General features: G+C 33.5%; 1 protein-coding gene across 1 annotated transcript; it reads left to right on the top strand.

Annotated features, from left to right (window-relative positions):
* Positions 1–12,141: 12,141 nt before the first annotated feature.
* LOC148941697 (pseudouridine-5'-phosphatase-like) lies at positions 12,142–45,344 on the top strand. The gene is made up of 6 exons (XM_089104035.1): positions 12,142–12,244; positions 29,732–29,950; positions 30,858–31,076; positions 38,269–38,371; positions 40,531–40,660; positions 43,974–45,344. Exons 1-6 carry the CDS (start codon positions 12,175–12,177, stop codon positions 44,160–44,162), a joined length of 930 nt encoding a protein of 309 aa, XP_088960161.1. The 5' UTR covers positions 12,142–12,174; the 3' UTR covers positions 44,163–45,344.
* The last annotated feature ends 26,745 nt before the right edge of the window (positions 45,345–72,089 follow it).

Genomic DNA, 72,089 nt, shown 5'->3' with positions numbered 1-72,089 from the left:
AGAAAATTACTAAAGATAGATTTCAGAATTGGATAAACTTGATTTTGACTAGTGTAAGAAATAGCATGTATAGAATTAATCCTACAGATTCTGTGAAAAAATCAATATTTTTTAATGCCAATATGAAACAAGCAATTGCTAATATACAGAATGAATTTATAATTGTACCAGTTGATAAAGCTAGCAATAATTTTGCCATAATTTGTCAGAAACTCTATTTTTATATTTTATCAAGAGAGTTACAAACAACAAATACATACGAAAAGTCACATATGGATGAGAATAGATTAATTGAAAATATATAAGAAAGAATTTTGAAAAATTTCAATATCAAAATAAATGATAATGACAAACAGTTTCCTTTCTTATATTGGACGATAAAATTTCACAAAAATCCACCAAAACCACGTTTTATTGCTGGGGCAGCAAGGTGTCCAACCAGAATTGCGGCTACTGATCTATCTTTAATTTTAGGAGAAATTAGAAATAAATTTAAAGCATATTGCTCTGGAATTAAAAAATTTTCTAACTTTAACCCATATTGGAGTGTTAATAACTCGTTAGAAGTGATAGATTCTTTGGTGAATGATTTCAGCTAAAAGATTCGAGTAATTTGATTTTAATACTTTGTATAAAAATTTGTCACTAAATTTAGTATTCGAAAAATTGAAAACGGTGATAAAGAAATCTTTTCTTTTGTCTAAAATCGGATTTTTGAAAATTTATACTTTTAATAAAAAAGCCCAATGGACGAATTTCTTTAGAAGCACTATTAATTCAAGATGTTATAGCTTGGATATGATATGCGATTTATTGGAATTTGTTATATTTAATACATTTATAAGATTTAGTGTGAATTTATATAAACAAACTGTAGGTATTCCTATGGGTGGGAATGCAAGTCCATTCATAGCAGACCTGTTTTTAAGTCAATTAGAATATGAATACATGATAAATAAAAATAGCCCAAGCAATGTAAAATATAACCTTTCAAATAATAAAAGATATCTAGACGATCTCTTGGTAATAAATTGTGCAGAGTTTATTGAGATTTCAAAAAATATTTATCCACAAGAGTTAATTCTTGAGCCTAGCTATGGGATGGGACACTCCGACCATTTCTTAGATTTAAATATTAATATTTCAAATAATAATAAATTAGTTTTTAAATTATATAATAAAACGGATGATTTTAATTTTGAAGTAATTAATTTTCCATATCTTGAAAGTAATATACATTCAAATATTACTTATTCGGCTTATTATTCCCAATTATTTAGGTATGCAAAAATATGCAGTAATTACGCAGATTTTAAAATTAGATGTAAAAAGCTGAGCGAAAAACTTATCTTAAGAGGTTTTTCTGCCAAAAAAATTAGTTGGCAATTCAAAAAATTTAGTTTCATGTATCATGAACTCTTAAGTAAATATACAAAAAATTATAAAGAAATACTGAATGATATTTTAATATAATATCTCGCAGGTTGAGTTTCTAGGGGTTTCAAACAAGCTTGAGGATCTTTAAATTGGTAATTGGTTCCAGATACCAATAAAAGATACATCTGGAAGTGTCTTCGTTTGTTCCGGAATGGTCTCTCAGTGACCTCTGGGATTTGATTGTGGAAGCATTGAAACACTTTTTGTATGTAATTTTTATTAGCTTGACTAGTATGCAGGTATTTCACAGGTTTGACCTGACATAGGGTTACCATATAGATCTTATGGTAGAGGCGCCACCGTACTGGGTAAAGAATGTAAAGCCTCGAAACCCGTTAAGGCCGGTGGTATTCTTCTGATGAGCCCAAAATGGAAGGTTTTACTTGGAAATATTTTGCTAGATTTAAGGTGCTTTTGCTGGTAATTTTACAACGACTTACATTTATTGATGACAACTTTGCATGGATTTGGACTTTTCTATTTGGTTGATGGTTTGGGTATACTGTTTGGTCCTAGGTAGTTGGATGGATGTGTAAGGTGAGAGCCTCGTTCAAGTGCACATTTGTCTCAATTGCTGGATTAGGACTACAGTTTTTTTTTTTTTTTTTTTTTTTTTTTTTTTTTTTTTTTGCCAAGTAATTACCTCTTAAACATAATATGAATCCAGGTTGGATCTAGTGCTGGTGGAGGAATCATAAAAATTCCTCCCCGACGGACCTTAACCCTGGTCCAGGTTTTACCTGAAATTGATGATTATTTGGCGAATTTATCACTTATTTTAAAAGCGTTTCATAAGCAAATGTTCTATTTAGGTTTTTTTTTTTTTTTTTTTTTTTTTTTTTTTTTTTTTTTTGTATGATTAGTTAGAGCAACCTTTTTACTTGTGGACTTTTGGCTTGGCTATTGGAGATGTCTTGGATTTTTCTATTGTTTGTCGTTTTGGCTTTATTTGATTTCGTATTTTATATTGAATAATATTGGTAAGGATTATATTAAAAGGGGTCTGCCGAATATTAGTAAGTGTAATGGTCGTTGTTTTCTTTGTCACGATCACTTCATACTTCGAAATTATGTTAAAAGCACTTTATATAATAAAAGTTTAAATGTTTATGAACTGGATAGGAAAATTGCAAAAAAGATAATATTATCTATTTACTAGAATGTAAAAATTGTCAATTACAGTATGTGGGGGAAACAATTAACAATATATATAAGAGATTTTTGTGACATAAAACTACAATTACCAAGGAAAAAACTAATATTTATATAGTTCAACATTGTAATAATGGTACTTGCTCGGTATCTAATTTAACTATTACAATTTTAGAAAATCTGGACCTAGAAAACTTTACTAAAGAGGAAAAAAATAATAAATGACGCAGACAAGAAGAGTATTGGATCCATGCTCTGGGTACTGCGTATCCTTTTTGGCTAAATGATCGAGTAGCGAAACACGGAGACATGTCGAATGTAGTTGCTAATTGTATCAATGGGTTAACTGAGCACCCTTCTTTCAATTGCTCCACTAAACGTAAAAACCGATCAAGATGACATAGGAAAAATAATAAAAATAATTATTTAGATTTAAATGCATTTTTAATCGATTTAGGTTACATATTTGAGAATAATGGAATGACTAGTTTAATACAATCTTTAAATAAGTTATCAAAGAATAATTTAATAAAAGTTTTCCGGATTGCAAAAAATAGTAAAACATGTAACTCAAAAAATAAATTAATTTATGATACAGTTTGTATTTTAGCTAAATAAAAATTTATCTCAAAATATAATAAATCTGAAAAAATTGTAAATAAGGATAATAGATTATATTTGTCTATTAATTTTTTTTCTAAACAAATAGAAGATATTAATTTGCCAAGAATCTTAAACCAGCGGAGAGTAAAGAATGCCCTTCCATGTAATTTGGTGTATAATGGTAGTCAAATTTTAACATATAAATTATAAAAAACAATTGGTCAAATGATTTTTAACTATAATTCAATACTTAAAAAACTGGACAGGGGGTGTAATTGGAAACCGGTTTGTAATTGTGAGCAATTTCTACCGTATGTGGATCAAACTTATCAGCATATCGTAACGGGGGATTTGTCCATTATAAAGCATCGTGATCTTCAAAAGATAATAAAAATGGGGGCTAAGTTCCGTCTTACTTACCACATAAGGCCAGCAGATATTCTTAGTGGATTAAAGAATGATTTAAACGTATTTATTGATAATTGGTGCAAGAAGGAGAAAATTACTAAAGATAGATTTCAGAATTGGATAAACTTGATTTTGACTAGTGTAAGAAATAGCATGTATAGAATTAATCCTACAGACTCTTTGAAAAATTCAATATTTTACATTGCCAATATGAAACATGCAATAGTAAATTCTCACATTTAATATGTAATTCTACCATTGGATAAAGCAAGCAATTATTTTGCCGAAATTATTGAACAACTCTTTGTGTTATTTTATCAAAAGAGTTAAAAACAAAAAATGCTTAAAAAAGGTCCCATAAGGAGGAGAACAGTTTAATTGAAAATATAGAAGAAAGAATTTTGAAAAAATTCAATATTAAAATAAATGATAATGAAAAACAGTTTCCTTTCTTATATTGGACGATAAAATTTCACAAAAATCCACCAACACCACGTTTTATTGCTGGGGCAGCTAGGTGTCAAACCAGAATTGCGGCTACTGATCTATCTTTAAGTTTAGGAGAAATTAAAAATAAATTTAAAGCATATTGATCTGGAATTAAAAAATTTTCTAACTTTAACCCATATTGGAGTGTTAATAACTCGTTACAAGTGATAGATTCTTTGGTGAATGATTTCAGCTAAAAGAGTCGAGTAATTTGATTTTAATAATTTTTATACAAATTTGTCACTAAATTTAGTATTCGAAAAATTGAAAACGGTGATAAAGAAATCTTTTCTTTTGTCTAATATCGGATTTTTGAAAATTGATACTTTTAATAAAAAAGACCGATGGACGAATTTCCTTAGAAGCACTATTAATTCAAGATGTTATAGCTTGGATATGGTATGCGATTTATTGGAATTTGTTCTATTTAATACATTTATAAGATTTAGTGGGAATTTATATAAGCAAACTGTAGGTATTCCTATGGGTGGGAATGCAAGTCCATTCATAGCACACCTGTTTTTAAGTGAATTAGAATATGAATATATGATAAATAAAAATAGCCCAAGCAATGTAAAATATAACCTTTCAAATAATAAAAGATATCTAGACGATCTCTTGGTAATAAATTGTGCAGAGTTTATTGAGATTTCAAAAAATATTTATCCACAAGAGTTAATTCTTGAGCCTAGCTATGGGATGGGACACTCCGACCATTTCTTAGATTTAAATATTAATATTTCAAATAATAATAAATTAGTTTTTAAATTATATAATAAAACGGATGATTTTAATTTTGAAGTAATTAATTTTCCATATCTTGAAAGTAATATACATTCAAATATTACTTATTCGGCTTATTATTCCCAATTATTTAGGTATGCAAAAATATGCAGTAATTACGCAGATTTTAAAATTAGATGTAAAAAGCTGAGCGAAAAACTTATCTTAAGAGGTTTTTCTGCCAAAAAAATTAGTTGGCAATTCAAAAAATTTAGTTTCATGTATCATGAACTCTTAAGTAAATATACAAAAAATTATAAAGAAATACTGAATGATATTTTAATATAATTTCTCGCAGTTTGAGTTTCTAGGGGTTTCAAACAAACTTGAGGTTCTTTAAATTGGTAATTTGTTCCAGATACCAATAGAAGATACATCTGGACGTGTGTTCGTTTGTTCCGGAATGTTCTCTCAGTGACCTCTGGGAGTTGATTGTGGAAGCATTGAAACACTTTTTGTATGTAATTTCTAATAGTTTGACTAGTATGCATGTATTTCACAGGTTCGACCTGACATAGGGTTACCATATAGATCTTATGGTAGAGGCGCCACCGTGCTGGGTAAAGAATGTAAAGCCTCGAAACCCGTTAAGGCCGGTGGTATTCTTCTGATGAGCCCTAAATGGAAGGTTTTACTTGGAAATATTTTGCTAGATTTAAGGTGCTTTTGCTGGTAATTTTACATCGACTTACATTTATTGATGACAACTTTGCATGGATTTGGACTTTTCTATTTGGTTGATGGTTTGGGTATACTGTTTGATCCTAGGTAGTTGGATGGATTTGTAAGGTGAGAGCCTCGTTCAAGTGCACATTTGTCTCAATTGCTGGATTAGGACGGCAGTTTTTTTTTTTTTTTTTTTTTTTTTTTTTTTTTTTTTGCCAAGTAATTACCTCTTAAACATAATATGAATCCAGGTTGGATCTAGTGCTGGTGGAGGAATCATAAAAATTCCTCTCCGACGGACCTTAACCCTGGTCCAGGTTTTACCTGAAATTGATGATTATTTGGCGAATTTATCACTTATTTTAAAAGGGTTGCATAAGCAAATGTTCTATTTAGGATAGTTTTTTTTTTTTTTTTTTTTTTTTTTTTTTTTTTGTATGATTAGTTAGAGTAACCTTATTACTTGTGGACTTTTGGCTTGGCTTTTGGAGATGTTTTGGATTTTTCTATTGTTTGTCGTTTTGGCTGTATTTGATTTCGTATTTTATATTGAATAATATTGGAAAGGATTATATTCAAAGGGGTTTGCCGAATATTAGTAAGTGTAATGGTCGTTGTTTTCTTTGTCAAGATAACTTCATACCTCGAAATTATTTTAAAAGCACTTTATATAATAAAAAGTTTAAATGTTTATGAACTGGATATGAAAATCGTAAAACAAATAATATTATCTATTTACTAGAATGTAAAAATTTTCAATTACAATATGTGGGTGAAACAATTAACAGCATATATAAGAGACTTTCGGGACATAAAACTACAAAAACCAAGGAAAAAGCTAACAAATATCTAGTTCAACATAGTAACAATGGTACATGCTCAGTATCTAATCTAACTATTACAATTTTAGAAAATCTGGACCAAGAAAACTTTACTAAAGAGGAAAAAAATAATAAATTACGCAGACAAGAAGAGTATTGGATCCATGCTCTGGGTACTGTGAATCCTTTTGGGCTAAATGATCGAGTTGAGAAATACGGAGACGTGTCGAATGTAGTTGCTAATTGTATCAATGGGTTAACTGACAACCCTTCTTTTAATTGCCCCATTAAAAGTAAAAACAGATCAATAGGAAATATGATAAATAATAAAAATAATTACTGAGACTTAAATGAATTTTTAATCGATTTAGGTCACTTATTTGAGAATATTGTACTGACTAGTTTAATACAATCTTTACATAAGTTATAGAGTAAAAATTTAATAAAAGTTTTCTTGATTGCAAAAAATAGTACAACATGTAACTCAAAAAATAAATTAATTTATGATGCAGTTTGTATTTTAGCTAAATCAAAATTTATTTTAAAATACAATAAATCTGATAAAATTGTAAATAAGGATAAGATATTATATTTGTCTATTTATTTTTGGTCTAAACAAATATAAGGTATTAATTTGCCTGGAATTTTAAGCCAGCGGAAAGTAAAGAATGTCCTTTCGGTTTATTTGGTATCTAATGGTAGTCAAATTTTAAAATATAAATTTTCAAAAACAATTGGTCAAATGATTTTTAACTATAATTCAATACTTAAAGAACTGGACAGGGGGAGTAATTGGAAACCGGTTTGTAATTGTGAGCAATTTTTATCGTATGTGGATCAAACTTATGAGCACATTGTAACGGGAAATTTGTCCATTATAAAGCATAGTGATCTTCAAAATATAATGAAAATGGATGCTAAGTTCCGTCTTTCTTACCGCATAAGGACAGCAGATATTCTTAGGGGACTAAAGAATGATTAAAATTTATTTGATCTTAAGAGGTTTTTCTGCCAAAAAAATTAGTTCGCAATTCAAAAAATTTAGTTTCATTAGTTTCATTTTTTTTTTTTTCCCAAGTTATTACCTCTTAAACATAATATATATATATATATATATATATATATATATATATATATATATATATATATATATATATATATATATATATATATATATATATATATATATATATATATATATGCTACTACTACTACTAACAACTCATCGCAGCACCAAGTCGCCTGAGGCCAACACAGCTACGCACGCTCCTCCTCGACCCCAATCTATTCAAAGCCTCCCTTTTTACACCCGCCCACGAAGTTCCCATTTACTTTAAATCTTTCTTTATGACGTCCTCCCACCCCAGACGGGGACGACCTTCTTTCCGTTTAGCCCTAGATGGTTGGCCGAAAAGAACAATCTTCGGCAATCTGTCATCCTTCATCCTCACAAAATGCACTAACCACCTCAACCTGTCTTTCATTATAGACCTAGAAAGCGGTATTGAACCACATTTTTCGTATAGCCTATTGTTTGAAATACGGTCAGTCAGCCGGGTACCCAGAACAATCCTTCAGCAATTTCTCTGGAAAACATCTAGCAAATCGTCATCCGCTTTTCGGAGCGTCGATGCTTCAGAGCCATATTTGACCACTGTCATCACTGTAGTTTCTAAGATTCTAATCTTGGTTTGCAGACTTATCTTCCTATTCTTCCAAACTTTTTTTAACTGTGAAAAAACACCCTGAGCCTTGGCTATTCTACATTGAATATCCTCACTGATCCCACCATCTTTACCAATAATACTACCAAGGTAGGTAAAGTTGCCCACTTGATCAATCTTTTCATTGCTCATTATCACCATTTCTTCTTCACTTAATCTTAGCCTTATTAACTTATTGTTCTTAACATTAATTTTCAAATCTATTCTAGCACCCTGAACTCACAAAACCTCTAAAACTTCATTCATTTTGCTCACACTTTCATCTAGGATGCTTAAATCCTCATCATAATCCAAGTCCATGAGACTTTTTCCTCCCCATTTGATTCCGTGGTCTCCCATTGCCTTTCCTTTGCTCCTTAAGACAAAGTCCATCAAAATAATCCATATAAAGGGGGATAGAACGCAGCCCTGCTTAACTCCTGATTTAATACAAAACCAGCTGCTAACCTCATTTCCTACCTTAACCGCCGTACTGTTATTCTCATACATAGAACTAATCACTTTAATGTATTTGTCTGGTATACCATACAAGGATAAAACCTTTACTAAAGTTCCTCTATCAACAGAATCGAACGCTTGCTCATAATCTATAAAACTGAGGACCAAAGGTGTTTGAAAACTTAGGCACTTCTCAATTATTAACCTAAGAGTGAAAATTTTGTCAACACATCCTCTACCTTTACTAAAACCGCACTGCTCTTCTCTTAAAACTTTGTCTACGGCATCTCTCAGTCTAAAAAGTATCATATTACTAAGCAATTTTCTACCTACAGAGACCAGACTAATGCCTCGATAATTACCCCACTCACTTTTATCACCTTTCTTATAAAGTGGCTTAATTAAGGTTTTCCTAAAATCGTTAGGTACTTCCCCTTTTTCAAAAATCATATTCATAATCTTCAATAAATTATTTATAACCTCAGAGCCACCATATTTAAGAAACTCATTTACTACCCTATCAGCACCTGGAGCCTTATTATTTTTTAATCCTTTTAGTAGTGTTGCTAATTCCTCCTCACAAAACAAATCTTCCTTCACGTCCAAGGTATCACAAACTTATTCATTTTCCTCTATATTTTTTCCTGCAGATCTATCTCGGTTTAGCAACTTCTCAAAATGTTCGGCCAATCTTGCTTTAGCTTTTTCTTTATCGCTAATTGCCACCCCATTCCTATCTTTAACTGGGACAAGTCAGGATTGACTACTACCTCTCAATTTGTTAACGTTCAAGTACAATATTTTACTATTATGCCGTCTAGCTGCATCTTCTAAATCCTCTGCAATTTTATCCATGGCCTCCACTTCACACCTCCTTAGTTCATATTTCAATGCTTTCTCCACTTTCTTTACATTTCTTTTGTTTTCATGCGATCTATCACTCAGATAATTCTTGTACAAGTCCTTTCTCCTTTCTATTAAACATAAAGCATTTTCACAAATATTCTTAGCTGCAGTTCTAGCTTTCTTCCCAAATACACCTTCAGCAACTTCACAAATTATTTTTCTAAAATTATTCCAACCATCTTCCACATTATCAAATTTTAAACTCTCAATTTTAGAATTCAACTGTTCCTGGAAAGTTTCTCTCAAATTCTCATCCTGGAGTCTACTAACATCAAAACTTCCCGGGAGGTAATTACCCTTCCGATATTTCAACTTTAAATTAACCCTAGACACTACTAGATGGTGGTCTTTACTTTTAACATCAATAACAGGACTCCTATATACCCTAGTATCGTGTATTGATCCTGCAAGTCTTCGGTTTGCTGTAACATAATCAATAAGGTTTGCTGTCTTACCATCACGTGAATACCATGTTAGCTTATGAGCCATTTTATGACCAAACACCGTATTGGTTATAACTAGATTGTTATGCCTACAAAATCGCAAAAGTCTTTATCCATTACTGTTTTCTTTTCCTAAACCAAATTTCCCTAAGCTGGGATACCATCTGTCCTTATTTCTATAAACCTGGGCGTTAAAATCTCCCAGGAATAACATCATATTTCTACCTGGGGCCTTGTCTATTTGCTCCTGTAACTGTAAGTAGAATTCATCTGAGTCACTAGTATCACCATCAGTCGGTTCTACAGGGGCGTATACTACTATAACTGATACCCTGAACTTTCTAGTCATAAAATGAGCAATTAGTATTCTATTATTAATACCTTCCTAGCCTAAGCAAGACTTAGTAGCTTCCCTATTCATCATGAGCCCTACTCCCTGTCTATGTACCCCATCCTTCCTGCCTGAGTAAACAAATTCTATATCACCTAATTTCATGCTTCCAACCCCTGGGATATGAGTTCCTGAAACTCCTAATAAATCCAGTTTGAATCGTCTGAATTCGTCAGTCAAAATGTCGATACGATAGTCATTTTGTAATGTCGTAACATTCCAAGTTCCAATTTTCATGTTCTTTAAATCATTGAAATTATTTTGGCCCCAGGAAAAGCAATGATCCCGGATACCAGTGCAGGACGGGGACTAACACATCTTCTCAAGTCTACGCCGAAGCGCTTAAGCCGGCTTAGAACCGAAGAGCAAGAAGTCCCTGTGACCTACAGTTGAATGGAGGATTTATCCAATTCTGGACCCATCTTGGTCACAAAATGGTTTTCAGCGCTTGGTGATGCTCTTCTATCAACAAGAGTCGAAATCCTGCACAGACAATCTCAGGCCTATTACCTCCGACTCATTATATATTCATGCCTACAAATATTATGCTACTACGGGGAGGCAACCCGTAATAGATAAATTAGCTAGGAAGAGGTTTTTCAGCCCGAAGACGCCCGTCAAAACAGACCACGCCCAGAAGAAGTATCCATTAATCAGAATCCCGTGTAAATATTGTGTTCTTTACTAGGCTATGAATTCCTCGAGGGGTGCCACTCCTCAATTGGGAATAGAGTTGACTGGAAGGTCCCCAGTCTTGCAGGCACCCCGAAAAGGCCGAGGCAGCCCTTTGCAGAGGCCGTTGTCAATAGATCTGGATCTTACGCCCTGCCACAGTTGTCCTCCTATAGAGGATCCTCCCGCAATGGTGTTCTGCATCACCATCTAATTTAACCCATTGCTGGGAGAAGGTTTGCAACTCATGGAACTTGTTGATAAACCAGTGGGCCCTTTTGAGTGTACATTTGAGGGGCCTTCTTCCTCCTCCGCCTGTATTTATGACCCCGGGCAAGGGTGGCCCAGATTCTATTATGGACCCCCAGGGACAAGGTCCCCCCTTGGTCCGTGCCTCCTATGGAGGTACCCCACATGTCTGTAGAGCGTTCCCCTATCGCCACCTGGGGACACGCTGAATGGCCTGGGGAGGCCAGATAAACGAATATATATATATATATATATATATATATATATATATATATATATATATATATATATATATATATATATATATATATATATATATATATATATATTCATAAACAGAAATCTCAGCTTACAAAAACCATGTATGAATGTATTGGTCCAGTCATATTGTTGTTGTTTTTGTTTGGGGTTTAACGCGTTCGACCAATAGATGGTATATTTTCGTATCACTCGATATTTCTGTCCCTTATGTAATCACCAGCTTGCTTGGGTGTCACTTCAGTCAATACTCATTATTCAGTCAATTGTCACTTCAAGTCAGATTAGCCAAAACAATTTTTTCTCTTTAACTTCTTCCATAAAATTTTATCTTCAATTTGTTTAAAAAATTTTATCAAAAAATGTTACTGGTTTTGAAATTTTAGCATACAAATTATTCATCCTGTTTTGCTGCATTAGCATGTTTTTAATATTGTGCTTCGAAATCTCTAGCAGTTTTCCCTAACAATTATTTATTTCTTGGAGAAATTCTTCTTCTTCGTCTTATAGCAATTGAAGTCTCAAATCAGTCTCCCTTCGGCTTCTTATAAATTTTTTTTTTTGGTTTATTTGATTCAAATATTCTTCAAAAAAACTAAAAACCTGACAGTTTTTGTTTGAACTGCGTAAGACATCACGAAAATACTCTTCATACCTTCGATACAGAGCCATCTGTTTGAATTTAATTTTATCTATTTGAATTAAGCTCTGGTTTTTAATGAGGAAATAGGAAAATGACCAAAACAGATATACAATTTAAGCCTGTCACTCATGTTCTTTTTGACATGGATGGATTACTTTTAGGTGACTGTTCTGTTTGTTTTAAAGATATCTTAATTTAACCTATAATTCATTGCTAGATGTTTGTAATTAACTTTTTTGAAATTTCACTGGAATTTTACAGGAGCCTGTAATTTTCTTTTGCTAAACTAGGCTAGGTGGTGTTGAGATAATTAAAACGTCAGTGGTAGGCTAAGCAACTATCCCCAGATTTGTAAAGCTGCAGAGTAATGGTTTTGCAGAAAAAATATATTTAAGCAAAACAAGAGACATTAGATTGCTGATTTTATGTTCTTCTTATTGTGCAAGTTGCATTTGTGCCAATTCACCCTTACATGCATTAATATTCTAGTTTAGATCTAGGCTATACAGAAATATTGCAAAATAAAATAGTACTATTATTATTATTTTCCTTATTTATGCTCTTTTCCACCATAATATAGCCTAATAGAGTAGTTACCTTAGCCTAAATTGCATCTTCTAGTAACTAAGGTTGAAGAACCTGTAGATGTTGCCAGGTAACATTGACTTGATAGTTGGTATACATTTACAACTAGTCCTAGTCATTAGGAGAAATGTTAAGAAAACAATTCTTACTTTATAATATGTATAATGATCCTAGTTGACATATTATCCAAGGGGATAACCTTTATCCTCACATCTTTCTGTTTTTTCCGTCTTTTTCAAACTTAGGAATGAAAACAAAAATGTGAAAAAGCCATCCTTCCAATAATATGTTTTAAATAATGTTTTTTTTTCATAGATGGGATTTGTTTTGGCCATTCTAGTTTTGTTAAAAAAAAAAAATTAAAATAAGGTTCCAAGACATTCATGAATATCTTACAACCTATAGGGTAAAGATACCGATGATTTGACAGTTTTTGTAAAAAACCAGTTTTTCTACTCTAGAATTCTTAATTTAAAGACTTTTGGTTTGAAAAGAGTTTCAGTATGTAGGAAAAACATCTAGGAATCTAACTGTTTGATGAAAAGTTTGAAGTTCTGTCTGGAAAGGGTACAAAACTCCAATTTTCTAAAATTAGAGCATTTTCACCTACAAATTTGACAAAATAAAAAAGTTACCTGTTTTCAATGCAAGTCAGAACCCAATTCAACACCTGTCTAAATGCTTGTGGGTGGAACCTGGTGTATTTGACATGTATATTCTTGTTTCTTTGTTTTTCTTCAACTTTATTTAATGTATAAAAGTATAAAAAACTATGCGAAAAGTAGAAGTAATAAAACCAACAAAATCATTTCAAGTATTATTTGGTATAACAAAATCAGTACAACAAATTTTAATATACATTATTAAATACAAATAGTATTTAGTATAACAAAATTGTTTCACTAGCATTTCGGAAGGGATAGGGTCTAGGAAAATGGGAGTGGATTTTAAGAAATTTGAGAAGTTTATTTGATTTAGTGGATTTTATTTTCATATGCAGATTCTTAGTTTTGTCCAAAACATAGGCCTACGCGTCATTTCATATAAGATTTTGTATTCGATAAAATTTGTATTTTTTATTTGGATGAAGGATAAATAAGGGTATAATCTAAAAAAATCTGGGGGGGGGGGCAAAATCAGGTCTGGGGGGGGCAAAATGAGGTCTGGGGGGGGCAACTGCCCCCCCAGAATTTTCAACACTTGGAACCTAGTTTTGACAATGCAATTTCCATCACCATTTTCATTTAATTTTATCAAGAAAAAGCTAATGTGGCTGCATTTCAGAGAAGATCATATGTATCTTGACACATTGGCGCTTATCCCAACTTTTTCTTGTAATAAATAACCAAGTAATGACAGTTTGAACATTACATACCTGAAAAATTGTTGGGAGCTCCTTTTGCGTCAAAAACAGGAAACTGACCAAATTGAATGTTCTTTTCTTATCTGGGTGTACTGGATATAGTGTCCACGTTTCGCACCATCGAATATAACGACGGCTCCAAGAGATAGCGCTCTAAGTCACGGCTAAGCAGAGCTATCCTGTTTTGAAGGAAAGTTTTGACAGTGGTTTCGAAATGGCACTGTCAAATCATTGGTGCCTTTACCCTATATTAACAAAGTAAATACCCCCATCCTCTAATGTGCAAATATATACCCAAAATTGCATTCTGAATGTAAATGTAACCAAATAAACTTTACCCCAACCCCTAAATATATCCAAATCAGTGTATATATTTGGACATCATGGGGGTGGGGGTAATGATCATTTTTGATGCAAATGAAGGTTATATTTAGACTCAGAATGCAATTTTAGGTATATATTTTCACATTAGGGGAGGGTGGGGAATATACTCTGTTAATATATAGGTTCTAAGATATTCAAGTTAGAAAAAGAAGGAAAACAGAGGAAAGAAGTGAGGATAAAGGTTTTCCCCTTGGATAATATGTTAACCAGGATCATTATACATATTATAAAGTAAGAATTGTTTTCTCAACATGTCTCCTTATGACTAGGACTAGTTGTAAATTTATACCAGGGGCTAAAAGGGACAGGTAAAAAAGGTAAAAGGGACACCTAATAGACTCTGCTGGATGACACTGGTTCATCTTGCCACTCCAATCATGGCCAACACCAATCTTGAAGCTGTCAACTGATCTGGCTGAGACAGTAGATTTGCTGAGTGAATTCCATAGTAGAACAATGCAATTGGTGAAGAAGTTGAACTTCTCATGCTTTCTGCTAAATTCTTGATGCAGTTTTATAGGATTTCCTTGTGTTCTGGTGTATTCACTGTGACAGAAAATGGGCTTAATAGAGTCATTGGTCATCTTAAATTCAAGGATGACATCTCCTCTCTTTCTATGGTATGTTAGGGTAGGCAGGTCAAGTTTTTCTAGTTGTTGCTATATATATATATATATGTATATATATATATATATATATATATATATATATATATATATATATATATATATATATATATATATATATATATATATATATATATATATATATATATATATATATATATATATATATATATATATATATATATATATATATATATATATATATATATATATATATAATATATATATATATATATATATATATATATATATATATATATATATATATATATATATATATATATATATATATATATATATATATATATATATATATATATATATATATATATATATATATATATATATATATATATATATATATATATATATATATATATATATATATATATATATATATATATATATATATATATATATATATATATATATATATATATATATATATATATATATATATATATATATATATATATATATATATATATATATATATATATATATATATATATATATATATATATATATATATATATATATATATAAATACATATAAAAAATTAAAAATTAATTTATAATTAATAAAAATTAATATTGATACAATACTACTGCACTAATAAATTTGAAAAAAAAAAATCAAAATGGAATAGAAACGGTGATGTTTAAGGCAAATAAAATGGATATTTTTGAGTATACAATGCAGAGACAATCGATGCTAAAACTTTGGGTTTCAAATCCATAAATCCTACCACATTATAACAATTACCTTACTATTATTTACTATTATTATTTAACTATTATTGCTGTAAAACTATTATTTTATTGAATATTTTAGTTGCTTTGCTTCATTTTTGTGTTATTTTTTAACTAGATAATTTATATGGAGTGAATAGATTAATGATGAGATAGAATCATGAGTGGATGTAGGTTGATTCATTTTTAACGGATATCACAAAATACTGAAACTTCGGATTATGTTCAAAATCCAGGTAGTTTTTGGAATTAATAGGATTCGAACCCGCAATGAATAGAAGTTTGGCAAATATACAAACCGAATTCTGGCCCAAGCCTGTGTTGAAAAATGTAGACTAAGTTTTAGAAGACTTGTCAGTTTATCTGGCCTCCTCCAGGCCATTCAGCATGTCCCCAGGTGGCGACAGGGGAACGCTCTACAGATATAGGGTACCTCCATAGGAGGCACGGACCAAGGGGGGACCTTGTCCCTGGGGGTCCCTAATAGAATCTTGGGCACCCTTGCTCGGGTTCACAAATACAGGTGGAGGAGGAAGAAAGCCCCTCAAATGTACACTCAAAAGGGCCCACTGGTTTGTCCACAAGTCCCATGAGTTGCAAACCTTCTCCCAGTAATGGGTTAAATTGCATGGTGATGCAGAACACCATTGCGGGAGGATCCTCTATAGGAAGACAACTGTGGCAGGGCGTAAGATCCAGACCTATGGACAACGGCCTCTGCAAAGGGTTTCCTCAACCTTTTCGGGGTACCCGCAATACTGGGGACCTTGCGGTCAACTCTATTCCCACTTGAGGAGTGGCGCCCCTCAAGGAAATTATAGCCTAGTAAACGACACAGCATTTGCATGGGATTCTGACTAATGGACAATTTTTCTGGGCTTGATATGTTTTGATGGTCGTCTTTGGGCTGAATAACCTCTTCCTAGCAGATTCATCTATTATGGGCTGCTTCCCCGTAGTAGCATAATATTTGTAGGCATGAATATATAATGAGTCGGAGGTAATAGGCTTGAGACTGTCTGTGCAGAATTTCGACTCTTGTTGATAGAAGAGCATCGCCAAGTGGTGAAAACCATGTTGTGACCAAGATGGGCCCAGGATTGCATAAAGCCTCCATTTATGGAGGTCCCACGGACTTCTTGCTGTCCGGTTCTAAGCCAGTTTAAGCACTTGGGTGTAGACTTGAGAAGATATGTGATCCCTGTCCTGCACAGGTATCCGGGATCATTGCTTTTCCTCAGGCGAAAATAATTTCAATGATTTAAAGAACATGAAAATTGGAACTTGGAATGTTACGAGATTAAAAAATGACTATTGTAACGACATTTTGACTGACGAATTCAGACGATTCGAATTGGACTTATTAGGACTTTCGGAAACTCATATCCCAGGGGTAGGAAGCATGAAATTAGGTGATATAGAATTCGTTTACTCAGGCAGGAAGGATGGGGTACATAGACAGGGAGTAGGGCTCATGATGAATAAGGAAGCTGCTAAGTCTTGTTTAGGCTGGGAAGTTATTAATAATAGGATATTAATTGATCATTTTATGACTAAAAAGTTCAGGGTATCAGTTATTATAGTATATGCCCCTTTAGAACTGACTGACGGAGATACTAGTGACTCAGATGAATTTTACTTACAGTTACAGGAGCAAATAGACAAGGTCCCAGGTAGAAATATGATGTTATTGCTGGGAGATTTTAACGCCCAGGTTGGTAAAAATAGGGATAGATGGTATCCCAGCCTAGGTAAATTTGGTGTAGGAAAACAAAATAGTAATGGCTATTGACTTTTGCAATTTTGTAGGTATAACAATCTAGTTATAACCAATGCGGTGTTTGGTCATAAAATGGCTCATATGTTAACATGGTATTCACGTGATGGTAAGACAGCAAACCTTATGGATTATTTTATAGTAAAACAAAGACTGGCAGGATCAATACTAGGGTATATAGGAGTGCTGTTATTGATGTTAAAAGTAAAGATCACCATCTAGTAGTGTCAAGGATTAATTTAAAGCTGAAATATTGGATGGGTAACTACCTCCCGGGAAGTTATGATGTTGGTAGACTCCAGGATGAGAATTTGAGAGAAACTTTCCAGGAACAGTTGAATATTAAACTTGAGAGTTTAAAATTTGATAATGTGGAAGATGGTTGGAATAATTTTAGAAAAATAATCTGTGAAGTTGCTGAAGGTGTATTAGGGAAGAAAGCTAGAACTGCAGCTACGAATACTAGCGAAACGTCTTTCTGTTAAATAGAGAGAAAAGGGGGCTTATACAAACACTATTTGAGTGTTGAACCATATAAAAACAAGAAGAATATAAAAAAATTGGAGAAAATTTTAAAACATTAATTAAGGAGGTAGGGACTGTAGGCCATGGATAAAATTGCCAAGAATCTGGAAGATGCATCCATACAGAATATTAGCAAAATATTATACTGGCATGTTAATAAATTGAGAGGGTGTAGTCAATCTGGAATTGTTCCAGTTAAAGATAGGAATGGGGTTGCAATTAGCGATAAGGAAAAAACTAAAGAGAGATGGGCCAAACATTTTGAGAACTTGCTTAACCAAGATAGAGTTGCAGGAAAAAATATAGAGGAAAATGAAAAAGTTTGTGATACCTTGGATGTGAAGGAAGATTTGTTTTGTGATGAGGAATTAGCGACAGTACTTAAAGGATTAAAAAATAATAAGGGTCTAGGTGCTGATAGGGTGGTAAATGAGTTTCTTAAATATGGTGGCTCTGAGGTTTGAAATAAGTTACTGAAGATTAAGAATATGATTTTTGAAAAAGGGGAAGTACCTGACGATTTTAGGAAAAGCTTAATTAAGCCACTTTATAAGAAAGGTGATAAAAGTGAGTGTGGTAATTATTGAGGCGTTAGTCTGGTCTCTGTAGGTAGTAAATTACTTAGTAATATGATACTTTTTAGACTGATAGATGCCGTAGACAAAGCTTTAAGAGAAGAGCAGTGTGGTTTTAGAAAAGGTAGAGGGTGTGTCGACCGAATTTTCACTCTTAAGCTAATAATTGAGAAGTGCCTGAGTTTTCAAACACCTTTGGTCCTCAGTTTTATAGATTATGAGCAAGCGTTCGATTCTGTTGATGCAAGAGCTTTAGTAAAGGTTTTATCCTTGTATGGTATACCAGATAAATGCATTAAAGTGATTTGTACTATGTACGATAATAACACTGCTGCGGTTGAGGTAGAAAAAGAGGTTAGCTGCTGTTTTCGTATTAAATCAGGAGTTGAGCAAGGTTGTGTTCTATCCCTTTTCATATGGATTATTTTGATGGACTTTTTATCAAGGAGCACAGGAAAGGTAATGGGAGAACATGGAATCAAATGGGGAGGAAAAAGTCTCCTGGAGTTGGATTATGCTGATGATTTAAGCATCCTAGATGAAAGTTTGAGCAAAATGAATGAAGTTTTAGATGTTTTGCGAGTTCAGGGTGCTAGAATTGGTTTGAAAATTAATGTTAGCAAGACTAAGTCACTAAGGCTAGGAATAAGTGAAGATGAAAAGGTGACGTTGGGTAATGAAAAGATTGATCAGGTGGGCAGCGTCACTTACCTTGGTAGTATTATTAGCAAAGATGGTGGAAGCAGTGAAGATGTTAAAAATAGAATAGCCAAGGATCAGGGTGTTTTTTCACAGTTAAAAAAAAAAACTCGGGAAGAATAGGAAGATAAGTCTGCAAACCAAGATTAGAATATTAGAAGCTACAGTGATGACAGTGGTCAAATATGGCTCTGAAGCATGGACGCTCCGAAAAGTGATGACAGTGGTCAAATATGGCTCTGAATCATGGACGCTCCGAAAAGCGGATGAAGATTTGCTAGATGTTTTCCAGAGAAATTGCTTAAGGATTGTGCTGAGTACCCGGCTGACTGACCGTATTTCAAACAATAGGTTGTACGAAAAATGTGCTTCAATACCGCTCTCTAGGGCATTAATGAAAGAAAGGTTGAGGTGGTTAGGGCACATTGTGAGGATGAAGGATGACAGATTGCCGAAGATTGTTTTTTTCGGCCAACCATCTAGGGCTAAACGGAAAGCAGGTCATCCCTGTCTGGGGTGGGAGGACGTCATAAAGAAATATTTAAAGGAAATGGGAACTTCGTGGGCGGGTGTAACAAGGGAGGCTTTGAACAGATTGGGGTGGAGGAGGAGCGTGCGTAGCTGTGTTGACCTCAGGCGGCATGGGGCTGCGGTGTATATATATATATATATATATATATATATATATATATATATATATATATATATATATATATATATATATATATATATATATATATATATATATATATATATATATATATATGTCTTGGGGCCAAAAGGCCATCTGACTTAAGAGAGCATATCAGAACAATAGAGTATATTAAAGTCAAAGTGGCTATAATTTCTAAATTTGGGAATATTGCCTGAAATAAAATTCTCTGTGTGGTTAAAGATAATCTACAGTCTTTAACCATGTAATTAATTCTTACAAACATAGAGGAGGAACATAAAATTTATTTTCCAATGTTTAAAGGGGGGGGGCAAATTTTCTTCTTTTTTCAATTGTTTTCATTGAAAACACAAAAGGCTTATGATCTATTATTATCAACTGACGTTGCAACAGTAGAATGTTTACTGCCTATTGTGTCCACGCTAGAGTAGCAATGACAAGAAAGTGCTCAGTAAAAATGCCAATTTTCATTGGGCCTTAAGCCTAAAACATAAAGGTACATTACATGGTTTACATTTTTAATTGGATTCTTCAGGTTGGAAAACATTCATAGATATTTAAATGTAAAAATTACAAGGAGCAAATAGTCATGTTGAGCAGTAAACTATATAAACAAACTGCAAAAATACTTGCTCAGAGCATGTAGGGCATCCTTTTTTTCAAATATGTATGTCTGAAGCAGCAAAAGGATTAATGCTCTGAATGGAGTCTCAAATGTTTCTTTTATCTACCTCAACAACTCTCCAAGATAGCGAAAAGCCCCTTGAATAGAACTTACCCTCAGAATTTCATCTTGATTCCAAATATAAAATATATTTCTGTTAGAAATTATGTTTGCCTCTACTTGTAATGGTCAAGCATAAGCACAGTGCACCTGGTCACTAAAGAATTCTGAATTCAACTCTGAAGCTCTACAAGGACAAATCCTTGGATTGCTCCAAGTTGCAATTTAAGGTAATAAGCTGTACCCTAAATATACAGTGAATTTGAGTGACTGATTGAATGTTAAAAAAAAACACTATTTTAACTGAGTTAAAAGATGTGAATAGGCTAACAATAGAAAGAAACATGAGTTGTGTTTTCAGGTGCTGAGTTTGAAGTGAATTGAACAAAAATTGTTTTCAGGTTCTCCATGTTTAACCAGCCAAAATTCAAAGCATTTTCGTCTTACAAATTTCAAGTGTGTTAGATATGGGTTCTTCTTAATTGTAATGCACCAAATAGTATGGTTAAGCATGGGTTCTGAGAAGACCCAAACACATGTTGAACATGGAACTAAAAACAATAATGTGCACAACCTGTGTTGAACTTTTTGTTTGATGTAGGCTGTCCAATAACAGAGCTATGATGATCTTATTAATATAAATATGCTGCCTATTAGCATATTTTAAAGCCAAAATTTCATTGTTTTAGTGTTTATCTTTTAGATTTATTTATATCCTAAGTACTGTTGTAAAATTACCTTAAAATAAAAACCCAGTCAGTAAAATTTGCAAAATAAGGTATTTCCTAGGAAATAGGGGTTAAAATTACTGAATTAGAGTTGATCTCTAGCTAGAAGATAAGTTGAGTTTTTTTTTGTTTATCTTTTTTCAGCTTTTAACGAAATTTTGTTTAAGGATTTTGAGTCTCGTAGGCTTAAAAAGGTAATACCCCTATTTTGAAAACCAATAGGTAGAAATTTTCTTAACTTAAATGAATTCAAGTTTTGTTAAAATACTACTTAGCTTGGACACATAAATTTGATTAACACTAATTTTGTTTATTTATAACAAATATGTGTTGACTTGCTTAGGGTTAAAGACAGGGGCTAATTTTGGCCAATTCCCTGACACTTCAAACTTTTTGAATTCCTTGATACTTCCTAATCAAATTATCTAAATTTTTTTTATATTTAGTCTCTCCCTTCCCAGGAAAAAAAAATCATTTATCACTTACAATTTAGTTCTTTTTTATGATATACCCTCTGTAAACATACTCATTCATCAGCATAATAGTTTTTTTTTATTACTGGCTTCACGGCTCCATCACAAATGATGATTTGCTGCTAGTCCTTGTAGTTACCTCATTTTCTAATACTGAGGTACTTGTTATACCTTCTCTTGAACACGTCAAGGGAAGGATATTTCGGGATTACCTCTGCTGGCAATCTATTACACATGTTTTCAGATATTCTTGGTGGGGAGTACCCTGCTCAAGGTAGTCCTGACGGGCTATACTTTGGCGAGTTGATTGCAAGGGCTTTGGCATTTTCATGTAATCATTAGCATTGTTCTTGGTGTCTTTTAATATTTTTTCACAAAGATCCAGAGCAAATTATGTCTTATAAAAGGCTACACCAATTCATTTGAAAACTGTGGAGGTGGCAATGCAATTTGACCAAGCAGGCAGCAAAGTCCAAATAAATCACCTTTGTTGGCTACTTTTTCTGTGGGAAAATGAACTAATCCCCAGTGAATACATACAGTGTTTGGGATGTCCATTTCCTATGGGAAATGGAGAACTCCAGAGTGAATACCTACATTATTTGGCCCAATTGTCCCAATTACCCTTTATACAGCCCTGTGTCCATTGCTATACTATCCTATGCACCTCTAGGAAAAACTGGGTAAAAAAATGCCAAGTATATCTTTGGGCTAAAAGGCCATCTGACTTAACAAAGCATATCAGCAGAATAGAGTGTATTGAAGTAGAAGTGGATATAATTTTTAAATGTGGGAATATTGCCTGAAATAAAATTCTCTTTGTGGTCGAAGGTAATCTACAGTCTTTAAGCATGTAATTAATTCTTATGAATAAAGAGGAGGGACATACAGTGTATTTTCTAATGTGTAGGGGGTGGGGCAAATTGTTCTTTTTTTCAATTGTTTTCAGTGAAAGCACGAAAAGGCTTATGGTCTATTATGATCAACTGTCATTGCAACAGTAGAATGTTTACTACCTATTGTGTCCATTTTAGAGTAGTAATGACAAGAACATTCTGAGTAAAAAATTCCAATTTTTTATTGGTCTTTAAGCCTAGAACAGACATAGCTTTTGTGGGCACTCCTTTCAGCTGATCAGTGGGGAAACAATAGCAGTACCAAAAAAATATCCTTTGCACAAGATTTTTAAAACTAAAAATGGACATGAGACACCATTTGCTAACTGCAGCTTATCAATATTTGCTTGATTGATCTCAACTTATTTAGTTCTTACATTATTATTATTTTTAAGTCCTATTATTATTAAAAATGTTTAATTAAATTTTAATTTTTTCACTTTTAAATATTTGACTAGTATTATTATTCAGATCTTTTGATTTTCAAACTGAAGAGAAAGAAACAATTGAGGATTGTTTTTTTTATATAATCAAAATGAAATTTGGTGCAGTTTTTGTAAGTTGGCACCAAAAATTAGAAAATTTTCAAGCTCAAATGAGCACTATTTTCTTTACAAATTGACTCTAATTTACCAAATCGGCACCAAAATAAGTATGTGTGTTCTAGGCTTTACACTGGGTAACTTTGCTACAGACCCATTGGCGAAATTATATTGCTTTCTGTAATTTTTGTTAGTGGAAAGACTACTTGAACTGTTCATTAGAAGAGAATAAGCAAATGTAAATAAGGTGATCTGCTATGAGAGAAGATCTAGTCAAATACCAATTTATCCACTCAATCATAAACACTACACAACAAAATTAATGAGTGCAATTAAAAATTATATTACTTTTTTTGCCCTGCTGTGTCTCCAGCAAAAATCACAATAACAATGCCATTTCCAAACTTGCGTTGTCTGCCTTTAGGTAGTTTTGCATGATAATAACTAGTGTACAAGGAGCCATAAGATATGTCATTAAAATAGGTTAAAATACCAATTTTACACCCAGTTTTACTGTGACCAATTTTACCATTTACAATACTAGTCCTAAGGCTGTATATGGGACCGTGAAGGGGTAAAGATAATTTCTTAAACCACATTGGCCTGACATCACATAAAGAAAGAAAAACGAGAAAAGTCCAGCACTACAGAGAAGCTGTCGAAATTTATAAATACCAACATTTAGGTCTAGCTTTAAACAGAGATTCCTGTGATTTAAGAATAAACGAGTTATATTTCGGTTTTCTCAAAAGAGAAGCCGATACTTTAATAATCCCTGAAATAAACCTTGAACCACTTTCCCAGTTATATAATCAAACACTTGAACAACCCCTTAGGTCTCAAAGGGTGTCTGCAAGAAATGCATTAATTAAAATCCGAAATCATATGACATAGTTCTCCGACTTATTTAAATGCTGGTTCGTTTTGTTTTTGAGTGAATGAATTGTTTTCTTTTCTTTCTCAGTTGTTCGATAGTATCCGTCGATGGTAGTTGATAATTTTTTGAATTTTCTGGTAATCGCGAAGATTGGCGAATGACGCGCTTTATGGTTGTTAGGTATTCGGTTTTAATTCTTATAGTTTTTGGCTTTTATTGAATTTTATTCATCTTTTAAGTTTTTGGTTCTTTTCATGCTGACTCCGCGTTTTTTTTGTTTTTTTTCGGCACTTTCCTTGGATACATTATTTCGTTTCGCGCTGAAGAAGAGAGGCGTTTGTCCTCTCGAAATATTCGCTTTGTTTTGTGTTTTTCAGTATTTTCATTTGCCCTTTAAAAACCCCATTTTTGCTCGTTTTTCTTTCTTTATATGAAGGGGTAAGAGTGAATTTTCACAAATTAACTTTAACCATAAAAAAGAACATAAAATCTGCAATCTAAAAATAGCTTTTCTTATTTTAGCCTGGCTTCTTCTGGCAAACCCCGTGCCTTAAACCTTTACCTTCTAATTTTCTGGGCCTTTCCGCCCCCCCCCCCCCAAAAAAAAGGGCTCTCTAAAATCTTCCCATAAATAGACAGTTTAAATTCCATGTTAAAGACCTTGTACTTAGAAATTTTACTTTTTGGGGACTTCCAGTAGTGGCATCAATTAGGAATAGAGCAGAAAGGCTGAATATATACAAGATTCCATAATTGACATAGGGGTAAGGTGAACAAACTGCTCTGTTTCTTTTTTTATGCTCTTTCCTAATATAATAATTAATTCCAGTTGCTTGTTGACAGTCCAGGTTTTGGTTTCAGCTGTGGTAAGCTGTGACAATATTAGGGGGAAATATGGGTAGCATGGGACAAATATTTCCTAGATTTTTTGCAAATTATTTGCTTGATAAACTTTTTTGGTACCAACAGCCTAACCCACTTCTTTTGTCCAAGAGTACCCATACCCTTGGGTACTCTGGTACATCCTGGAGCGTACTATTGGGCATAGAGCTCTTTTTACCAAATAGCATTTAATAAAAACCCATATTCTACTTGAATATTCATATAAAACAGAAGCTTGTAACATTATTCCCTCAATAGCATACTGTGAAAGGTCGACATGAAAGGTCAGTGCTTTTGCTGCATGTTCTGTGCAGTCATATTACGTTTTGGCAGGTGTGAGGCAGTTTTCTAGTCCTCACAAAGGCCTGATCCTTTGTCTCTGGAAATATGAACTTCCAAGTAGGGAGCTTTCATTTCGGGAAGTTCACATTAAATCCTTCCATTTCAATCTCCAAGACCTTGCTGGCATAATACTTTAAAATTTTCTTAGTAGCATATAGAACTATTACAAAATTGCCAGGCTTTACCTTCTCAGTAGGTTCTCTTACAGCCTCCTCCAGGTCGATCAGGTGTAACAAAATATTGGTGTCAACACAGAAATCAATAGAAGCAGCATCACTACTACTGTCACTAAAATGTAAAGCCACCTTTGCTAGCTCCTTTTTGGTGTTTGCATTCCTTTCATGGTCTTTTGCTTTTTATTTTCCTTTGCTTCTTCTTTTTTTTTCTCTTGAGATACTTTTTGCTTCAAAAACGAAATCTTTAACAGGGGCTGTAGTCAAAATCTTTGATTGGCTAGACTTTCTTCCTTTATTTTGCTTCTGCATGCCAACTTATTCAGGAAGAGGACTTTTCTGACTTGGGAGAACACGAACATAATTATTAGCCTTTCAAATCCCAGGCACTTGCTGTCTGCCTGATGAGCTTTTCTCTTCACCTGTAAACTCTGCTGTTCATGCTCACCCTCAAAGGCCGATGTCAGACTGCTGGGATTGCTGATAGGAGTCAAAGATGGCAGAAAGTCAGATTCTTGCCTGACATCTGAATTGTACACATGAATTACCAGTTTAGAAAAATCACTCATAAGGTTCAATGGCGTGAAAGCTTTTGGGAAAGCAACCCCAAGAAGTTCAGAGACCTTATATTCCATGACTGGTCTCTCAGGATGGTGTCTCTGCTAGTTTTCAATAGTTTGGTAAAAATAACTTTTAATGGTGAATAGACAGTTGTTTTAAGGGGCTGTAGCTTATTTGACAGGTGTGGAGGGAATTTAAGAATTTTCAAACCCATTTTGTTTGCAGCAGAAATAAAATTGTAGCTCATGTGACTGTCATGGTCATCCATGAACAGAAGAGTCGGTTGCTCAGGGGATCATGGCGCATACCTTTTAAAGTGATCAAAGTAGCCAAGAAATAGTTATGTTGTCATCCATGCATTTTTGGGCTTTCCACAAGCAATTGCGTTTGTTTCTGGTGGAGCACCATCCAAGGGCCTTTCCACAAAGTAAGTCCTTCCGAAGAGAAGGTACGGAAGAATAAAGCTTCCCATCAAATTGATAGTTCCCACCATTGGGACTTGCTTCTGTATTTCCTGTGATGTAGTCGCTCCTAGCTTATTGGCCTCTTTCGAGCTTAGAACCTTTGGGCATTTCCGTTTAGTAGTTGATAAGCCTTTTTCATCCATGTTATAAACGCGGTCAGCTGGGAAATGATACTTTGAGTATAGCTGTTCCAGCTGTTCATAGAATGTAGCAACTGCATCACAACTGAAACCAAGATTGCAATGAAGGCTAGTGCTTTCTGGTCTGTGCGGGTAAATTCTAGTACATCTCTTGGTGAACCCCTTATACCAGTCTTCTCCTGCTGCTCCATTATGATCTCACAATTTGGGATATTTCACTTTGTTTGCCTTGGCAAATTCCAAAGCTAATTTCTTTGTCTGTTTTTTTTTGTAAGTTCATAGTTCATTCGCGATGATAGCAGAGGATAAGACTCAAAGGAATCTTCCATTTCAGAAGTGAATACCTTATTTACATCATAGCCAGGTTAGAAGCCAAAAAAAAATTTTTCTTCATCCAATTATGCAGCAAATGACTTACAGCACTGACAAAGTGGTCGCTTCTTAGCATTATACAGTGAGCTGCAAATATGAGTGGCATACCATCTTTCAAGTGGGCCATTACAGCAGCCTTCATGTTTTCCTCATCCCAGGCATAGAGAGATGGATCAACCCTCCTCTTCTAAGACATTCTGCAAAAATTGAGAATGTTAGTAACATTCTTCCTTTAACTACAGATACTGCTTGAACTGAAATTTGATATATAAAATCTAATTCCATCTCCCAGCTTAACCTTTGGCTGGAGTTGCCTGAAATAGATAAAAAGTTACCCTGGGACACGCTGGACAAAAAGTGTTCCAGGGTACTCAGGAACACAAGTCCTAGAGTACCCAAGCTGGAAACTTTTCACAAAGGTTCAATTTTCTATCACTAGATGGCGCCATAAATCAATCACTGAACAATGTTCTGGAGCCAAACGAACACAGCTTCTGACATAATCATTATCATACATCAAACCGTTCAAAAGTTACGTTATGCAAACATATCGTCTTTCTTACTCAAAAAAAAAAAACTTCTTACCTAAAATCTCTGATAAAAATATTTTCTGATGTCTTTGGGAAAATACATGTATACTACCTGAGAGATGGCGCAATGGATGTAGATAGGGCAGACTTTTTGAAAACAAAACTCTTCACAAAGATGCCGTGTCCCACCCCTCCCCCCCACATCTCCCCTAGGCACTGTGAATGAAATCAGATTATATAAAAAACACAAATTTTAAAGTCATTTAGCTCAGTATCAAGCTTGGATTGTTGAGGTGCTCATATTAAACTCCTCATTGACGTAGGCAATATGTAAATAATAATAGAAGTGATACGCAATCCAGTTTTTGCTATTCAAGCCCTTCAAAGAAAGAGCAGACTGACTACTACACCTCTGAGTTCCATGCACCCAATCTTCAGCACAAACAGGCTTTTTGAAATCAACTCAACAGGAGGCTTTCTGAGCCTCCTGAAAGTTTAAGTTTTACAATCTCCATCTCCACCCTCTGTGATGCCATGAAAAAGTAAAACAGAAATACTCAAAGGGAGATGATGACGTCTGTGGTTTGCATATTGTCAATGGCAGTATGTTATTGACTCAGCACTTAAGTATCAAAAGATTTTTCTTGTGGCCTAGCACCTGATTTGTTTTGTGTTAATATTCTCACTTCAATTATTAAACAGGGAAAAGATTCATCTCAGTTCAACTCTCATAGACTAATTACTGTAGCTCATGTCCGTTTGTAAAATTCTTAAAATGTTGGGTATTGATGAGATAAGCCAAGTGTGTTGCATACCCAGCTACTGGTTTGGGTTCAAAAAGGGCATTAGTAAAGAGCACCTGCATCATCTCTATTGTTATATCCTCCTGGAGTGGGAGGGACTGGCAAGTGTATTTTTGTTACAGGTTTATATGTAACTCAAGCATTTGACTCTGGTCTTCATAGCCAGGTGCTGCTGAGTGCATGTAATCATGGTCTTATTAAGTCAGTAGTTCTTACTTTCTGTAATTAGTACAGAAAACTTACAAGTGAAGATTAAGGTTAGTGTACCAAGTGGGACAAAAATTTCCCCCACTGTTATCCTAGTCCAGAATGAAATCCATTAAGGAGCTATAACTTCACCACCTTTATGAAACAATGGTGTAGTTGAAGCTTAATAGGTGATTAGACCTAGTTTTCTGTATCACGGTCTAGATTTTTTGCTATTGAATTGTGCCGAAAATATCCTGAATTTTAGTTGTTCTTTTTCTATCTTGATAATTTTTGTTTGGCAACTACAATAATTTCGCACTACTATTGGTAGTTTTAATTCTTTGTTTCTGGAATAATGTTACTTTCACAATAATTGATGTAATTTCTGAAGCTACACTGAATAAGCATGACAATGTGCAAATTGTTGACAACAAAGAAAAATGATGCTCTTATTAATTCTGATTCTTTATATTTTTCACAAAATCGAATTTCGAAACTTATTTTGATATTGGCGATCCCTTACATGGAAAAGAGCCTTACACAAATCTTTCATAAAATACCTACTCAAACAAGCTTTATATAAAACAAATTCTTAATTGAAAACTGAGTTGAAAACTGAATATGCTATCCAATTTCGAGTTTCTACTCAGTTGTATTTAATCTTCCTCCTGCATCTAGTATGTATTAGTTCGATTTTTTTTTGCATTTTTTTTTAAATTTCACTGCCTGTAATTCATCTAATTTTTTGTCACAGTCCCCTGTTTTATTGCTTTGACGATAGTAAAAAAAAATCCTAAATACTTTAAGGGGAAGAACGCAGGATTACAAGGGGCTATCTCATATCAGATAGCCCATAACAGTTAAAGAACCTAACATAATTTAGTCTAAAAAATGAAGAGTTAAAGGGCTAATCAGTTGACAACCAGCCATGGTACCACTATTGCTAATTTCCTTTTAAATCTATTTTTTGAATAATATTTCTTTGATAATAGACTCAGAGAGGCTATATACTGTAGTAATTGAAGAGATAGCTGGGAAGTATGGAAAAATATACACCTGGGAAATGAAGTCAAAGCTAATGGGCCGGATTGGTCGCGAAGCTGCTGCGGCTCTGGTCGAAACTGTTGGCCTGCCAATAACACCAGAAGAATATATCTATCAAAGCCAGGAAATATTCAGAAGGGTATTCCCATCATGCGAAGTGATGCCAGGTAACTATGATGCATAGGGAAATTCTGTTTTTCCTTTAAGGATTTTTAGGGAATGTTTTATCAAAAATGTAGTATATTTAGTAACCTAAACTAGAGTTTACCCAATGATTTAAATTTGGTCATGATTAGGAAACGCTATTTGAAAGGAACACGATATACAGGAATGCATAGCGTAGAGCTATAATGAACATCAGAATTTTTGTGTTACAGCATTGGTGGGAGGGAGGGAGTGGTATGACTCAAAGCTCAAATGACTAGATTTGTTTTTGCATTTTCTAATTTTGCTCAAAATTTAAGTTTTTCCTGAGGAAGTCCTGGAATACTCCTGGAGGAATTCTCCTGTGTTTTCAACTTTATTTGCAGTATAAAAGTGTGACTGCAAACCTGGGGATGGAATCTTTCAGCTTCAATGCTGAAAAGTAGGTAAGGGCTTTGGAGCCATGCCCTGGTATCTGTAAATAGTGAGAAAAGAGGCAATATCAATAAAAAAATTTCCAGAACGGATGGGGTGTACAACTTTAAATACTGCCTGATTGTTTTTTACTGCTTTACATGATTGATATTTTGAAAATTTTGCAGAGCCTTTATAAATTTAGGGGTTTCATATTGGAATCTGACAACGTTGAATTTATTTCATCTGTCAGAGAAACGTCTTGAAGTCAGATAAGGAGGGGGTAACGTCTTTCTCCTATGGGTTATGCTTATGAGGAGAACCACCGTTTAGCCTGGGAATTTTTTTTAATAAAAAGCGTTAAATTTAAAAAAAAAAATCAGATATCGAGAACTTGAACGAAAATTTTTTCAAGCATTTTTAATGGCCTGTATTTTGTGTATCTACCTTCCTCAAATAGTGTTCATAAAATCATACTTTTTTTTGTCAGTCAAATAAGTTTTTTTTTTCAAATAGATACTGAAGTAATATATAGTCGATGTACTGAAGAGATAGCGGCTCGCTATGGCAAGACTTACCCATGGGAAGTTAAACTAAAACAAATGGGGAGGACCGCGCCTGATTTGGCGAAAGTTATAGTTGAAGAATTGGGGCTCCCCCTTCTACCTTGTGAATATGCTGCTGAAGCTAGAATAATTCAAGAAAAAAGTTTCACTGAATGTCAACTTATGCCAGGTATGACATTTTAGATGATTAACTTGATATAGAACTTTAGTTTGTGTACCCTTTTTGTTACCCAATTATTCACGCACCAATTCAGGTATGTACCTCCCCCAAAAAGTCACAATCCTGGGGGGAGGGTATTGTTTGGTAAGAGAAACGAGTTGATGGCAAAAAGTGGTTGAATAATGTGGGAAATTATAATGAATCCTAAAAACAGAGAGATTTTGGGAGCAACAAAGTGAATCCCCTAAATTAATACACTCTTTAGAACCTGTCCCTCTATTATGTTCTTGAGGTTGACTAAACGACTCAGCCAAATCGAAGCCCAAGTGATGTCATTTTCATTTTTCGTTGGTGTGGCTAAGAATCAACATTTTTTCAAGGGGTAGCGCTAAAGCACTTGATAAAAACGCAGTTATTTAAGATTTTGGAGAGTTTACCTCATTTATATACATATTTCAATGATAGTCTATGAGAAAAAGATTGCAAGCTGATCGGCTGTTGATTCTATGCCTTAAAACAGACTCCTTTACTTAACTGTTGATTCTATGCCTTATAATAGACGCCTTTACTTAAGACTTAGAAAATATCCTTGTTGGATACCTATCTGTTCTTCCTGAACATCGATGGTGACCATTGTATGCAGTAACCAGGTTCAGTTTGGCAAAGTAAGGATGTTTAAGCCTCCAGAATTCTATGATTCTATGATATATGGTAAAAAATAATGACCCATTCAGGGCCAGAAACTTGCAATACTATCAACTGCTAGTAGAAAAAAATAGTTTAGTTGTTAGAGGGATGTTTTCAAGGCCGTATCCATGGGAGGGGGACTGAAAACGTAATAAAAATGAATATAAACAAATTTGTGGCGCGTTTTTTAAAGTTTTTTGCCCCCCCCCCCCCGAAAAATACTGGATTGGTTCTTGGATGTATTTTTCAAGTACATGGGAAAACTGTTGCGTTCTGTGGAAACATAAATTGAGTGGGACGAATGTCAGGTATACTGCTTTGATATAAGCTTTTGCCTGTAAGAAATTTAACCGAAAATTGTTGAAAGGATACAAGCATTGGTGGTTAATAATAGTGATAATTTATGTAAAACATGTATGATACAAAATACAATAAGGGGAGTGTGAAATAGAAAACAAGGAAAAATTCCTAACCGGGAAAAAACACGTCAAAAGACAACAAAAAAACAAACAATTTTAAAAAAGGCAAATGAAAAAGACGAATCAATCAATAAATTGGGAAAGTCTTTATTCTTTTCTGGGTAGAGGGGGTCGGGGTTAAGGTTTTAATATTAAATTAAGAAACACAGTTAAAGTACTCAGGACATTAAAAGTGAAATCTGATTTGTTAAATTGGTTTAGTGAAAACTTACTCAACTATATACGTCTTTAAAAATTAGGAAGACCTGGTCAAATAATTTTTAATAAAAACATACCTCTATATGCAGCTATGTAGTTTTACCCGTTAGTGGGCGCCAAGTTTGGAAATAAGGAACGCTTGTGAAAAATCAGCAGAAAATAAACGAAAAATATATCATTCAGCTTTAGAAACTGTGACTTCCCTGATAACCATAGCAAAAGCCGTATATCGTGGTAAGTGTAAGCTGTGCATTAATATGGGTATTATTAGGATTATTCGAGATTAGTTAATTGACTTACCTTGCATTTTTTTAGAAAGTTTAATTAGGCTATGTTACTCTGTTATATTTATCCCTTTACTTAACTATTAAGGTATCAACAGAATCTTTATTTTCTTCTGATTTAAAAATAATCACTTTTATAACGAAAGTTTTTCCCGATTCCTACTGGGTTATCTTTATTTAACACACCTATCTGTTTAAAGCCGTCCTGGCTAAGTGGTTGGCGCTCTGGATTCGAAAACCTTTGTCCGAGGGGTACGGGTTCAATTCATGGCGTGGCTGGTTATTTGGTTTGGGACGGGGGTCAGTAGCATGACTCTGTAAGCTCAGTCAGATTCGACCCAGCTCTAAATGGGTACCTCAAGAAAGTATGGGGATAATGGGGATGGTAAGCAAAAAGGGTGTGTGAAAGCAGAATGGCAAAACTCGAACCCCCCATTGTACTTCTCGGATGAAGGGCCACAAACCGTAGATCAGCACCGCTGGTTTGGACCTTGAGGGTCTAGTGCTGTCATACTTACTTACATACTCCTAGCGATCCCGCAGTTGTACCACCCTGTTGATTATTGTATCGCTCGACGATAAAATGCAGATAAAGTGGCTGTTGCAATCGTTAGGTTAGCTTGTTTGTAAACAAGGAAAGTGTCTGCTTGTTCCCTTTTACGATTGTGTAGTGTTACAACTAAGAAGAAAATTTATGCAATGAAAATTTTTAAATAATTTTGTAACAGCCAAAAGAAAATCGTTAAAAATCACGGTTTTCAGGTATAGTCGGAGGTAATAGGCTTGAGATTGTCTGTGCAGGATTTCGACTCTTGTTGATAGAAGAGCATCGCCAAGCGCTGAAAACCATGTTGTGACCAAGATGGGCCCAGGATTGCACAAAGCCTCCATTCATGGAGGTCCCAGGGACTTCTTGCTGTCTGGTTATAAGCCGGCTTAAGCACTTCGGTGTAGACTTGAGAAGATATGTGATCCCCGTCCTGCACTGGTATCCGGGATCATTGCTTTTCCTGAGGCGAAACAAATTTCAATGATTTAAAGAACATGAAAATTGGAACTTGGAATGTTACGACATTAAAAAATGACTATCGTATCGACATTTTGACTGACGAATTCAGACGATTCGAACTAGATCTATTAGGAGTTTCAGAAACTCATATCCCAGGGGTAGGAAGCATGAAATTAGGTGATATAGAATTTGTTTACTCAGGCAGGAAGGATGGGTTACATAGACAGGGAGTAGGGCTCATGATGAATAAGGAAGCTGCTAAGTCTTGTTTAGGCTGGGAAGGTATTAATAATAGAACACTAATTGCTCATTTTATGACTAGAAAGTTCAAGGTATCAGTTATAGTAGTATACGCCCCTTTATAACCTACTGTTGGATATACTTGTGACTCATATTAATTATACTTACAGTTACAGGAGCAAATAGACAAGGTCCCTCGTATAAATATGATGTTATTGCTGGTAGATTTTAACGCCCAGGTTGGTAGAAATAAGGATAGATGGTATCCCAGCTTAGGTAAATTTGGTGTAGGAAAAGAAAACAGTAATGGATACAGACTTTTGCAATTTTGTAGGTATAACAGTCTAGTTATAACCAATACGGTGTTTGGTCATAAAATGGCTCATAAGCTAACATGGTATTCACGTGATGGTAAGACAGCAAACCTTATTGATTATGTTATAGTAAATCGAAGACTGGTTGGATCAATACAAGATACTAGGGTATATAGGAGTGCTGTTATTGATGTTAAAAGTAAAGATCACCATCTAGTAGTGTCAAGGGTTAATTTAAAGCTTAAATTTAGGAAGTATAACTACCTTTAGGAAAGTTATGGTTTTGGTATAATACTTGATAAGAATTTGATAGACAATTTCACTGAAAATTTGAATAATTAAATGAATATTTTAAAATCTTATCATGTGGAAAATGGTTGTAATAACTTTAGAAAAATAGTTTGTGAAGTTGTTGAAGGTGTATTAGGGAAGTGAGCTATAGCAGCAGTCATGAATATTAGTGAAAAATCTTTATGTTTAATAGAAAGGAGAAAGGACTTGTACAAGAATTATCTGAGTGATAGATCACATGAAAACAAAAGAAATGTAAAGAAAGTGGAGAAAGCATTGTAAGGAGGTGTGAAGTGGGGGCCATGGATAAAATTGCCGAGGATTTAGAAGATGCAGCTAGACGGCATAATAGTAAAATATTGTACTGGCACTTGTCCCAGTTAAAGATAGGAATGGGGTGGCAATTAGCGATAAGACAAAAGCTAAAGCGAGATGGGCCGAACATTTTGAGAATTTGCTTAACCGAGATAGAGTTGCAGGAAAAAATATAGAGGAAGATGAAAAAGTTTGTGATACCTTGGATGTGAAGGAAGATTTGTTTTGTGAGGAGGAATTAGAAACAGTACTAAAAGGATTGAAGAATAATAAGGCTCCAGGTGCTGATAGGGTAGTAAATGAGTTTCTTAAATATGGTGGCTCTGAGGTTAGAAATAAGTTATTGGAGATTATGAATATGATTTTTGAAAAAGGGGAAGTACCTAATGATTTTAGGAAAACCTTAATTAGGACACTTTATAAGAAAGGTGATAAAAGTGAGTGGGGTAATTGTCAAGGGATTAGTCTGGTCTCTGTAGGTATCAAATTACTTAGTAATATGATACTTTTTAGACTTAGAGATGCCGTAGACAAAGTTTTAAGAGAAGAGCAGTGCAGTTTTAGAAAAGGTAGAGGATGTGTCGACCAAATTTTCACTCTTAGGTTAATAATTGAGAAGTGCCTAAGTTTTCAAATACCTTTGGTCCTCAGTTTTATAGATTATGAGCAAGCGTTCGATTCTGTTGATAGAGGAGCTTTAGTAAAGGTTTGATCCTTGTGTGGTATACCGGACAAATAAACTAAAGTGATTAGTGCTATATACGAGAATAACACTGCTGCGGTTAAGGTAGCACATGAGGTTAGCAGTTGGTTTTGTATTAAATAAGGATTTAAGCAGAGTTGTGTTCTATCCCCCTTTATATGGAACAGTCTGATAGATTCTGTCTTAAAGAGCCGAAGAAAGGCAATGATAGACCACGGAATCAAATGGGGAGGAAAAGTCTACTGGACATAGATTTTGCTGATGATTTAATCATTCTAGATGAAAGTCTAAGCAGAATGAATGAAGTTTTAGAGGTTTTGCGAGTTCAGGGTGCTAGTATTGGTTTGAAAATTAATGTTAGGAAGACCAAGTCACTAAGGCTAGGAATAAGTGAAGATGAAAAGGTGACGTTGGGTAATGAAAAGATTGATCAGATGGGCAGTTTCACTTACCTTGGTAGTATTATTAGTAAAGATGGTGGGAGCAGTGAAGATGTTAAAAATAGAATAGCCAAGGCTCAGGGTGTTTTTTCACAGTTAAAAAAAGTCTGGAAGAATAGGAAGATAAGTCTGCAAACCAAGATTAGAATCTTAGAAGCTACAGTGATGACAGTGGTCAAATATGGCTCTGAAGCATGGACGCTCCGAAAAGCGGATGAAGATTTGCTAGATGTTTTCCAGAGAAATTGCTTAAGGATTGTTCTGGGTACCCGGCTGACTGACCGTATTTCAAACAATAGGCTATACGAAAAATGTGGTTCAATACCGCTTTCTAGGTCTATAATGAAAGAAAGGTTGAGGTGGTTAGGGCATGTTGTTCGGATGAAGGATGACAGATTGCCGAAGATTGTTCTTTTCGGCCAACCATCTAGGGCTAAACGGAAAGCAGGTCGTCCCCGTCTGGGTTGGGAGGACGTCATAAAGAAAGATTTAAAGGAAATGGGAACTTCGTGGGCGGGTGTAAAAAGGGAGGCTTTGAATAGATTGGGGTGGAGGAGGAGCGTGCGTAGCTGTGTTGGCCTCAGGCGGCTTGGTGCTGCGATGAGTTGTTAGTAGTAGTAGTAGTAGTAGTTTTCAGGTATGAATGGACCTAAAATGGAATCAAGGCATTAAAACTGCGAACGACTTAGTTTATGTTAATTTTTTTTTTTGGGGGGGGGGCAGTTAACGCGGATTTCAAAAGATAGGACAATAAGGAATATTTTCACTCATTTTTACATATTCCCTCTAGCCTATATTTGTTCAGTAGTCCTATTGGTTATACCACCCTATTGATTGTGCTATTGCTTGGCGATCAAATGCAGATAAAATAACTGTTAGATCCGTTTGGTTAGGCTTGTTTGTAAACAAGAAGTTTCCGCTTATTTCCTTTTACTATTCAGCGTGGCTAAAAAGGAGAAAATTTTCGGAACGAAGTAATCTTAATAATTGTGCAACAGGCCGATAGTGAATACCTGTTTTAGGTGTGAATAGGCCTAAGATGAATCCAGGGGGGAAAATTTTTTTCATTTTGACGTCCTTGGTATTTAAGATTGCTAAGTAATTTAATGTATGATGTAATTATATATTATTATTAGTTTAATTAATTTAATTGCAATTTATTTTAGTAACAATTAATTTAATTGCTAAGTACTTTAAGAAGATACTAGGAAGAACTTTGTCTTGAAAGTCTGTATTGAAATACAGTTCAGACATTGACAGAATCTTAAAAAAGCAAACGGCTTTGTTTCTGTTCTTTTTTTGGGTTAATGTTGTTTTCAAAAGACAGAAGAATAAGGGATGTTGTTACTGCGAAAATGCGTCGTCAAATAAACCAAAAAAAAAATTAAAACACACTTTGTATCGTTGAAGTAGTGGACAATAATCTTCTTTTTTCTCTTTTTTTGAAAGCTTTGCAAAAATGTTACCAGATTAATGGTGGCTTTAGCTAGAATGAGGAAGCAGTACCACCTTGGAGAATCCTCGCAATTAGGTCAAGAGCTTAGTTTTGACTGAAGAGTAGAAATGATGTTATATTTTCAGCTGCTGACCGAAAGTCTTAAGGAAACAATAAGCTTACAAAAATGGGTTAAATCCGGCTCTTTTGGGGGGTAACAAAAGAAAGTTTAAGATGGCTAGGTCGTCTAAAATATGGAGGATGACAAATTGCCAAAATTGTGGCTTTGGTCACCAATCTAGTGCCAGACGAAAAGAAAGTCGTCCCTTAGTGGTTTAGGAGAAGGTTATAAGGAAGAAAAAAACTTCAAGAGGTAAAGAATAAAACTTTGAAGAAGTTGAAGTAAATTAGGAGCAGGGGTAGCTTTGTTTGGCCCCAGGTTGCTTGGTTCAGCAGGGAAATGCTAGGAATATTAGTAATAGTAGGAACCAGTAGTATTTGTAGCTGGCCCAATGTATGGTGATAATTAGCAAGACTTCCTTTAATGTGATAAAATCGATCTGAAACTCAAAATGAACAAGATAAAATCTCTGTTTGAGTGCTGTTGGATAGAAAACATTGAAGTAGAGATTTAAAAAAATTCAGATAAAAATATACAAGACGATCCTACAATTTGTAACTTGGCTCGTTCTTGAGACAAACAAGGCCCGTGTCAATATTCCTTAATGGAAACATTCCTTAAGCCCAAATTTTTAAATCTTTGAATTTCAAAACATTTTATGAAATTACAAATCTTCTTGTTATAGGAGCTGAAAAGCTGGTGCGTCATCTGAAATCCAAAAACATCCCAATTGCAGTTGCGACCAGTAGCAGTGAAGAAACTTTTAAGTTGAAAACGACCAATCATCGGTAAGGGTTTTTTTATGGGAAATTTGTCTTTTATGGAATGTTTTTTTTTTTACTTTTGGGGTAAAGAAGTTTTTTTTTTCAAAGAAAGATTATCTTTAGGGATTTTTTTTAGGGAAAGCTTTTTTTAAGAGAAAGAAGTTTTATATTTTCAGGAAAAGTTTATTCGTTTAGGTGATGTTGCTCTTAGAAGAACTTATTCTAAGGGAGAGAGGTTTCTTTTTAGGATGTTTTTTGGGGTGTTTTTAAAGGGAAGAAACTTTCTTTTTAAAAGTTAAGTTGTTTTTGGATTATTTTTTTAGGTTGAAAGAAGTTTAGTTTTTTGAAAAAGCTTATTTTTTAGGAGAGATGGAGAGAGGAGTTTCTTTTCTTGGATTTTTTTTTTGGGGGGGGGGGAAGAAAGTTTAATCACATCCCAGATGGAACCATAATCTAGAACGATGGCAACCTCTGCATGTTGTGGCAACCTCCTCATGCTATGGCAACCTCTTCATGCTATGGCTAATCTTGGGTTTAGGATATTAGTAAAAGACATGACCGCATTTGGACGATGAGTTTCAGCTAAAGGAAAATATATGGAAGTTTTAGAGTGATGACCCACTGTTACAATACTACTGAGTATTGGTATTTTTGGTATCGGATTGAGTACTGGGAAACAGAATTCAGTTTTCAGAATTCAGACCACATATAATAATACTAAAAAACAGCCAAAAGTAGGCTAAGTAAATCAAATTCAATGCTCATTAACTCTAACTGTTGTTAAATAATGCAATTACTTTTTGTCAAGTTCAGAGTGAAATGCACAAACTAATGAGAATTAAAATAGATAAAAGATATAATAAAATATTATATAATATGTAATAATAATATATAACTTATACCTAATATATAATAAAATAATGACAAAAATTATGAATATCAAAATAAAGACTGTGAAACTGGCTGAATAATGGTATATATAGTCAAGAGTTGTCGTTAAATTATTTGTAAAATTCAAAAACGGTTTAGTAAGTTTCTAGGAGGCGAAAGCGTGCCAATGTGGTGAATATTAGTGGCTCGAACTCTAAATTATTTTTCTCTTCCTTTTCCCTGGTTTGCTATATAAGTTAGATTAAATATTGAATAAAGTGTTGTCTGAGTTGTTGTCCAAAATATTAAAGAAAGTGTTGTCCGTGATTAAGCGACCTAATCTAGTGTATAAACGTGGTATTACTATTAAAACTTCCTCACTATTGTTAGAGAAAATGCAGGTTTGTCACTATTTTAGAAAGTAAGTCTAAATTTAGGCAAAAAAATCCTCAATGGCTAAAATTCAAGAAGTAATATGACAAGTGTAAAATTTCGTCTTTTTAAGTTGTCATTTTGTAGTATCTCAATTGTGTGTGTGTGGGGGGGGGGGGGGGGAGGGGGTCACCGTCACCGCCCCATACGATTTTGGATACCCCCCTCCGTTTGTCTGGTCATCCCCACCACACACACCCAATTGTGTGCGTGGAGGGGGTATTATTGCCTCTGGAACAATGGCTCTTCCTTCCTTCTCGGTTCAGTTTCACCGAAAAGGGACTTTTTCCTTTGGAAAAGGGACTCTGGGACTTTGAAAAAACTGTTTCAAACTGCGCTTCATCTACCCCAGTTCATCTAAAGACTTAGTTTTTGTTAGAATAACGCGTGTCCTAGTCAATTCAGTTGTTAACCAGTCGTACAAACTCTACCCATTCTGTTTAATGCCCTCGGTGATTCATCAGCACAGGTCGCACCTTTTGAAAGGAACCCAGAGAGCTTTATTTGCCAGAACTCATATTTTTTTCTTTATTTTTCACTGCTCTATCACGTCTTTTTAGTATGCTCTCTTCGTTTTCTGTTTTTCAGTGGTTTCTTTTGAATCTCTCCTTTCTATAGTAAAGATTATTATATTATTTCTCCTTATCTCTTTGTTTTGATTTCAAATACAAATTTGGTTTGTTGGAACTTTTTTTTTTCACAAAAAAACTAAATCATGTTTTACCTTAAAAGTCAATAATTTCTACCTTAAATCTTAAAAATTAGCATTTTGAAATAAATATCCGTCTCTGTTACCTTAAATTGGGGTAAGTTTCTTTATAATTCAGCATGTATTTATAAAGATCTTTTTAAACGTATATATATATTTAATTTTTGCATAGAGAGTTCTTCAAAATTTTTGACCACATTGTCTTTGGAAGTTCAGACCCCGAAGTAAAGAATGGAAAACCTGCTCCTGACATATTTTTGATATGTGCTAGTCGATTCCCAGACAAACCAGCACCTGAAAACGTAAGTACTTTTTTCCGTGAAATACATATCGAAAATATATAAAGAACAAAAATAAATATATATATATATATATATATATATATATATATATATATATATATATATATATATATATATATATATGTATATATATATATATATATATATATATATATATATATATATATATATATATATATATATATATATATATATATATATATATATATATATATATATATATATATATATATATATATATATATATATATATATATATATATATGTATACGATATAATATATATAATAAATAAATATATATATATATATATATATATATATATATATATATATATATATATATATATATATATATATATATATATATATATATATATATATATATATATATATATATATATATATATATATATATATGTATATATGTATATATATATATATATATATATATATATATATATATATATATATATATATATATATATATATATATATATATATATATATATATATATATATATATATATATATATATATATATATATATATGAATATATATATATAGTATATAAGAATATATATATATATATATATATATGTATGTATATATGTATATATATATATATATATATATATATATATATATATATATATATATATATATATATATATATATATATATATATATATATATATATATATATATATATATATATATATATATATATATATATATATAGATAATTTTTTTTTGGAAGCTGAAATCCCGGAATAGAAAACCGGCGCAAGATTTTTATTCGTTTTCACTAGGCGGCTTCCAGACAAGAGAGCACCAGAAACCGTAAGCTCTTTTTTTTTTGTGGGACATATTTGAACTAAGGGCATATTGAGAGATTACCAATAGACATTAATTTCAAACATGCCACACAGATCAAAAAGTAGGTAGGGTTGTAAAAAGGGTTTTATTCTATAAGTTTTATTGCAATTAAATTATAAACTGATTTTTTTATCAAAAAGATAAAAATGAGTAAGCAAATAAAAAAGGAAGACTAGCATATTAGTACTTTATAAAACTAGACCAGCTAATAATTTTGCAAAGTAAATTTAAATAAAAAGGACATGAGAAGTACAGGGAATTTTTTTCATGGACGTAGTAAATAGGAGGGAAAGAGAGGGAGTCAGTTCCTTGTCTGTCTCCTTAAAGCACTCAAAATTTGAAAAAAAAAGTTTTTGGAACCCTCTCGTTTTATTCCTGCCTGACAACGGTAATTTCTTCATGTTTTTTTTGTTGTTTCAAAATTCTACATTTTATGGTAGCATCACATTTTCGCAAGTGCTCCCATTTCGAACTGGGAAAACAGATACGCAAACTTTTATGATCAACATTACAACACCTGTCGTCGGTGAAAATCAAGTTTTATATTTTGGGAATCTTCACTCCTAAGGACAACCACACTCTATTGAGCTGGTGGCTGTCATTTTATTTTTATTATTTTCGCTAATTATACTTCCTCTTTTCTTTTTCTTAAATTGGGCGTCTGCTACAACCAAAACTACAACTATATATGGAAATGTAAATATATATATATATATATATATATATATATATATATATATATATATATATATATATATATATATATATATATATATTTGTTTATTTTATATATATATATATATATGTATGTATATATATATATATATATATATATATATATATATATATATATATATATATATATATATATATATATATATATATTATATAGCGTGCAGACAGCCTTAGTATTTCATGTGTTTGCTATAAGCTTTATTTTGCCCCCCCCCCCCTCGCTTTCCCCTACATTTTCCTGAATGGACACCCGGTTTAACACCATGAAACCCATTACAGTCAGGTCATCCTTAGATTTCGAGAAACACCTTTTTGCCAATTTTCACTGAATAAATAGAAAAAAGTATAATCTCCCCTCCTTCACCTAAATTTTTGAAATTTGTTTTTAATCTTTATGTAAAAAAATGAAAAAGAAATTCTTTACGAAAAATTAATCAACTTGGAAAATAAATGCCATCGATGAATGCAATCTTTTCCTGGGTAGATAAGCGTGCGCATATTTGTACGTTTATTTGCATGCATGTTTTATTTGAAAGAACTTCCTTATTTTTGAATTTCTAGTAATATTGCACTCTTAAATATAGGGGAAGGGGTCTTACACAATTTCCAAACTCTTCAATGACGGCCATAATTTGTTCTGTTTTTTTTTTTTTTTTTATTATTATTACTATTAACATATACGTAATTTAAAATGAAAATATTACCTGTCACCTTATTTTGTGTCGATATTTTAAGTATATGTCAACTTCGAACTAGTTTTTTTTTAACTTCATTGGTCTACGTCTACATCCGTGACGGATTTTCGCATACGATCACTTATTTTCACTTATTTTATCTTCTTCTTAATTTTATCTCTTATTTCACTTATATTACCACTTATTTTATTATTCCTTGGCTAGGCCGTCCTAGCCTACTGGATTGGTGTGTTGGATTTAGGATTCTTTGTCCGAGAGGGCTGGGGTTCGAATCCTAGTATACCCAATTATTTTGTTTTGGACGAGGGTCAGTGGTGTGACTCTGTTAGCTCAGCCAGAGTCGACCCAGCTCTAAATGGGTACCGGGAGAAATCTGGGGAAGGTAAACAGGAAGGGTGTACGAAAGCACAGGATGGTAGCCCCCCAATCCGCTATTGCAGTTCCTGGCTGAAGGGCCAAAAAACGGAGATTAGCACCGCCGGTAGGGCCTGTTAATTCCAATGCCGTATTCTTTACCCTTTTTTTATCACTTATTTTGACAATTTCCTGTGAGGTAGATCATCTTGTAAATCTAAAACTTGATTGGTTCTGCTGTAGAAAATTAGCCAGTAAAAAGAGCCAAATATTAAATGCCTCCTCGTTGGTTCTTTACGTGAGATTTTTAGCCAGGAAAAAGAGATAAATAGTACATGGCTCCTCATTTGTTCTCTATGTGAGATTTTTAGCCACTAAAAAGAATAACATATTTGATTCAACAGATTTTTTGTAAGAAGCTCCTCAGTTTCTAAATAGAATTTTGCTAAGATTTGTGTTCTATTTATTATTTTCAATACTACTTATTCGTCATCACTGTTATAATTTGTCTAATAATAATGTTTGTTTTTGTTAAAAAAAGAGAGATTTTTTTATTTAAAAAGCTCCTTTTATTAAAAGCTCTTCTCTGTATGCCTTTTTTTTAAAACTGTCAACTTTGTAAAAATTGTATTGTTCCTATTTTTGTTCCAGTGCCTTGTTTTTGAGGATGCCCCAAACGGCGTAACGGCTGCTTTAGCCGCAGGTATGCAAGTGGTAATGGTCCCAGATCCTCGTATGGACGAAGTTAATAGAAACAGAGCCACATTGTGTGTCGACCGATTAGAAAATTTTAGACCCGAAGTATTCGGACTGCCACCCTATGATTCAGCTGCCACGTAGTTCTTTATTGCCATATAACCTAATATTGTGTAAGGTAGAAGTTTCCAAAAAGTGGCCTGCTGGCTAGATTTGGTCCTTGAATCCCTTTTAATATTTTTAACATTTTAATTTCTAACATTTTAACATATTAACAAAAAAATTAGACTTGGTCCTTGGACCTTGAAGTGCTAAGACCATAAAAAAATCGATGTTTGCCTTTTGGACCCACCATAGGTCTTGGAAACTTCGATTTCCTATGATTTTACATTTTTTTTTTAAATTATGAAGTATATAGGGTACTACTATATATTAGTCAGTGTTGCCACACTGCCCCAGGAACTTTAATACTTTTTCTGAGGGTTTTTGCCTGGTATGTTTTCCTTTTTCGGTTATTTTGACTTTTTGCATATTTTCCTTGAAAATAATATCTATTCTTAAAATTTTTAGCAACCGGAGGGGTTGGTTCTAAGATCATGCACCAATATGTAGTGTGAAAAATTATCCGCGAATGTTTTTATATAATGGCCACATCTGTATTTAGCCATTACCCTGTTGACCCCTTTTCTAAAATGAGTGGGATCCCTTGTAGATTTGGACTCTATCCTGACATTTTGTCAGAACCCTAGCTTGACGTCTGGATATTTGTCTGTGTTCTTGATTTAGCCTGCTATCCGAACAGTTTGGAAACCCCTGCCTAAAGCCTCGTCTTAAATGGTGTAAGAAAGAGTAGAAGGATTATCAAGTTTACGCGCAAATTTCGGAAAGATGTTTTCACCTTCGTGGTCAAAAGAGACCACACCATCCTTTCCTTTATTTATATTCCTGTTAACAGAAATAAGAAGAATAGAAGAGGCAACGCCGTACTCTCTTCCAACCACCGATAATACCAAATTTATAGATGCGCGCTAGTTCAGCACTAAGATGAATAAAGAAAAATAAGAATGTTTTACTTTCGCGTTAATGAGCGTTGTTAAACTTATTTACGCACCCGACCAAAATTAAGGATCTTTAGCGCTGTTATTCGCCGATTAAGACAAGTCGCTACACCAATTAAGACGGGGTTTAAGCTTATTAGGGTCATTTTTTTCAGTGTCTTTGGATGTTCCTGTGCTTGTTTGCGTCAATGTTTTGTAATACTGGTCATGTTTTTTCAAATATTCTTGGGAAATTGATTTTTAAATTTGAATAAAACCTTAAAAATGAGATGCATTAAATTTTATAGCAGTAGGGTAAACAGGTTGTATTTCAAAGGTAGGAGAGTAGGCTGAAACCCTCATAAAATAAAAAATTACAAAATTTTTGTTTTAAAGGTAGAAGAGTATGCTGCTCCCTCATAAAATTTTTTTTTTATTTCAAAGGTAGAAGAGTATGCTGCTCCCTAATAAAATAAAAAATAATTACAAAAATTACAAAATTTTTGTTTCAAAGGTAGAAGAGTATGCTGCTCCCTCATAAAATAAAAAAAAAATTACAAAATTTTTATTTTGTAATAAAAATTACAAAATATATTCCTGGGTTACTGGAAGGATGTATGTAGTTGTTCTTAAGTTATTCTGTGTAGTTCCTTAAGGGAACGAAATTTTCTTAATTCAATGTAAAAAAAAAAGTTGTGCTTTTTGTTCTTGAAAGGGGAAATACAGAATTCAGTTTTTTTTAAATTTATATGTAAATCTTAATATTAGATTGTCTAGTGTAAGAGAAAATTTAGATTTTGTTTAATTTAATATATTTTAATTTCGAACATGTGAGATATTTTTTATAGCCTACAAATTGAAATTTTTTCTAAGTTTTAGCCTTTTCAAAAGCTTGAAATTTTTTTGTCTGAATGACTCACAAGAAAACATAAGAAGGAACTAAGTATTGCTGCATTTTTTTCCATTGTTGAACCCTGGAACATGTTAAATAGCTATCTTGGGATAAAAAAAGACGATGATGTATCACTTGATGTCTGACACGTACGCAGGGGGGGGGGGGGCTCCAGGCCCGGCACCGCGAAATCTCATGGTTTTTTTTATTACCATAATTCCCTGATACTTCTCACTGAATTAAGGGACTTGAAGGATTTGGGCCCCCCTCTGAAACAGATTCCTGCTTACGTGCCTGCTTGAAGTGCTGTTTGAAAGAGAAACAAGTGAAAACTGTGAAAATTGCGTGATATAAATAAAGCCATAATTACGTCAATTAAAGTCGTACAAATTTCAATGTCACTCAAAGTGCTATTTGAGAGACAACTGAGAGCTATGAAAATTACTTCATACTAACGACGTCATAATTACTACAATTAAAGTCGTATAAAATTCAGTATCACTTGAAGTACATTTGAGAGAGATTGACAACTGAAAGATGTAAAAATTACATTGATCAAGCTATTTAAAAATTGTATTAGTAAGTTATAACGTTGCACCTAAGATACAGAGGAGACGGACCAGCTTATATTTCGTTAAAGAAATTGCAAGTCCCACATTTATTTTTCGGCTTTACATATTATAACAGATGTAAGATTTTTAAAGAATTTCTATTTTAAAAAGTTAAATTTATCTCTGCCCTAGTTAATTTTTGAACCACAAGATATATGTCTGTACTAGAAGGTTCAAAAGAGTGGATGGGAGGAGCGATTGTAACACCTCCCCCTTCCGCAAATGTTATAGGTTGTGTGATTTCATTCAGTGCAAGTCATTTTTGTTTTGGAAAGTTTTGGAAAGTCATTTATGTGTACTCTGTTTTTTAGAAAGAAACTCCAGATAAAGTTTCATTATTCACCAAAAAAAGTTCTTTCATCTTCAGTTGGTTTGTTACATTTGTTGATATTTTAACAACAGGGACGAATTTTGTGGAATTATTTTCGGGGCCTCTGTCCATATTTTCAGAAATTGCTGGAACTTCAAAATAAAGAAATGATTAAACAAAACCTGTTGGTGATGTACAGATTCCCTCCCCTCCACAGTTTCCAGATACTAAGAATTACAACTAGGAGACTGGCTCTTAATTCCCCCCAAGTTCAGTTGGGTTCTTACGTCCATTTCTGGTAGACATTCTGAAAACAAATTTGGAATCGGTATTTAAGAAGTCCAATAGAGGTATTCAACATTGAAGCTTATCACTAAGATTTTAAGTCTTTTTTCATATAGAACTTAAGTATTTTTACCATCGATACTTCGAATATTTTATTACCTCGAACTATTGGTTATCCCCTTAAATTTCAAGTGATCGAAGTGCTAATGTAGAAAAAAATAGTAAACAGAGAAGTACTAAAAGAAGAATAAATGCGTCCATTTTTTTTAATCGATCAGGGGGGGGGGGGTGTAGCTAACAGGATTCCTTGCTCAAATTTATGGCTGGGTTAATGGTATAAAACCCAGTTCCAATTATTTCTCTGAAAAAGAGATTGTGTCAAGGGTAACCACTTGATTAATTCCATGGCTTTCAACTGTTAAATAATTTGGATAGGCAATAGGAATCACGAATAAAAGGAGTAGAAAAAGTAAACTCGTGATTTTTTTTTTGAGACGGCGGGGATGTAAATGGAAAACGAATATTTTGTAATTGTACGACAGGTAAATCATTTTCATCTAAGAAATTATTTACGCAGAAAGGTACTTACTTATTATATCAACCACTCCCAAGAAGTGAAGTTAGATTAATCATAATGAAATATACGAAAACATGATGAAAATATAATACAATTATGGAAAGCTGGTCGCCCAGACCGCATAGATGTCAGTAAGAATCGCGTTGAAGAGAGCAACTGTCTTTTGTCGTCACTGCCGCCCACCATGTGTACTTCGGATATGGTTTTTGGACTTGGTGCCGAAGAGATGCTGAGGTAATGCTTGTCTATATTTTAACTTCAATTGTGTAATAGTTTATTTTTTAATAGATGGGATTGAGGTTAATAGCATCTTTTATATTTGTAGAATTATGGATCCATTTAAAACTACTTATTTTATTGATTTGAAGTTGGTTAATTTCGGATATTGTATTGATAGCATTTAGGCCAGGATCGAATGGGTGTGGTCTATATAATACGTAAGTACCCGTAGATAGGCTATAGAATGCTGAAAAGTGAAACGAACCCAATCCAAAACCTCCTTAATTTTTTGGTTTTCGATCGTTACACTAGAAATAGTGTTTCCAGTTTAAGTGATTCCCCTTAAAATGAGGGTTTTTTAGGTCTTTATGGAAAAGCTTCGAAAAAAAAAAAAAAAAAAAAAAAATGGGGAAGCTTTTCATTTGTGGATTCAAGTAGTTTCGTGCCTGTGAGAAAAAAGGGGAATCGCACGTTTTGGAATCTTTTGCATGGCAAAAATATCAAATCAGAGCCGTTTTAGGATTGAATACTTGTGTAGGCTCGAAGAGAGAAACCTAAGTTTAATGGCAACTTAGTTGACTTAAAAGTCCCGAAAAGAGATTATTTTAACACGGTTAGCCATTTTTAAGACATTCAGTGTGTGTTAATTATCCAGTGATTCTTGTTCTTCTTTTCATCAAAAATGATTGGCCTGCTCCGGTATTTCCCCTACCGCCCTACCTTATTCTTGGCTATTATAAAGACAAAATGGAGCAGTTACTAAAAATTTACCAAAACTGTCAGCCTCTTTGGTCCCATATCTTGTTTCTAAACACAGCGCTCTGTGTGAAGGAGAACTACCTAAGACTTCCCTCAAGAGACAACGCTCTGTGTGGATGGAGAAGCCTGGAGTAATGAGTATTGGTAACTGATAAAGAGTCGGATCTTCCGTGATTTAACATGGAAAGATACGAATTGAAAACCACTAGCGCCAAATGCAGCGTAGTGGCTGGCGAAATGATTAAAGGTGTACTTACATAAGTAGAAAATTTCAAACCGGATAAGGGATATTATCATGATACAGGCCTAGCCTAATCTGTATTTTTATAGCATTTAAAGCTGAAGTCTCTGTGTAAGTAATAAATAACCCGTACTGGTTTTGTTACAAGAGCTAATTTAATTCAAGAGGCCTATCCAGGCTGCACAGAGTAGGCCTAGTTTAAACTAGAAGGCTTACTAGTTATATAGTTTTGGGGTCTTTACCCTCGCCTGCATTTCAAACTGCCTAAAAAGGCAAGTATTTGGCGGCTTAAGTTAGGCTTATCTACTATTTAAGAGACATATACTAGGCCTAGCATTATAATTTCACCAGTAGCTAGATAGCGTTGGTGATTTTTTTTTTTTTGGCACTAGCGCGGTTTCCGCTCTCATCAGTTAGTCACACTCTATGACCTGGAGCCTAAATGTAATTCAAAGTATAAACAAATACTGAACCAGTACTGACAAAACCTATCCTCTCCACACAAAAAAGTGACCCTTTGTCCGCGTCTCCGGAGACGATTCCATACCTATGCGAACCTGGCGACTAAATCACAAGTTCCGTAGGTGATTATACTTGTTCGGTAAAAGCTGTATTAAATTTAATTTATTGGCTCGGAGCGATTAAGTAGTACAACATTTTCCCTCTAGAGGCGCTGAGGTACGCGGGGTCACTTTTGGAGAGTTTTGACTGTACTTGTTCAGTAGATGATTATACTTTGATGTAATTATACTAAGACCATGCACATTACCATCTTAAATTTCTGTCGTCATTGATAGATCTTGTTTTGCAATCATTGACTGACCTATCAATTTTGACAGCTTAACAGATCCGCATACGGATGAATGAATTTCAATGGCTGAGATACCAAAATCTGTTAATGAAGACTGAATTTATTTATTTGAGAATTTAGTACGTTGTTTTAAACGTCAAAAGAAGATATTTCGACACAAAGAACTGGTCTTCATTGGCAAAATAACTCATTCTAAAACTTTTGACAGCTATGAAAACTCAGCAAAAAGAAATTAATTTGTTAAGTCGGAAAAAGAAGGAACTATACGGATTTCGATTCTGATAATGAGGATTTTACAAGATATTAAATGGAAATACTGCCTAGGCTCAATAGCACACTTAGATACTCTTGTCAGGCCTGGCCCTTGTTTCTATAACAGGCCTTTAGAACTGTCTTAAATTTTTCATAAAGCTATTCTTTCTCCATGGGCTTTGTGAATGGAACAGGGGTTTGTATCAAATTGGATAAAAACTAATTTTGCATTTATATCCAAAGTCCTCAGCATATGTAAAAACGAGCCAAGTCCAATCTAAATTTGGTCCTTTTTCCTTTCGTCTTGGAAAGTAATTAAATAAAAAAAAACACGTTTTTTCAACTGAAAGTAGGGAGCAACATTAAAACTGAAAACGAACAGAAATTATTACGTATATGAGGGGGATTACTCCTCCTCAACACCTCGCTCTTTACGCTAAATTTTTTAGTACTTTTAAAAAAGCTTCTCATTGTTCTAATTAAAAGAACATAGTGTTTCAGGAGTCATTCTTAAAGAATTGGGACAGAATTCAAACTTTAGCGTAAAGAGCGAGGTGTTGAGAGGAGGAACCTTTCTCATATATGTAATAATTTCTGTCTGTTTTAATTTTTATGTTACTCCTTACTTTCAGTTGAAAAAACTTGTTTTTTTTTTTATTTAATTCCTTATCGCTTTTAAAATAATGTTTGGAAATCTGGCTACACCTCCACGGAAAAATCCCTCCTCCAGACCGATTTATTCTCTAAACCAGTGGTTCTCACATTGTGTTACGCGTACCCCTTGGGGGTACGCAAAAATTTTTAAGGGGTAGACGGCCAGCCAAAAAAAAAAAAAAAAACGACCGCTTAACTCTAAGACTCTAATTTTATTTATATTTTAGCTATAGTTTACTTGGTAGGTCTATCGGTATCTGAGAAGGGGTACCAAAAATATTTTGTGGATAAAAAGAGGTACAGTGTCAAAATAAGTTTGAGAACTGCTGCTCTAGACAATTCAATCCTGGTGAAAATTTACACCGGGTGCTTACACTTAACATCTTCACACGTAATATTGAATTGACAAAGAGAAATCAAAACATAAGACGAATCTTATATAGGAATTCTGGCAAATTTCATCAATGTAAAATTTCCCCTGAAAAATTCGCCACCTGAAAACTTCTCTCCCCACGACAAATTGTCCCCGTGGAAAATCCCACCTGTAGAAAATTCACCCCCCTCACCCGAAAAATGTATGCATACTTCCCAATAGCAAATATTACACGTTAACAATGGGCCAATTTTGTAACTTAAGACCTTTCCCAGGGGTTGTGGGGGTTCATAAAATCTCCAAACGTATATTCACTCGGCCTTTCAACTATGCTAAACAAAATGGTAATTTCAAAATTTTGATCGGACGACTTTGAGATAAAAAGAGCCGTGGGAGGTGGCCTGTTTGCCCTCCATTTTTTTTTCACTTAAAAGGGGAACTAGAACTGTTAATGTCCGTTCTAATGAGCCGTGTCTCGATAATCTAGGACCACTGGGTCAATACGATCACCACTAAAAAAACAAATGAACACGCATCCGTGATCTTTTTCATGGCAAAAATTACAGAATTCCACATTTTTGCAGATAGGACCTTGAAAACTTTACAGTAGGGTTCTCTGATAAGCTGAATTTGATGGTGTGATTTTCATTAAGATTGTATGACTTTTAGAGGATGTTTTTCCCTTTTTCTAAAATCAGGCAAATTTTTTCTCGCTCGTATTATTTGATGGGTAGAACTAAAGTTAATGAAATTTATATATTTGGAATCAGCATAAAAATCCGATTCTTTTAATCCATCTATTTATGGTATTAAAATTATGTTCTTAGAGTTTCGGTTACTATTGAGCCAGGTCACTCCTTGCTTACAGTTCGTTACCATGAACTGTTTGACTATTGCTGCATTTATATCCTTCCACATATATTCACTTAATTTCTTTTGCGTTACCCAGGAGTTGCTGCTCTCCTTTATCTAGACCAAAAGGCACTTTGGCAAAATCGATTTGAAACTATGATTTTGTCACTGAAACTCTGTTGAATGCCTTATGTCACCTATTAGATCAGTTTTAAGTGGTGCCGTTTCTAAACCTGTACTTAGGATAATTTTTTTTATTACTATTTATTGAATATACTGGTATCATGGCTTACATCTTAATATGTAATACTTCAACGAGAAAGTGAACGATAGAGAAATCAATACTCTCTGGAATAGAATCTGTACCAAATCTAGGACATGTCCATGGATATTGAAGGTCTATAAAGCATTGAAATAGGAAAAGAAACGTCTTGGAATTCTGCCTGAGCTGTTGCTAGAACTAAGGAAATATTGAATTATTAAAGTAGGTAAAGAATTAAAAAAAAATCAATTAGAATCATGAAGAATCAAGTAGGTAAAGAATAAAGATTTAATTCTGTGAAATTGTCTCCATAACAATCCCAACAAGAAGAATAAGATTGATAAGGGTTATTTAAAAGCGAATCATTTTACCCAATAAATTTATATTATTTTGTTGTTGGGTTTTCTGCTTATGTCATTAGCAAACCAGCTTTTGTGTTCTTATTCTAAATGGTCAACGGATTTCAAATACCATACAAAGAAAGGATATAGGTTCACTGTAAGTTGCAAGTAATAGAGAAAGTCTAACCGATTTTCTTATGAATTAAATAAAAAAAACGAAGTTTTTTTAACTGAAAGTAAAGTACGACGTTAAAACTTAAAACGAGCAGAAATTATTCCGTATATGAAAGGGGCTGTCCCCTCCTCAATGCCTCGCTCTTTACGCTAAAGTTTTTTATTGTTTAAGAAAAATAGAGTTGTGAGAAAGTCAAACTTTAGCGTGAAGAGTGAGGCGCTGAGAAGGGGACAGCCCCTTTCATATACAGAATAATGTATGTTCGTTTTAAGTTTTAACGTGGTCCCTTACTTTCAGTTAAAAAAAAACTTCTTTTTTTTTATTTAATTTTTGAACGTTTTTGAATTAAGGCAAGTTTTGATTTAGGCTCACCGTACATGAATAATTGAAAAAAAAATTGCATATTAATTTTACTTTTATTTGGGTAAATGGCTTTCTCGAAACTATTTTAATTTTGTTTACGAACGTTTTTATTAGTAATAAATATACGTAACTTACGAATTAACTTATGTAAAGAACTTCTATATTCATTTATTTTTAATATGTATATTAGGGTGTTCGCCCCTAGTCAATACCTTGCTCTTTAAGCTAAAGTTCGAATTTTGTTTCAATTCTTTAAAAATGACCGCTTAATCACAAAGGCCGTTAATTAGAATAAATAGCTCTTATGAAACAACTAAAAAATCTTTGGCTTACAAGTGATATTTAATTGCTCATTTGAAAGCTATTGCTCTTATATACGTGCTTTTTTTTAATTTTACCATTTGTAAGTGCGATATAGCACTGAAAACAACATTTTTGGTGCCACTTCTTAAGTGGAAAAGCTCTGAAGTACAAAACAGGCACTATTGTAATAGTTATGTTCCAGAACCCTTAACTGGAGGTTTACAAGAGCCACTCTCGTACACTCCCCTCCCAGCCCCTTAGTAAGTTTCATAATCGTCTGATCATCAGTAAGCTATTGAAACATTAGCAGGCTACCAAACCGTCGTAGATAGGTGTTTAATGGCTCAATTAAAAGCTATTGCTTATATTTACTAGGTTTTAAAAAATTCTACCATCTATTAGATTTCACAGCTTTAATGTTAACTAGTTTCTGAGGAGAATTGGCAATGAACTCTTTGTCATGGTTGAAGTATTAGCTGCCACCTAGTAAAGAGCGAACCACAGTGCATAGTAACTAAAAGTTAAAAAATGTTTAAACGATCATTTTTTCTTATTTTTTCCAGGCCTAGCGGGTTACTAGAACGTCATAGAGAGATGCCGAAGAGCTCATTCAAAAGCTATTTCTCATATGTACATGGTTTATAAAAATTCCGCTGTGTGCAAGTGCCATATGGCACGAAAATAGGCACTTTTTATGCCGCGTCTCGTGGGTCGGGGCCACCGGGCTCTTAGAACATCTTAGATAGATTTTGATATCTCATATAAAAAAATATTGTTCATATTTACATTCTTCCTATACCACCATCTGCAAGTTTCAAATAGCACTAAAATGGCACTTTTGGTGTCATGTCTCAAGTGGAAAGGCTAGGGCTAGTAGGCTACCGGAACTTTTTAGAGTGATGCTTAATGACTCACTTGAAAACTTTTGGTCATATCAACGTGCTTTTTATCAATTCTACCATTCTTAAATGAGATATAGCTTACAAAACAAGATTTTTGGTTCCACTTCTTAAGTCGAAAATCTTGGAAGCATAAAACAGTATCATTGTAATAATTATGGTCCAAAACCCTTAACTGGAGGTTTGCAAGAACACCTCCTGCAAATTCCTCCTCCAGCCCTCCTTAATAAGCTACGCAATTACAGTCCTACAAACACCAATATATTAAATTACATTATTAGAGGCGTGGCTCCGTTAGTACAGCGCTGGATTTCAAATTACATTATCATGCGTTCGATTCCTGCTTGAATTTTTTTCCCAATTATGGTTTGTCTCTTCTTATGTTTACTTTTCATATAATCCACTATTTTTGCAAACGTGATGCACTCATTTTTTAAGGCGTATCCCGGGAAGGCTGATTTTAAACCTATTACTCATATCTACGTGCTTTTTATCTCTTTTGCTATCCAAAAGTGCCATATAGCACTAAAAACGGCACTTTTGGTACCACTTCTCAAGTGGAAGAGTTTGGAAGCATAAAACGGTACCATTGCAATAATTATAGTCCAAAGCTCTTAACTGGAGGTTTATAAGAACCCCTCAAATATAATCCCCCTCCAGACCCTACACCGATTTAAATTGCACTGTCTTGGAAAAAATTTCCCTATTGTTTTTAAGTTGTGTTTGTTAGACCCTCTTAGTAAGTTTTATAAATTGCCAACTCATCTTACAAGTAAAAGATTATTGCGACAACAAATTAACTAAAACTAAAAACTTTTCAACTAAAAATCTACCAAAAATTAAGCTTTATTGATCAACAGTTTTGAGTTGAACCTTCGAACTTTACTCTGCGATGAAGTCTGTGTGCTAGTTCTAACGGCGGTAATTGAGGGGGAGGGACGTCCTCGCCCCCTCAGATTTTTGCTCTTGCCTAGGTTTAAAAAAAACACCATTTTTGGTCATTTCATTGGAAAAGGTACTTGTTTCATTTAAAAAAGTTGGAGAAACAACCGAAAGTGTACTTTGTGGGAATGTGCTTTGAAGTCAAATTTATAAGAAACTATTAGGTATAAATATAAGCTTTTAAATGAGCCCTTAAAAAGCTCTCTTTTGTTACAGTAGCCTTCTAGTTTCTGCCAGTCAGTTGGTGATCTATAAAGCCGTGTCTTCATTATGGCTTTTTCAGGCGAAGTTGGCCCAGTAAAAACAGCTTTTTGCTCATCGAAAAACAAACGTTCCTGAAAAACATATATTGTTTTGTGAAGTATGGATAATGAACTGTATGTTATAGACTGAATTTTTTTCTTAGCTCGCAAGGTTGTTTGCAGTATTTTCTAGAGGTGTTTATCTCCCCTAGATCGGTGATAATTAGAAATTATATTAAAAATAAGTTTTCAACTAAAACTAAAAAGTGAGATTAAACCTTAAAACGAACATAGTTTATTCTGTATAAATAAAAAAGATCATGGCAGCGTTGTTTCTGCATTCAATTTTAATAAAAAACGGAGAAAGATTAATTTAAAAGAAACAAAGTTTTTCCGAGGGAAGTAAAGAGCGAAGTTGAAACTTAAAACGGACAAAAATTATTACTTCACAGCCTATTTAATATATATCAAAAAACTAGTACAAATAAACCAAATAATTAGTTTTCCCTGTGTTATTAGGATCTTACAAAATAAGGACTTTAGTGAGCATACAAAATGCTATAGTTTTGGTACAGTAAAAGGAAGCCAAATAAGGACACTTTTTACAGAATACAAATATCATCAATCCCTTTTAGGATCAATCCCTTTTAAGATAAAGCAACAATCCATTTTAGAGTTTTGCTTTATTTTTTACATTTAATTTGATATCACTTCTGCACAATAGCTCAGTTAAATGACTGGCTCTCGGTTTGGTTCTGAAAGGGACATGTCATGATTAGTTTGTACACGAGTTCGAAGTAGAGCCATCTTGATAGTATTAGGACTTTAGGCGAACTTTAAAATTTGTATCATAGCTTCAATGTTGTATAGAGAGAAATAATCAGATTTTCAAAGGTCATATTATGTCTTATTTGATCTTCATTTCAACTGATACTAAAGCATATTTCTTACAATTTAAGACTGTATATTACCCACTATTGGTATTATAGCTGGTGAGAATAAAATGCTGCTTGATGAATCAATCCAATATTTCTGTATGCTGTTCAATTACTTCGCGGTTATTAAAAAATATTTAGTTTTACGCATATGTTTTTAAGATAATTTTAATTGTATACAGAAATTTGCTGATGTCACAACTGGTGTAAGACTATGAAAAGCTTTATAGATTTGTTTAGTGCTGTCTGGGCTACATACTCGCTTTTGACTTTTAAATCAATAGTCCTGTATTTTGTACTTGACTTTTGTGTTTTCAGTAAAGTGCTAGTTTTGTATAATCCTAAAAGCACAGGGGAACATAATTAGTTGGTTTATTTGTACTATTTTATATATATATATATATATATATATATATATATATATATATATATATATATATATATATATATATATATATATATATATATATATATATATATATATATATATATATATATATATATATATATATATATATATATATATTAAATAGGCTGTGAAGTAATAATTTTTATTCGTTTTAAGTTGCAACTTCGCTCTTTACTTCCCTCGGGAAAACTTTTTTTTTAATTAATATCGTCAAAATCCACTTTTATTCATTTTGAAAAACTCGTCAAAATGTCGGTTTAAAGACATGGCTTTTTGATGATTAAGTAATATCTTAAACAACAGACACGCAAGTATGCACGAAATAAATCTTATGTGGGCTCCTGACTGTTACAGAATACGTCTCTACTGGGCGCTCAGCAAGGTGAAGCTTATTATATTGTAATTGATGGTTACTTTGTAGGAGTTTATAGCTATTTTAGGTATTTCAAGTATTTCAGGTTACTTTAGCTTTCCTACCCTTTTCTGATTTTTTTTTCTGTACAGCCCGTCTCAGTGAAACGTTTACACTAACTGAACGATTAAATCATATTAGAGAAACAGATGAATTAATAAAAAAAAAATTGTGTCTCGAAAGCTTTTCTTTCTATTTAGTGGCTTAAAATTTCACAAAGAGAAACCAATCAAATGATTTAATTTTTTTTCTGTTTCCAAGCTTTGAATTTCACGCCAAAAATTTTAAAACGAATTAGATTTTAAAAACGCTGAATCATTTGTCTCTTGATAAATAAAGAGTAATGAAATTGACTTACGAAATTCTTCCTATTTTGGTTTGCTATATTTTAGGAATTTTTTTTAATTTTATACACGGTTTTACTTGGCAAATCTCGTTTTCAATTGTTCTATTTCTGTTTTCAAGGGCTGAAAGTGATATGAGGGCCACCAACCTCCTCCCCAATGCTCTTTTCTGCTACCTCCCCTCCCAGTCCAATGATTTTCTTGGGTTTGATTCTTAAGATAGTCATTTCACTCAGAAATATTGAATGTTCTCATAAGCATGCCTTTGGGGTTATTATAATCTTCACAGTCCCAGGGCCAATTACCCTAAACCGTGAAAATTTGCTAAATCATGTCATCACACATGCAAAATCATGATTCAAGTCATATGTAATGTCTCAGGAAAGGCTTTGGGGTCAAGTTAAAATTATCAGGTAGTGTTGCTGGATTCAAGTGGACCTCAATTTTCCTCTTGAGAGGAGGGAAGGAGATAGATCAAAAGATGCTTAGACTGAAAATCACATCGTACCTACCATATATTGGCAACGGCTTGGGGGATGAAGTTGGAACTTTCAGGAAACTGGTAAGGAGGAAGGAGCATAGGAAAAGGAAAATTCACATTTTTTGTAGGGAAGGGGCTAAATATTTTTTTGGGGAGGGAGGAACTTAGACATTAAATTGTAACTTGCGACAGAGTCCTGAGAAGTTGTATAAATATTGTATCTCAAATATGGTTAAATGCTTTGGGACTTTAATCCCTTGTGACATTAGAATCTTGTCATGGTGAGGTAGTTAGTAAAGTGATTAAAATGATTCTGTAGGCCTGTTTGCACATGTAAACAAAATGGGGTATTGACAATATTTACAAACGGCTTGGGAGATCAAGTTGAAACTTTGATGTGTTAGGGGTCAATGATGTGTTAGGGTCTACAAAAAATGTGAATTTTCCTTTTCCTGTTCCTTTTCCTATTTATAAAACTTACTAAGAGGGTCTGGAGGGGGATTATATTTGAGGGGTTCTTATAAACCTCCAGTTAAGAGCTTTGGACCATAATTATTGCAATGGTACCGTTTTATGCTTCTAAACTCTTCCACTTGAGTATTGGTACCAAAAGTGCCGTTTTTAGTGCTATATGGCACTTTTGGATAGCAAAAGAGATAAAAAGCACGTAGATATGAGTAATAGGTTTAAAATCAACCTTCCCGGGATACGCTTTATAAAATGAGTGCATCACGTTTGCAAAAATAGTGGATTATATGAAAAGTAATCATAAGAAAAATTCAAGCTGGAATCGAACGCATGATAATGTAATTTGAAATCCAGCGCTGTACTGACAGAGCCACGCCTCTAATAATGTGATTTAATATATTTGTGTTTGTAGGACTTTAATTGCGTAGCTTATTAAGGGGGGCTGGAGGAGGAATTTGCAGGAGGTGTTATTGCAAACCTCCGGTTAAGGGTTTTGGATCATAATTATTACAATGATACCGTTTTATGCTTCCAAGATTTTCCACTTAAGAAGTGGAACCAAAAATCTTGTTTTGTAACCTATATCTCATTTACCAATGGTAGAATTGATAAAAGCACGTAGATATGACCAAAAGTTTTCAAGTGAGTCATTAAGCATCACTCTAAAAAGTTCTGGTAGCCTACTAGCCCTAGCCTTTTCACTTGAGACATGACACCAAAAGTGCCATTTTAGTGCTATTTGAAACTTACAGATGGTGGTATAGGAAGAATGTAAATATGAACAAAATTTGTTTTTATATGAGCTATCAAAATCTATCTAAGATGTTCTAAGAGCCCGCTAGCCCCGACCCACGAGAAACGGCATAAAAAGTGCCTGTTTTCGTGCCATACGGCACTTGCACACAGCGGAATTTTTATAAAACATGTACATATGAGGAATAGCTTTTGAATGAGCTCTTCGGCATCTCTCTATGATGTTCTAGTAACCCGCTAGGCCTGGAAAAAATAAGAAAAATAATCGTTTAAACATTTTTTAACTTTTAGTTACTATGCACTGTGGTTCGCTCTTTACTAGGTTGTAGCTAATGCTTCAACCATGACAAAGAGCTCATTGCCAATTTTCCTTAGAAACTAGTTAACATTAAATCTGTGAAATCTAATAGATGGTACAATTTTTAAAAACCTAGTAAATATAACGAATAGATTATAATTGAGTCATTAAACATCTCTCTACGATGGTGTGGTAGCCTGCTAATGTTTCAGTAGCTTACTGATGGGCAGACGATTTATGAAACTTACTTAGGGGCTGGGAGGGGAGTGTATGGGAGGGGATCTTTTGAACCTCCAGTTAAGGGTTCTGGAACATAAGTATTACAATAGTGCCTATTTTGTACTTCAGATCTTTTCAACTTAAGAAATGGCACCAAAAGTGTTGTTTTCAGTGCTATATCCCATTTACAAATGGTAAAATTAAAAAAAAGCACGTATTTAAGAGAAATAGCTTTCAAATGAGCAATTAAACATCACTTATAAGCCAAAGATTTTTTAGTAGTTTCATAAGAGCTATTTATTCTAATTAACGGCCTTTGTGATTAAGCGGTCATTTTTAAAGAATTGAAACTAAATTCGAACTTTAGCTTAAAGAGCAAGGTATTGACTAGGGGCGAACACCCTAATACACGTATTAAAAATAAATGAATATAGAAGTTCTTTACATAAGTTAATTCGTAAGTTACGTATATTTATTACTAATAAAAACGTTCGTAAATAAAATTAAAAGAGTTTCGAGAAAGCCATTTAACCAAATAAAAGTAAAATTAATATGCAATTTTTTTTTCAATTATTCATGTACGGGTAACTGTACTGTAAGAACCCTAAATCGAAACTTGCCTTAATTCAAAAACGTTCAAAAATAAAATAAAAAAAAGAAGTTTTTTTAACTGAAAGTAAGGAACGACGTTAAAACTTAAAACGAACAGAAATTATTCCGTATGTGAAAGGGGCTGTCCCCTCCTCAACGCCTTGCTCTTTACGCTAAAGTTTGACTTTCTCACAACTCTATTGTTTTTATAACAATAAAAGGTTTTAGCGTAAAGAGCGAGGCATTGAGGAGGGGACAGCCCCTTTCATATACGGAATAATTTCTGCTTGTTTTAAGTTTTAACGTCGTACCTTACTTTCAGTTAAAAAAAACTTCGTTTTTTTTATTTAATTCATAAGAAAATCGGTTAGACTTTCTCTATTACTTGCAACTTACAGTGAACCTATATCCTTTCTTTGTATGGTATTTGAAATCCGTTGACCATTTAGAATAAGAACACAAAAGCTGGTTTGCTAATGACATAAGCAGAAAACCCAACAACAAAATAATATAAATTTATTGGGTAAAATGATTCGCTTTTAAATAACCCTTATCAATCTTATTCTTCTTGTTGGGATTGTTATGGAGACAATTTCACAGAATTAAATCTTTATTCTTTACCTACTTGATTCTTCATGATTCTAATTGATTTTTTTTTAATTCTTTACCTACTTTAATAATTCAATATTTCCTTAGTTCTAGCAACAGCTCAGGCAGAATTCCAAGACGTTTCTCTTCCTATTTCAATGCTTTATAGACCTTCAATATCCATGGACATGTCCTAGATTTGGTACAGATTCTATTCCAGAGAGTATTGATTTCTCTATCGTTCACTTTCTCGTTGAAGTATTACATATTAAGATGTAAGCCATGATACCAGTATATTCAATAAATAGTAATAAAAAAAATTATCCTAAGTACAGGTTTAGAAACGGCACCACTTAAAACTGATCTAATAGGTGACATAAGGCATTCAACAGAGTTTCAGTGACAAAATCATAGTTTCAAATCGATTTTGTCAAAGTGCCTTTTGGTCTAGATAAAGGAGAGCAGCAACTCCTGGGTAACGCAAAAGAAATTAAGTGAATATATGTGGAAGGATATAAATGCAGCAATAGTCAAACAGTTCATGGTAACGAACTGTAAGCAAGGAGTGACCTGGCTCAATAGTAACCGAAACTCTAAGAACATAATTTTAATACCATAAATAGATGGATTAAAAGAATCGGATTTTTATGCTGATTCCAAATATATAAATTTCATTAACTTTAGTTCTACCCATCAAATAATACGAGCGAGAAAAAATTTGCCTGATTTTAGAAAAAGGGAAAAACATCCTCTAAAAGTCATACAATCTTAATGAAAATCACACCATCAAATTCAGCTTATCAGAGAACCCTACTGTAAAGTTTTCAAGGTCCTATCTGCAAAAATGTGGAATTCTGTAATTTTTGCCATGAAAAAGATCACGGATGCGTGTTCATTTGTTTTTTTTTAGTGGTGATCGTATTGACCCAGTGGTCCTAGATTATCGAGAGAGGGCTCATTAGAACGGACATTAACAGTTCTAGTTCCCCTTTTAAGTGACAAAAAAATTGGAAGGCAACTAGGCCCCCTCTTTTTATCTCAAAATCGTCCGATCAAAATTTTGAATTTACGATTTTGTTCAGCATAGTTGAAAGGCCGAGTGAATATACGTTTGGAGATTTTATGAACCCCCACAACCCCTGGGCAAGGTCTTAAGTTACAAAATTGGCCCATTGTTAACGTGTAATATTTGTTATTGGGAAGTATGCATACATTTTTCGGGGGAGGAGGGCGAATTTTCTACTGGTAGGATTTTCCACGGGGACAATTTGTCGTGGGGAGGGAGTTTTCAGGGGGTGAATTTTTAAGGGGAAACACTGGTGGAATTTACCAGAATTCTTATACGAGATTCATCTTATGTCTTGCTTTCTCTTTGTCGATGCAATCTTACGCGTGGATATGTTAAGGGTAAGTGTCCGGGGTAAATTTTCATCGGGATTGAATTGTCTTGAGCAGGGTTTTTCAAAGTTGTTTAAACACTATATCCCTTTTACCCAAAAAACATTTTAGGTACCCCTGCTCAGTTACCGATAGACCTAATAAGTAAACTATAGCTAAAATATAAATAAAATTAGAGTCTTAGAGTTAAGCGGTCGTTTTTGTTTTTTGTTGACTGGCCGTCTACTCCCTAAAAAATTTTTGCGTACCCCCAAAGGATACGCGTACCACAATTTGAAAACCACTGGTCTACAGAATAAATCGGTCAGGAGGAGGGATTTTTCCGTGGGGGTGTAGCGAGATTTCCTAGCAATATTTTAAAAGCGATAAGGAATTAAATAAAAAAAACAAGTTTTTTCAACTGAAAGCAAGGAGCAACATAAAAATTAAAACAGACAGAAATTATTACATATATGAGAAAGGTTCCTCCTCTCAACACCTCGCTCTTTACGCTAAAGTGTGAATTCTGTTCCAATTCTTTAAGAATGACTCCTAAACACTATGTTCTTTTAATTAGAACAATAAGAAGCTTTTTTAAAAGTACTAAAAATTTAGCGTAAATAGCGAGGTGTTGAGGAACAGCAACCCCCCTCATATACGTAATAATTTCTGTTCGTTTTCAGTTTTAATGTTGCTCCCTACTTTCAGTTGAAAAAACGTGTTTTTTTTTATTTAATTACTTTCCAAGACGAAAGGAAAAAGGACCAAATTTAGATTGGACTTGGCTCGTTTTTACATATGCTGAGGACTTTGGATATAAATGCAAACAAGTTTTTATCCAATTTGATACAAACCCCTGTTCCATTCACAAGGCCCATGGAGTAAGAATAGCTTTATGAAAAATTTAAGATAGTTCTAAAGGCCTGTTATAGAAACAATGGCCAGGCCTGACAAGAGTATCTAAGTGTAATAGCGCTTGTCTTCATCCTCTTTCGGCAATGTTTTATTGCCTTTAAGGTTCCCTTGTCTTTATCAACGTGCCTTTATGTTAATCTAAGCCAATCTGAGTAAAATAGAAATGTGTTTGCCTAGTTACAGGTGTCACACATATATACAAGCAATTTTCAAGATAGTTTTGTCTTTTGTTGTCTTTATTCTAATCTACAAGATCCTATTTACATGCCATATAAGTTACAAAACTATCAGAGTCAAACAAAATTTTGGGTCCATTATGGGGTATTAGAAACCAAAGCAGCCAAAATTATTTTAAAATTTGTTTTCTGCATGTGTTTCATCTAGCCAAGAAACTCATGAAAATTAAAGATGGTTGGAGATACGAATATAAGACCTCATTCTCTTCATCCCAAGCACTTTACTCCTTTGATTTGCAATCATAAAAAATACACATCCAAAGTAAAATGATTAAGGAATAGCGATTTGTAGGAATAGCGACCACAGTAGTAGAATGGCCCCTATTGATCCGGTACGAACCACGTGGTTTATGGTCCTAATATGGGCATAGAGTCCCTAGGGGAGATGGATTTCTGAGAAATTGATTGCGTAATCAAAGTGGGTCAATGACCTAAATTTCCAAGGTCGATGTTGTTGTTGTTGTAAGTGCACGCTCTCAGCGAATGTCAAGGTCGATGTTGTTGTTGTTGTAAGTGCACGCTCTCAGCGAATGTCAAGGTCAATGTTGTTGTTGTTGCAAGTGCACGCTCTCAGCGAATGCTATGAGTTTCCAGAAATAGAAAACAGCATTTGTTGTTGTTTTGGACATGTACATGCTCGAGGCGAATGTTATGCCGTCCAGGAATTTGGAACACCTGTACTGTCGCCCTCAATTCACCTATCGTGAATCAATAATTCCCCTTAGAAACAACAAATTAATTCCGCTTTCTTGACAGATCAATCAACCAATGACATCATCCGTCAGACTTTAAAAATTTTCGCCTAGAAACGATTCTCCAGGAATAGATCCAAGTCATTAATGTCTTTGCCTCGGAAACAGTTCTACTGGTTGAACTCCAAAGGATATTAATAACCAAACGCCATGGAAACAATTCTCCAAGAAACATCTTAGCGATGAATTGTTTTAGCGCGGGAATCAGGTTTCTTATTAATTTGAAATCTATTAGCGCAGAGATGCCAAAAACAAAAAGAACACGCTGAATTACGTTTAGGGATTATTTGGGCGAAACTCTTTTAGACAGGTTATGGAATTATTTCGGCGAAACACTTAGAGACATTTTAAAAGATGATTTTTGAAGAGGTTTTAGAAGAGAATTTGAGGGTGAAACTCTTTGGTCGTTATAATACATAAGTTCCATTGAACAGTGTTGTGAGGTCCTCTACCCCAACCCCAAAGGGTTCCGATCCCCACCACCCCAACCCCGAAGGAAGCCTTCGGTACTCAAAGGTCCCCCAAGCTCCCAAAGGGCCCCCCGGCCCTCAAGGTTCCCCCAGACCCCCCCCCGGGGCCCAAAGGGCCCCTCCCCCCTTGGCCCCCCAAAGGGGCCCCTCTCCCTCCATCTCCTCCCTCCTCCTCCCCTTCCCCTCCCCTCCTCCCCCCCTCCCCTCCCCTCCCCTCCCCTCCTCCTCCTCCTCCACCCCTCCTCCCCCCTTCCCTCCCCTCCCCTTCCCTCCCCCTTTTTTATACTTTTTTGTGCATTGAGACACAGAACGACCCCCTCCCCCCGGCCCCTCCCCCTCCAAAGGTCTGATTTTTCAAAGTTCATTTTGAATTTCCTTCGTTGAAATGCAAGAGTTGGAATGTTTCAGTAGTGTTTGGTTGTGGTTTACCTTGTCACAGTTACATTTTCTTGATTTTTCAAAGTTCATTTTGAATTTCTTTCGTTGAAATGCAAGAGTTGGAATATTTCAGTAGTGTTTGGTTGTGGTTTACCTTGTCACAGTTACATTTTCTTGATTTTTCAAAGTTCATTTTGAATTTCTTTCGTTGAAATGCAAGAGTTGGAATATTTCAGTAGTGTTTGGTTGTGGTTTACCTTGTCACAGTTACATTTTCTTGATTTTTCAAAGTTCATTTTGAATTTCTTTCGTTGAAATGCAAGAGTTGGAATATTTCAGTAGTGTTTGGTTGTGGTTTACCTTGTCACAGTTACATTTTCTTGATTTTTCAAAGTTCATTTTGAATTTCTGTCGTTGAAATGCAAGAGTTGGAATATTTTAGTAGTGTTTGGTTTACCTTTTCAAATTTACATTTTCTTGATTTTTCAAAGTTCATTTTGAATTTCTTTCATTGAAATGTACGAGTTGGATTATTTCAGTAGTGTTTGGTTGTGGTTTACCTTGTCACTGTTACATTTTCTTGATTTTTCAAAGTTCATTTTGAATTTCTTTTGTTGAAAGGAAAGAGTTGGAATATTTCAGTAGTGTGTTGTTGTAGTTTACCTTGTCACAGTTAAATTTTCTTGATTTTTCAAAGTTCATTTTGAATTTCCTTTGTTGAAAAGCAAAGTTGGAATATTTCAGTAGTGTTTGGTTGTGGTTTACCTTGTCACAGTTACATTTTCTTGATTTTTCAAAGTTCATTTTGAATTTCTTTCGTTGAAAAGCAAGAGTTGGAATATTTCAGTAGTGTTTCGTTGTGGTTTACCTTGTCACAGTTACATTTTATTGATTTTTCAAATTTAATTTTGAATTTATTTCATTGAAATGTAAGAGTTGGAATATTTCAGTAGTGTTTTGTTGTGGTTTACCTTGTCACATTTACATTTTCTTGATTTTTCAAAGTTCATATTGAATTTATTTTTTTGAAATGCAATAGTTGAAATATTTCAGTATTGTTTGTTTGTTGTTTACATTGTCACACTTACATCTTTTTGATTTTTCAAAGTTCATTTCGAATTTCGTTCGTTGAAAAGTAAGAGTTGGATTATTTGAGTAGTGTTTTCTTGTGGCTTAACTTGTAACAGTTTCATTTTCTTGATTTTTAAATGTTCATTTTGAATTTTATTCGTTGAAATACAAGAGTTGTAATATTTCATTAGTGTTTGGTAGTGGTTTACCTTGTCACAGTTACATTTTCTTGATTTTTCAAAGTTCGTTTCGAATTTCGTTAGTTGAAATGCAAGAGTTGGAATATTTCAGTAGTGTTTTGTTGTGGTTTAACTTGTCAAAGTTAAATTTTCTTGATTTTTCAAAGTTCATTTTGAATTTCCTTTTTTGAAATGCAAGAGTTGGAATATATCAGTTGTGTATGGTCGTGGTTGACCATTTCACAGTTACATTTTCCTGATTTTTCAAAGTTCATTTTGAATTTCTTTCGTTGAAATGCAAGAGTTGGAATATTTCAGTAGTGTTTGGTTGTGGTTTAGCTTGTCACAGTTACATTTTCTTGATTTTTCAAAGTTCATTTTGAATTTCTTTCATTGAAATGCACGATTTGGAATATTTTTGTAGTGTTTTGTTTTCGTTTAAACAGTAACAGTTACATTATATTTATTTTTTAATTTTTATTTTATTTATATGAAATTCAAGAGTTGGAATCTTTCAGTAGTGTTTGGTTGTGGTTTACCTTGTCACTGTTACATTTTCTTGATTTTTCAAAGTTCATTTTGAATTTCTTTTGTTGAAAGGTAAGAGTTGGAATATTTCAGTAGTGTGTTGTTGTAGTTTACCTTGTCACAGTTACATTTTCTTGATTTTTCAAAGTTCATTTTGAATTTCCTTTGTTGAAAAGCAAGAGTTGGAATATTTCAGTAGCGTTTGGTTGTGGTTTACCTTGTCACAGTTAAATTTTCTTAATTTTTCAAACTTCATTTTGAATTTCTTTCGTTGAAATGCAAGAGTTGGAATATTTCAGTAGTGTTTCGTTATGGTTTACCTTGTCAAAGTTACATTTTCTTGATTTTTCAAAGTTCATTTTGAATTTCTTTAATTTAAATGTAAGAGTTGCAATATTTGAGTAGTGTTTGGTTTTGTTTTACATTTTCACAGTTACATTTTCTTGATTTTTCAAATTTCATTTTGAATTTCTTTCGCTGAAATGCAAGAGTTGGAATATTTCAGTAGTGTTTGGTTGTGGTTTACCTTGTCACAGTTACATTTTCTTGATTTTTCAAAGTTCATTTTGAATTTCTTTCGTTGAAATGCAAGAGTTGGAATATTTTAGTAGTGTTTGGTTGTGGTTTACCTTGTCACAGTTACATTTTCTTGGTTTTTCAAAGTTCATTTTGAATTACTTTCGTTGAAATGCAAGAGTTGGGAGATTTCACTAGTGTTTGGTAGTGGTTTACCTTGTCACAGTTACATTTTCTTGATTTTTCAAAGTTCATTTTGAATTTTTTCGTTGAAATGCAAGAGTTGGAATATTTCAGTAGTGTTTGGTTGTGGTTTACCTTTTCACAGTTACATTTTCTTGATTTTTCAAAGTTCATTTTGAATTTCTTTCGTTGTAATGAAATAGTTGGAATATTTCAGTAGTGTTTGGTTGTGGTTTAACTTGTCAGAGTTACATTTTCTTGATTTTTCAAAGTTCATTTTGAATTTCCTTCGTTGAAATGCAAGAGTTGGAATATTTCAGTAGTGTTTGGTTGTGGTTCACCTTGTCACAGTTACATTTTCTTGATTTTTCAAAGTTCATTTTGAATTTCTATCGTTGAAATGTAAGAGTTGAACTATTTTAGTAGTGGTTGGATGTGGTTTACGTTGTCACAGTTACATTTTCATGATTTTTCAAAGTTCATTTTGAATTTCTTTATTTGATATGAACTAGATGTTATATTTTAGTACTGTTTTGTTTAACTTTTCACACTAACATTTACTTTATATTTAATATTTAAATTTTAATTTATTTATTTGAAATGCAAGAGTTGGAATATTTCAGTAGTGTTTGGTTGTGGTTTACCTTGTCACTGTTACATTTTCTTGATTTTTCAAAGTTCATTTTAAATTTCTTTTGTTGAAAGGTAAGAGTTGGAATATTTCAGTAGTGTGTTGTTGTAGTTTACCTTGTCACAGTTACATTTTCTTGATTTTTCAAAGTTCATTTTGAATTTCCTTTGTTGAAAAGCAAGAGTTGGAATATTTCAGTAGTGTTTGGTTGTGGTTTACCTTGTCACAGTTACATTTTCTTAATTTTTCAAAGTTCATTTTGAATTTCTTTCGTTGAAATGCAAGAGTGGGAATAGTTCAGGAGTGTTTCGTGATGGTTTCCCGTGTCAAAGTTACATTTTCGTGAATTTTCAAAGTTCACATTGAATTTCTTTCATTGAAATGTAAGAGTTGGAATATTTCAGTAGTGTTTGGGTATGGTTTACCTTTTCCCACTTACGGATTCCGAATTTTTCAAATTTCATTTTGAACTTCTTACACTTAAATGGTAGATTTGGAATATTTCAATAGTGTTTGTTTGTGGTGTACATTGTCAAACTTACATTTTCATTTTTTTTCATAGTTCATTTCTAATTTTTTTAGTTTAATTTCTCGATTTTGAATCTTTTCATAGTGTTTGCTTTTTGCTTAACGTGTTATATTTACATTTTCTTAATTTTTCAATGTTCATTTTAAATATTTTTAGTTTCAATGCAAGAGTTTTAATATTTCATTAGTGTTTGTTAGTGGTTTATCTTGTCAGAGTTACATTTTTTTGATATTTCAATGTTCATTTTGAATTTCCTTCATTGAAATGCAATAGATGGAATATTTCACTAGTGTTTCGTAGTGGTTTACCTTGTCACAGTTACATTTTCTTGATTTTTCAAAGTTCATTTAGAATTTCTTTCGTTGAAATGTAAGAGTTGGAATATTTCAGTAGTGTTTGGTTGTGGTTTACCGTGTCACAGTTACATTTTCTTGATTTTTCAAAGTTGATTTGAATGTCTTTAGTTGAAATGCAAGAGCTGAAATATTTCAGTAGTGTTTGTTTTTGGTTTACCCTGTCACAGTTATTTTCTTGATTTTTCAAAGTTTATTTTGAATTTCCTTCGTTGAAATGCAAGGGTTGGAATATTTCAGTAGTGTTTGGTTGTGGTGTACCGTGTCACAGTTACATTTTCTTGATTTTTCAAAGTTCATTTATAATTTCTTTCGTTGAAATGCAAGAGTTGGTATATTTCAGTAGTGTTTGGTTGTGGTTTACCTTGTCACAGTTACATTTTCCTGATTTTTCAAAGTTCATTTTGAATTTCTTTCATTGAAACGCAAGAGTTGGAATATTTCAGGAGTGTTTGGTTGTGGTTTACCTTGTCACACTTACATGTTCTTGATTTTTCAAAGTTCATTTTGAATTTCTTTCGTTGAAATGCAAGAGTTGGAATATTTCAGTAGTGTTTGGTTGTGGTTTACCTTGTCGAAGTTACATTTTCTTGATTTTTCAAAGTTCATTTTGAATTTCTTTCGTTGAAATGCAAGAGTTGGAACATTTCACTAGTGTTTGGTAGTAGTTTACCTTGTCACAGTTACATTCTCTTGATTTTTCTAAGTTAATTTTGAATTTTTTAGTTGAAATGCAAGAGTTGGAATATTTAAGTAGTGTTTGGTTGTGGTTTAACTTGTCACAGTTACATTTTCGTGTTTTTTCAAAGTTCATTTAGAATTTCCTTCGTTGAAATGCAAGAGTTGGAATATTTCATTAGTGTTTGGTTTTGGTTTACCGTGTCACAGTTACATTTTCTTGATTTTTCAAAGTTCATTTCGAATTTCTTTCGTTGAAATGCAAGAGTTGGAATATTTCAGTAGTTTTTGGTTGTGGTTTTCCTTGTCACAGTTACATTTTCTGCATTTTTCTAAGTTCATTTTGATTTTCCTTCGTTGAAATGCAAGAGTTGGAATATTTCAGTAGTGTTTGGTTGTGGTTTACCGTGTCACAGTTACATTTTCTTGATTTTTCAAAGTTCATTTCGAATTTCTTTCGTTGAAATGCAAGAGTTGGAATATTTCAGTTGTGTTTGTTGTTGGTTTACCTTGTCACAGTTACATTTTCCTGATTTTTCAAAGTTCATTTTGAATTTCTTTCATTGAAATGCAAGAGTTGGAATATTTCAGTAGTGTTTGGTTGTGGTTAACCTTGTCACAGTTACATCTTCTTGATTTTTCAAAGTTCCTTTTGAATTTCTTTCGTTGAAATGCAAGAGTTGGGATATTTCAGTAGTGTTTGGTTGTGGTTTACCTTGTCACAGTTACATTTTCTTGATTTTTCAAAGTTCATTTTGAATTTCTTTCGTTGAAATGCAAGAGTTGGAATATTTCAGTAGTGTGCTGTTGTAGTTTACCCTGTCACAGTTACATTCCCTTAATTTTTCAAAGTTCATTTTGAATTTCTTTCATTTAAATGCAAGAGTTGTAATATTTCAGTAGTGTTTGGTTGTGATTCACCATGTCACAGTTTCATTTCCTTCATTTTTCATAGTTCAGTGTTAATTTCTTTCATTGCAATCCCCGCGTTGGTATATTTAAGTAGTGTGTGGTTGTGGTTTACCTTGTCACAGTTACATTTTCTTGATTTTTCAATGTTCATTTTGAATTTCTTTCATTGAAATGCAAGAGTTTGAATATTTCAGTAGTGTTTGGTTGTGGTTTACCTTCTCACAGTTACATTTTCTTGATTTTTCAAAGTTCATTTTGAATTTCCTTCGTTGAAATGCAAGAGTTGGAATATTTCAGTAGTGTTTGGTTGTGGTTTACCGTGTCACAGTTACATTTTCTTTATTTTTCAAAGTTCATTTGAATTTCTTTAGTTGAAATTCAAGAGTTGAAATATTTCAGTAGTGTTTGTTTGTGGTTTACCTTGTCACAGTTACATTTTCTTGATTTATCAAAGTTCATTTTGAATTTTCTTCCTTGAAATGCAAGAGTTGGAGTATTTCAGTAGTGATTAGTTGTGGTTTACCGTGTTACAGATACATTCTCTTGATTTTTCAAAGTTCATTTTGAACTTCATCAGTGGAAATGCAAGAGTTAGAATATTTCAGTAGTGTTTGGTAGTGGTTTACCTTGTCACAGTTACATTTTCCTGATTTTTCAAAGTTCATTTTGAATTTCTTTTATTGAAATACAAGAGTTGGAATATTTCAGTAGTGTTTGGTTGTGGTTTACCTTGTCACACTTACGTTTTCTTGATTTTTCAAAGTTCATTTTGAATTTATTTCGTTGAAATGCAAGAGTTGGAATATTTTAGTAGTGTTTGGTTGTGGTTTACCTTGTCACAGTTACATTTTCTTGGTTTTTCAAAGTTCATTTTGAATTACTTTCGTTGAAATGTAAGAGTTGGAATATTTCACTAGTGTTTGGTACGGGTTTACCTTGTCAAATTTACATTTTCTTTATTTTTAAAAGTTAATTTTGAATTTTTTAGTTGAAATGCAAGAGTTGGAATATTTCAGTAGTGTTTGGTTGTGGTTTAACTTGTCACAGTTACATTTTCGTGTTTTTTCAAAGTTCATTTTGAATTTCATTCGTTGAAATGCAAGAGTTGGAATATTTTAGTAGTGTTTGGTTGTGGTTTACCTTGTCACAGTTACATTTTCTTGGTTTTTCAAAGTTAATTTTATATTACTTTCGTTGAAATTTAAGAGTTGGAATATTTCACTAGTGTTTGGTAGTAGTTTACCTTGTCACAGTTACATTCTCTTTATTTTTCAAAGTTCTTTTTGAATTTTTTATTTTAAATGCAAGAGTTGGAATATTTCAGTAGTGTTTGGTTGTGGTTTACCTTGTCACAGTTACATTTTCTAGATTTTTCAAAGTTTATTTCGAATTTCTTTTGTTGAAATGCAAGAGTTGGAATATTTCAGTAGTGTTTGGTTGTGGTTTACCTTGTCACAGTTACATT

Source organism: Artemia sp. Qi Xiang Cuo, chromosome 18, assembly GCF_049724085.1.
Source record: "Artemia sp. Qi Xiang Cuo chromosome 18, ASM4972408v1, whole genome shotgun sequence".
Lineage (NCBI taxonomy): Eukaryota > Metazoa > Arthropoda > Branchiopoda > Anostraca > Artemiidae > Artemia > Artemia sp. Qi Xiang Cuo.
This window is presented reverse-complemented; position numbering and strand designations above follow the sequence as displayed.

Excerpts from the sequence above, each read along its gene's own strand:
- LOC148941697 (XM_089104035.1), top strand. The coding sequence starts at position 12,175 with ATGACCAAAACAGATATACAATTTAAGCCTGTCACTCATGTTCTTTTT. Across the intron at positions 12,245-29,731 it reads CATGGATGGATTACTTTTAG|ACTCAGAGAGGCTATATACT; the intron begins GTGACTGTTCTG and ends CTTTGATAATAG. Across the intron at positions 29,951-30,857 it reads ATCATGCGAAGTGATGCCAG|ATACTGAAGTAATATATAGT; the intron begins GTAACTATGATG and ends TTTTTCAAATAG.